At 37.1% G+C, this 72,089-nt stretch overlaps 1 protein-coding gene across 1 annotated transcript; it reads left to right on the plus strand.

Moving 5' to 3' along the window:
• The first annotated feature begins 22,923 nt into the window (after window positions 1-22,923).
• LOC131594605 (uncharacterized) lies at window positions 22,924-46,111 on the plus strand. The gene is made up of 2 exons (XM_058866784.1): window positions 22,924-23,279; window positions 45,925-46,111. Exons 1-2 carry the CDS (start codon window positions 22,924-22,926, stop codon window positions 46,109-46,111), a joined length of 543 nt encoding a protein of 180 aa, XP_058722767.1.
• The last annotated feature ends 25,978 nt before the right edge of the window (window positions 46,112-72,089 follow it).

Raw genomic sequence — 72,089 nt, forward strand, 5'->3', positions numbered from 1 at the left:
ACCTTTACTTGGTCGTTCAAGGCATCATCACCAAATTAAATTGGTTTTTATACAATGCATCTTAATAAGCAGATATTCTAAGTACAAACTATATGATACATTGATAAGTAATCACTTCAAGTGAGTGAATAATCTTTGGAGTCTTCTTGTCTGCATCTTCTTAACGAGATCTTTGCTTCTTGGTGGTAAGTAGAATAAGAGCATCATCTCCATATGTTGAGTGATTCTTCAAGCTGATCTTCGTCTTCAAATCTTCTTAAGCTGATTTAGAGCAACAACTCTATTGTTGATTGCTTCTGATTTGATCTTCATCTTTTGAAAGCAGATTTAGAGCAACAACGCTGTTTTGAATTGCTTCTTCAGTTGATCTTCATTTTCTTCTTCTTCTTCTTCAATACTGATCGTGAAGCTTGTTACAGATGATAACACATTTAATGATCATAAGCAAACATGAAACACTCTCGAGCATCAACTCAGTGTATTAAGTTTCTCTAGTCATTCAATGTGAGCAATATATGAACTGATCAAGTATTAGTGGATTTCTTAAAACTCGATTGGAGGATACTACTTAACAGCAGAAGTTTCTTTTTCACTCTTTCATATTTTCTTCACATAGGCTTATAGTTAGTGTATAACAACACTATGGATTGATTCATCACATACTAAGTATGTGTCGCCTCTTGTGTAACTTCTGAAGCATGGTTTCACATTTTTCTTTTACGCTTTCATGCTCAGCTGCTCTCTACAAATTTTCTCTCAATATCTCTTTTTTTTGCACTTTGTAGTCACGCCATGGATACACACTCTGGATGCACCACTGGGTGCACTATTGACACTTTTGGTGTACAATGGACTTCTAATGTTGTCGTATAAGGCTTTATAGCATAGTATATGCACACTTAATGAAATCATTAGTAATAAAATTGTTACTTACAAAATATATGCTTGTTATCATCAAAACCAGATTCTGAACATAGATTCTCAATCTTGTTCTAACACTAACTAATAAAAATTCTAGCATATTTAATATGAAATTAAAATAAAACACACAAATGATAAAATAGAGCAAGAACAAGGACTTTAAGGAAGTCAGTTGGGCTGAAAAGAATGGGCCCAAAACAAGTGAAGTCCTAAGAGAGGGGGTGTCACGCAGGGATGATGCTGCACATAGAAACAGATTGGGTTTTGATGGTGAAAACAAAAATTGGGCTTAAGGTGGATTCAGGCCTGGGGTTTAGGTTGCAGGTCCAAGAGCAAAATACAATAAACTTCAGAAGGGGGTGTTTAAGCGGAAAATGGGTGCTGCAAGCAAAATAAATGGGCCTCACTCAACATATGAGCCCAACACCATTTTGAAACAAAAAAAAACTAAGCATAGGAAAAGACATTCCGCCCCCAATCGTTCAAACCAAAGCGCCTCTCACCTCATCTCTCACGATTCTAAAACCAAAACCTCTGCTTCCAAATTTAAACTTTTTCTGTCAATCACTCACTTTAATCTCTCTTGCTCATAACTCTCATGATTCTCTATTTCTATGTAATTTCCAAAAATCGATAATAAAGACTCTCACAATAAAGCCTCATGTCACTCAACAATCACATCATCTATGCTAGCATTCTCAAACGAAACTTAAACACACAACAACAATTTACGAACAACAAGTTAAAAAGAAATGGAATACCGATTGGGATTCAAGAGATGTGTTGTAGGTTTCTCTGTTAAAGCGATTCGCACATCAGACCTTTGAAGTCATAAGTGCGGACGTTGAAACGATATTGTTGTGCGTCGTTGCAGATTGAAGGTGAACACGATTGTTGAAGATGTGTTGAATGTTGAAGATAAACAACGAGTATCTGCTGAACGGAGATCGTCGAATGAAGAACCCAAGCCGTGACGCGTTGATGGATGATGACGCGGTTGCGAAGCTGTGTTGAACCGATGTTGATTGTTGATGATGATTGGTGATAAAAAACAGATTCGTGCGTTACTGTATGGGCCGCAGGTTACGATTCATCGGAGGTGAGTTCAGGTTGAATATATGTTTTGGTTTTGCATTTTGAAATGGTTTTGGTTTTGTAGTAGCTGAGATATGATGTGAATGTGTGTAGACAATGGTTATGTTTGATGTAATACCCCATAATTTCATTAAATTATTTAATTGGAATTTTGGTGAATTAGTTGGAGAAATTATGAAATATGGTAATTGGGTCGGTGTGACGAGTAGTAAAAAGGGAGGTGTTAACTACTAAGCTTTTTACTAAAGTTGGATTCTATTTTTCATAAAATAAGGAAATAAGGAAATTGGGAAAATAGAAGCCAAAAGGAGAAGAAGAGAAACCTAGAGAAGGTGAAAGAGCAAGAGGAAGAAGAGAATAGCATTCAAGAGCATTTGGCTAAGGTAAGGGGTGACGATCCTTTTAGCCTATAGTATCAATTTAGATATGATATGACTGAATATATATGTTGTTCATTACAATTGAATGTATGTTAGGTTTTGGAGAGTTTTAGAACATTTTAGTGATTTTGGTGAAATTGAATGATTTTAGAATATGGTTGATTTTGAATGACCTATAAATGTGTTAGAATTTTCTTAGAACATGTAAAGTGGTTCTATTTTGGTATTATAAACGTTTTGGTGTGATTGGGTTGGAATTGGTAGAAGAGGAATGCCAAAATCGCACAACAATTTTCTGTTTCTCGTGCGGAGCGCCGGGCGAGTGGATTGATTCGTCGGGTGAGTGTGTGCCTACACGTCTCCGTTGGGAGAGTGTAGTAGGTTAGGGGGTGGAAAGCTACTGCCACATAGCATCGGGCGAGCTGGTTGGTGCGTCGGGCGAATGTGCCAAGTTTTTCAAAATTGCGATTTTCGTATCTTTTAAACCGTAGGTCCGTTTTAAGCGCCGTTTAGAGTGTTGCAGACCTAATGAATGAGTTTATATGATAAAATCATGAGACAGGTTGTTGCTCGATTTTATTTTAAAAATCGCGATTTGATTTATTATGCTGAGTTATGTATGATTTATTATGCTGATAAATGGGACAATGTGATGATATGGTGATAGTATGATTGCGATATTGATGTGATATTGAGTGTGATTATGTATGATTTGATCATTGAATGATGCTGAGACATGAACATACTAAGTTCGGTGTTGATATTGATGAGTTATGTTGAGATGAATTTATTCATCGTATCAGTGATGATGGTGAGTATGTTATATGTTATGCATGGATTCACAATCATTTTTGGTGGCTAAATCCCGGTGACGTTTGGATCAGTGGAGGCATAATTCCAATTTAATGGAGTTAGTGTTGGCAGGGCCGTATCCTAGTGATGGTTGGATCGGTTAGATGGGTTAATCCCATGATGATTTGTACCACATGCATAGAGTCGTTGCATTGCATATGTGTTGGTATAACATGAGTGGAAGAGTTCCAGTGTTATTTCACGGTGATGTGATTGAATTGTATTTTGTGTGGTTGGTGAGTATTTTCTGGAAATCTAAATATATTGCGGATGGGTGAATAATATGGTTATGATGTTTTGTCGTTATGAACTTATAATATAGTTTAATAGTGACATGTCTCACCCTTACTATTGATTATTTTTCAGATTGAGAAGTAGTGGCGTTCGAGCTTGGTGAGGATAGCTTATAGGCTAGTCCTTTAGTTTTCGCGTCGGTGTCATGCTCTAGTCTTGTAACACTGGGCAACGCTTGTTTTAGAGTTATTGATAAACTCTTATTTTGTTAGTTTTGGATTATGTTTAATTGACTGGTGAATTGATGGTTTGTGTTATTCAGTTTCTAGATTTCTTTTCCGCTGTGTTGAACATGGTTTACTTAATAATGCTATTATGTTCCTTAAAAGGCACGACAATCGATTTGATATTTTTTTCTTGTGAAATTTTAACATCCTCGTACATGCTTACGCTAAATTATATATTTTCTTCCGCAGGGATTTAGAAGGGTGTTACAATAGTGGTATCAGAGTCTAGTTGGTCGTTGTGACCAGAGTCTTATTGTTATTATTCCCTTGTATACGACTAGTGTGAGTTGACATTGTCGATACTTTTATTCTAATGGAGATTGTTTTTGTGAATAAGAAGAATAATGGTTAGAGGAGGTGGAAGAAACGATGATGCAATTACTGAGGCCTTAGGGATGATTGCTGGTGTGCTGGGAGGGAATCCCAATGGAGATGGAATTGGTGCTAATAGGCAGCTGGGATATTTTCACAGGAACAATCCCCCATTGTTCAAGGGCACTCACGATCCTGAAGGTTCTCATAAGTGGCTGAAGGAAGTGAAAGGATTTTCCGAGTGATAGATTGCGCTGAGAATCTTAAGGTGAGGTATGGTACTCACATGTTAGCTGAAGAAGCTGATTACTAGTGCATTGCTACTAAGGCTAAACTAGATGCTGGTGATGGAGAAATCACTTGGGCTGTATTCAGGAGAGAATTTTTGAGGAGGTATTTGAAGGATAGAAAAACACTTAGAAAGGGGGGGGGGGGTTTGAATAAGTGTGACTTTAAAAACTCTTAAGATAAGAACAATGAACACAATATTATTATCCTGGTTCGTTGTTAACGAAACTACTCCAGTCCACCCCCTTAGAGTGATTTACCTCAACTGAGGATTTAATCCACTAATCAATCTTGATTACAATGGTTATCCACTTAGAAACACTCTAAGTCTTCTAGAGTATACTGATCACAACTTGATCACTCTAGGAAATCACCACTTAGAAACTTCTAAGTCTTCTAGAGTCTACTGATCTCACTGATCACTCTAGGAACATTTTACAATCAATGTAAAATAAATGTTTACAAGAGTATGAATTTCCTTCTTAGAAAGCTATAATCACAACAGTGATTGTCATACCCCACAATTTACCCGTCATATTCCAAGATGTTTTTACTCACCTGACTTGCAATTGCTCAAGACAGTGCAAGCTCACTCTTCTCCTAAGCACAAGATCCAAAATTAGGGTTTCTGATTTGATCATGGAATTTGAACTTCTGATACCTCAAGTGGATTCCATGGTCTCTCATATGATTAAAAGTATCCTTATGCAAAGTTTCTAGCCCTGATTCAAAAGATTGCTTACTCAATGGCCCAAACGATCAACAATCGACTAGTTGACCTAAAAGTCAAACTATGGTTAAATTACAGTCAAAACTCCCGATTTCTGGTCAACATCAACATTTTTGAAGTACCATTCATCATTTGATCAAAGGTTGATCACGATTCATCAAGAAAAGATCAAAAATCCACAAAAGGACAAGTTGCTAAATTAGGGTTTCTAGGTAAAAGTCAACCCAACTTTGACTGATCATATCTCTCTCATACTTTCTCAGAAAATCCCCAACCAAAGCTCATTCTCAAGGAAATTCAATTCTCTACAACTCTGATGTTGGGCCCAAGGTCAAGAAATGCTTCCGCCTAAGAGATATAAGTCAAAACATTACAGGTCCTTCTAGAAGATCGCAAAAAGCTGTTTTTTGTCAGGAGCAATATCATCAAGATAAAATCTCCAAATCAAAAATATGTTCCAAATTGGCTTGTAGAGGACATCTTGAGCTTTTCAAAAAGTCCTAGATCATCTCCATATGATAAATATTGAATGAGTTATGGCTTGCACAAGTTGGGCAATTTTGAGAAAATACATAAAAGGCAAAGTGATAAATTTTGAGTTTTTGACTAAATGGGCCTAAGATTTCCATCTCAAACGTGACCATGGCCCATATAATGACCCTTAAACCTATTATTTTATTTTTACGATATTTATTTTTATTTATTTGAATTTTATTCATTTAAACATTAATAAATCATATAAAATATGAAATAAATGGTTTCAAGTCAAAGATTAATATTTCCAATCAAATTCAATCATCATTTAAGTCATATATTTAAGGGAATTTCGTGGTCCATAAGCTTGCAAAGATTGAGATCAAGATTTGGTAAAAATTGGAAAAAACAATATCATATTTTATCAAATTTTTAAGAGACAAAAAAACTCAATGTCCAAGCCCACAAAAACCCTAATCTCCCCTTATATATAAACACCAACATTCTCATTGAAGGGGGGACGAAAAAGAAGGAGAAAAAGAGCTACGGTTTTCAAGAAATAAGGAAAACTCGTGCCAGCACTTCCAGCCAGCTTAAAGAGATTTCAAACGTTCCATTCATCTTGGACAAGCTTATAAGACAGGTTTAAGTAGTTTTTATGCTTTGATCATGTCTGAAATTTGCATGCTACCATTACCATATTCATACACTTTTCAACTTTTTTGTATTCTATGATTTATCTGGTTTCAATGCAATCTAACCATATATTTAAGTTTGTGTTGATGTTTGGAAGCTATTAGAACCATTGGTACGAAGTTTAATGACCTGGAACGCAAAGCACCATTGTTAGGGCACAAGCTTTGTGTTCTTCGTATTTCAATCTACAAGCCGTTTCAGACCAAACGGATGACACCAATGAATCCAGGGCGTGTTTTTACATAGATCTGGGCTCTCTCCATGTTTGTTTAATGCGTTTTTCCTGTAGTTTTAATTTTCCAGATTTGCTACGAACAGTAGCAGCTAATAGGCAACAATTTGGAAGCGAATTCGTAGCGATTCTGGGCAAAAAATAATGGAAGTGATGATCAACAGTGATGCTGAACCGTTGACTGCGTGCGTGGCACCTACACGCGATTGGATTCGCCCATCCATTCAGCGCTGGGGCCCGATTTGACTGCAAAATTGAATTTCTTTTTGGCATGCGTAATCATATTTCTTTGTTTGCGTAGAATTCTCTTTCATGTAATCCTGGAAGCGCAGATGGTAACCAATTGATGCTGGTAACTACTAGGACCTGGGTTCAAACCCAGGCGAGGACAACATATTTTTTGATTTAAATTATCAATGGATCCTATGCGCGCATACATACGAGACCACGCTGCGCGCATACATACGAGAAGGCGCAGGACCACCATGCTCCCTCACAGATCATCCACACAGGATCAGAGCTAAGTTTTCTTCTCTATTTTATTTATTCTTTTTCTTTTTTACTTAGTTTTCTTGTAACTAATATTTTAACAAACCTAGGTTTTCATATAAAAATTATTTTTTATAAAATATCTACAAATGTTTAATAAAATGATTTTCTTGATTTAATTTATTGGGTTAATTAGTAAATAATTTAGTAATTAATGTTAGGTTAATTATTTAAATAATTTAATTTAAGATTAATTTTCAATTAGGTTAAATAATTTAGGCTAATTAGTAGGTTTGTAATGTTTAACCTCGATTTTATTTTTAGGTCTGTTAATTTTAACCATTAATTATATTTTTAGGTTTGTTCATTAACCCTCAAGATTTAGAATTTATCACCATAAAAAACTCTAATTGTCTTGCTAACCCTTATTGTTGATCTTCAAATGCACTAACCTTTTCTCTTCTTCATTCGTAACTTTCAGGGTTGATCAAGGAGCAATGAAGGCTCAAGATGTGTAAATTAATTATTGTTCTCTCTTATTTTCTGCCTTTATTTTTCTGTTACCCTATAAGGGTTTTATTGTAATAGATTAGGTTTATTTTTTCGCCTTTTAATTTCCCCCATCCCCGCATGTGTTTATTGTAATAGCGTAGGATTTTAACTATTTTATTTTCTGCCATGGTTAGTAATTTAGGGAGTGCAAGCCTGTAATTAATCTAGAATCACCTAATTACAAGATAACATCACTGAACTTAACCACGTGATTGTGCACCCACACACCTTTAATGGTAACCCTTCTTATGCTGCCTGTTGCCTGTTGCCTTTCAATTTAAAGAAATAGTCAAGTCCCTCGAATACGAGGATACCTTAGTGTGCTGCCTACGAATAAAATCATCATATGAGATCTAGTCCCTCAGTGTTGCCTCGAATAAAATGATTATCGCCCCTTCGAACGCTAAGGTATTCTCATGGTTGCCTTAATGACTATTATATCCTTCCCTAAAGACTACCTGCCCTCTTTATGGTAGGGACAGTTTTATGGCGAATGATAATTTCTCGATGACCCTTAACATCCAATGAAAGGACTTCCTACCCTCTCATGGTATGGATAGCCTTTTCAAACCGAAAAGCTAAAAGAACAATTTTTCTAACTTAGGGTAGGTGCTCCTGATTGCTTACTCTTTTCAAATTTAAAACTCTTTTGCCCACTCATTTTCAAATACTTTCAAAAACAAGGCTACGCTTATTTACAAGCTAAAGTCCTTAACAAAGTTTTTCAATTCACACACGACACTTTTCAAACGATTCAAACAAACAAGTGAGCTAAGCAATTAAGAGCCCGTGGATAACCATGGATACAAAGGGTGCTTACACCTTCCCTTTGTATAACCTACCCCCCGAACTCAAAATCTTTTTAAAAGGTCTTTTCCTGTTCTTTTAGCCTTTCTATATATTGGATAAAATAAAAGTCGGTGGCGACTCTTGCTCAAGGCAACATTTGTTTGCGATACAAAATAAAAAGTCAGTTCTCCCACCGTATTACAGTGATATTACTCTTAAGTTCTAAGCTTAACACCCACTAAAATATTACAATAGTTTGTGAGGTTGAAGATGAAGTTTGTGAGATTTGAATTCAGCAGCGTTTCAGTATTATTGCAAGTGTTGTTATTTAGCTTCTGATCAGAACTTCATATTTATAGGCGTTTTAAGAAGATGACCGTTGAACTGCATTTAATGCCTTGCGTGACTGGACAACTTTGCATTTAATGTTTTCACTGTTTTGTCAACTACCTCGAGCCATGCTTTTCCTGCTTTTACTGACTTTTCCTTTTGTAGCTTCTAACGTTCCTTTTGTCAGTCAAAGATTAGACTTAATAGCCTGTCATCTAGTACCAACTTATGATTTGTGAATACAACATTTGAATAATCAGAGTCATTTAGCTTGGTGCAGAGCATCTTCTTGTCTTCTAACTTTGAAGTGCTTGAGCGTGATACCAAAAGAACTTCAGTGCTTCTGCTTTTGATCTCATGTTCTTCTGATGCTTCATAGACCATGTTCTAATTCTGCTTGACCATCTTCTGATGTCTTGCGAGAGCATGTTCTGATGTTGCAATCTTGAACCTTCTGAGTTAGTGCTTCTGAGCGCTGAATTATGCATACTCTTTATATATTTCCTAAAATGGAAAATGCAAAGGATTAGAGTACCACATTATCTTATACAAAATTCATATATATTGTTATCATCAAAAGAAGAATATTGATCAGAACAAATCTTGTTCTAACAATCTCCCCCTTTTTGATGATGACAAAAACATATATAATTGATATGAATTTGCAAATAGAATATCATATAACAAAAGACAATTACACAGATATAGCATAAGCATATAATCAGAGTGTGTGAATATGTCTCCCCCTGAGATTAACAATCTCCCCCTAAAATAAATACTAGAAGAATTTATAAATAAAAGACGTTCACTTCGCCTAGAACTTTAGAATATTCAGAGCTTCTTCTTCTTGCTTCCATTGGACAGCTTCAGAGCTTTGAATTTCTTCTTTGTGGTCATAGCATGTTTGACTGAATCAGAACATTCTTGAATGTATCAGAGCATCATCAGAGCATCTTTACATCCTGAAATGTTTCAGAACATACTAGACAAAAATATCAAAATCATGAATGTATCAGAGCATTCTTAGTAAATAGCATGTATCAGAGCATTTAAGAGAAGAAAATGTATCAGAGCATATTCTGCAACGAGAATATCAGAACATTCTTCTTGCTTCTAATCTTGAAGCTTCACAGCATTAAGCTTGCTTCAAATTTCCAAGAACATGCTTCTTTATAGAATTACTTTTCCCCATGCATTTGCTTCTCATGTTGAGCTTTTTCAGAATATCTTCAATCCTGCAAAAAATCTCAAAGACTTAGAACTTGCAAATAATGTTAGGAATGTTGAGACTTATTCCCAGCAACTGATATAATAAATCAAATAATTTATCATGTTTCTCCCCCTTTTTGTCATAACATCAAAAAGCATTAAAAGATTCAAATGAAAAACGACACATAAATTGAAGAAGATAATGATTTCAGTAATCAACAAAATATCAGAACTACAAGAGGGATAGAAGCAGATGCAAGAAACAAATGCATAAAAAACAAGAAAACAACTAAGACCAAGACAGACTACGACTAGCCAAGCTTAGAAGCTAACAGGTCCAGAAGGGTTTTAATCTCAGTAGTGCTTTCTGTCTGCATCTTCATAAAAGATCTGAACTCATTGTGAGTATCCTCATGCTTGTCCAGATGAGAAGCTAGATCAGCTTGATTCTGTTGAAGAGCCTTCATGGTGTCTATCAGAACAGAAGGTCCAGCAGAGGAAGCATCAAAGCTATTGTCCAAGACAGTAGGATTCTCAGCAGCAGCATCGACCATGAGAACATCAGCTTGATTTTCCTTAATAGGAGATTGCATAGCAGGATGATTCTCAGCGTCTTGAGTTTCAGCATCAGCTTCTGCCTCAGAAGCATCTTCAGCATATACAGGAGAAGGGATTTCAGCATCTGAATTTTCAAGGGCCAGAAGAATTGTAGCCAAATTCTGAGGAGGTGTAGGAGCAACGCGTTCTGATGGATATTCAACTTCTGGATATACCATACTTGGTGCTTTAGCAGAGGGATTCTCCCTTAACCATTTGAATAGGAACTGAAAGTCTCCAGTCAGAACATGGAGTTGAGGTTTCCACACAACCATAGCAAGAGGATGCACCTCTTCAAGCTCATCAGAAAATTCCTTCTCTTCTAGAGATTTCCAGCTCCTGATGGGGTGATAGTACTTACCATCATCTAACTCCAAAAAGTAACCAGAAGATCCAAGTGCATCAGCCAAGCATCTCTTCTGAATGTTCATAAGATCAGTCTGAATATCCTTCTTAAAGATTTTAAACCTACTAAAAGCAACATGATCCATCTTGGAGTCATGAGCAGCTTTCAGAGTATCCAACCCTGTTCTGACCTTATACATCAAAAGGTCATAACAAGAATCAACAGAGGGTTCAGGATGATCGAAAGTGAAACAATAGTCGGGGTTAAGAAGACTATAGGGTTTAGATTCTCTTGAGAACAAAGCAGGGGTGGTAGAAGAGGTTAAGGAGGATGAAGAATCTGTGGTGGAGGTGGTTGAGAGAATATTTTCAGAAGGAAGTTGGGGAAAGGTAGCATTTAGTGGTTGAGGGTTTAGAACTGGTGTAGAAAGAAGTGGTTGGTTTCTGTTTGTGGTTATGGAAGAAGATGGAATTACAGAAGGAGGAGGCTTTTTATGAGGGGGGTGGTCAGAAGAATTTGCATGATAAATTTTATGAATGAGCTTCTCAAGCTGTTCATCAGTTCTTTTTACTTTGAGAGACTCTGTAGGTTTCTTCTGCTTCTTTGCTTGCTTAGCATCAGGTCCTTCTTCTATGACCTTTCTCTTCAGTTTCTTTTCTTTCTTCTTCTTTTCCTCCTTTCTTAACTCATCCAGAGATGGAAGAGTTCTTCCTTGATTCCAAGCAGGATCAACCGAAGTTTGAGCTTTAACACATGACTTCAGATAGTGTTTAACAAATTTGTCTAGCTCCTCTTTGAACTTGTGAGAGAAACTCACAACAGGAGTTCTTCTTGTCAGAATATCTGGAAACATTTTTGAAGGAGTGGTCACCTTTTCAATCAGTTGCATCCTTTTTAGAGTCTGAGCATTCAAAATAACCCCTTGGATAACAGTCAAGTTCTTAGATGAGCCAGCTATTCTCAGAACATCTATCAAGCCACTCTTTATCAGAATATCTGAAATCATCCTTCCAAGAGGGATAATATTCTTCTTGAGTTTGGGATTCTTCTGACGTTCTTCATCTCTTGATTCTTCAATATTTGTCTTCAGATGTTAAAAAAGAATGTGTGGTAGATTGACTCTCATGCCTTTTTCAATGCAGAATAATATGTACTTCTGATCCTGATTGACATAGGTAGCAGAGTTTGATGGTTTTCTATGATAGAGAGATCCCAGAATGATCTCACCCCATACTCTGTAGGAAGGCTTCAAGGCAGTAGTGAAGGGAGAGGCAATACCAGAAGAAAAATCTCTCGATCAACTTTATCCCAATCAGTTCTTCCTTGAAGAGCACCAGTGATTCCGTCTATATGATCAAGACCATACAATTTCCTTATCAACTTCTCAATTACAACAACTTCATGCCCTAGCACAAAGGAGATGATGGGAGTTGAAGTAACCGTAGCATGTGTCCAGAAATCCTTAACCAATAAGGGGTAAACTGGTCCAATCAACCTTTCAAAGAAATTTGACCAACCTTGTACTAGCATTGCATTTTTGGTTTTGAAATCATGTGCCATAAGATTTTCAAAATCCACCATTGTTTCGCAGAGAACCTCCAGTTCATCATAAGGAATCGAACAAGACTTCAAAGGAAGATTTGTAGGTTTCCTTTGTTGAACTTGATGTGACGATGATGCCTTGCGTTGAACATTAGAAGATGAAGCCATGAATACACACTGAGATTAGGGTTTAGTAACTAGGGTTTATGCAAAACGAGAGAGATGAATAATTATAGATGATGAACAAAGAGAGAGAATGGAAAGAGATGAAATGTTATGGAGATAAGTTTATATAGGAACTGATTTGAAATGAAATGCAATATGATTCTGAATGAACAAGATTACAGAGATTGAATCAGTTAGCATTTAATGATGAGTGACGTTAGGGTAAAACGTGATATTTGAAATGATTTGCACAGTTACCTAGGGCGGCGTCTCATCAACTACACGCATGCTTGTCCAATTAGAGTGAACACGTGTTCATCTTCTGGAATAGCTGGTGACAGCTGTTTTGCTTTAAAAAAGATTTTGAATCAACTTAGACATATGAAATGTTAGCAATAACAGAATCAGAATGTCTAACTAATCAACAATCAAAACTTCTTATAAGAAAATAAAAAAAAAAACTGATCATTTCAAATCTAATCCATATACAAGAACTTCTCATCCTTTCATTCTGGGCACAAATCCATACTGATATTCTTCAGAATGAACTTAAACTATCTTCAGCAAGGGGTTTTGTAAAGATATCAGCCCATTGATGGTCTGTATCAATAAAGTTTAAAGATAGAACACCCTTCTAAACATAGTCCCTAGTGAAATGATGTTTTATCTCAATATGTTTAGCTTTGGAATGTAAGATTGGATTCTTAGATAAACATATAGCAGAAGTATTATCACAGAAGATAGGAATGTTACTATCATATATTTGATAATCTTCTAGCTGACTCTTCATCCAGAGCATTTGTGTACTACATCCAACAACAGCAACATATTTTGCTTCTGTTGTAGAGAGGGCAATTGTAGCTTGCTTCTTGCTGTACCAGGAGATTAGGTGACTTCCAATAAATTGACAACTTCCAGAAGTACTTTTCCTTTCAACTCTATCTCCAGCGTAATCAGCATCACAAAATCCTACTAAGTTGTATTCTTCAGATCTTCTGTAGACTAAACTAACATTAGTAGTACCTTTCAGATACCTCAGAATTCTCTTAGCAGCTGTTAAGTGAGAGTCTCTAGGATCTGATTGGAATCTTGCACACAGACAAACACTGAATTAAATATCAGGTCTAGAAGCAGTAAGATATAGAAGAGATCCAATCATACCTCTGTAGAGCTTCTGATCTTCCTTCTTACTTACCTCGTCCTTACCTAAAACACACGTTGGATGCATAGGAGTTTTTGCTTCTTTGCTTTCTGAAAGATTAAACTTCTTCAGAAGTTCTTTCACGTACTTGGTTTGATGAACATAGGTTCCATCAGAAGTTTGATTGATCTGGATCCCAAGAAAGTACTTAAGTTCTCCCATCATGCTCATTTCAAACTCAGCCTGCATAGACTTAGCAAACCCCTTTCCAAGTGTAGCATTAGAGGTTCCAAAGATAATATCATCAACATATATTTGGCAAATTAAAATATCCTTTTTAAAGGTTTTACAAAAGAGAGTAGTATCCACTTTTCCTCTAGTGAAACCATTGTCTAGAAGGAAAGAACTTAATCTTTCATACCAAGCTCTAGGAGCTTGCTTCAGGCCATATAATGATTTCTTTAATTTGAAAACATGTTCTGGAGACTTAGAGTCTTCAAAACTAGGAGGTTGGTGGACATATACTTCCTCATCTATATAACCATTTAAGAAGGAACTCTTAACATCCATCTGATATAGAGTGATGTTATGCTGAGTGGCAAAGGAAATTAATAAGCTAATAGATTCTAACCTGGCCACTGGTGCAAAGGTTTCAGTATAGTCAATACCTTCTTGCTGACTATAGCCCTGAGCAACCAGTATGGATTTGTTTCTTACAACTTCTCGTTTTTCGCTTAGCTTGTTTCTGAAGACCCACTTGGTTCCAATGATGTTGAATCCTTTTGGTCTAGGAACAAGATCCCATACATCGTTCCTTGTAAACTGATTGAGTTCTTCTTGCATGGCAATTATCCAGTCAGCATCCTCCAGAGCTTGATCAACAGAAGTTGGCTCAATAAGAGATACAAGACCAAATTGACAATCTGCATTGTTCTTAAGGAATGCTCTTGTTCTGATAGGATCTTCTTTCTTCCCAATGATAACATCTCCTGAGTGAGCAGAGTTGAGTCTAGAAGATCTTCTGATAGTTGGCTCTTCAGAAATTATGAGATTCTCTAAAGAAGCATCAACTTGATCTTCTGATACTTTGCTTCTGGGTTCTTCAGCTTCTGAAATTGAATTATCTATATCTGCAAAATTCTCAGACTGCTTTGGCTTTTCAAGACCAAGCTTATCATCAAATCTGATATTGATTGATTCTTCAACAATCAATGTTTCAGTATTGTATACTCTGTAGCCTTTTGAGCGTTCAAAATATCCAAGAAGGAAACACTTCTGTGCCTTAGAATCAAACTTATGCAGATGATCTTTAGTGTTCAGAATATAACATACACATCCAAATGGATGGAAATAAGAAAAGTTGGGCTTTCTGTTCTTCCATAATTCATAAGGAGTCTTATTAAGAATAGGTCTTATTGAGATTCTATTATGAATATAACATGCAGTATTTATTGCTTCTGCCCAGAAATGCTTAGCCATATTGGTTTCATTGATCATGGTTCTGGCCATTTTTTTAGAGTCCTATTCTTTCGCTCTACAACTCCATTTTATTGTGGAGTTCTAGATCAAGAGAAATCATGGGCAATACCATTTTCTTTGAAATAAATCTCAAAGAATCTGTTTTCAAATTCGCCACCATGATCACTTCTGACCTTTATGATTTTACACTCTTTCTCAGATTGGATCTGAGTGCAGAAGTCAAAGAACACTGTATGAGACTCATCCTTGTGTTTCAAGAACTTTACCCATGTCCATCTGCTAAAATCATCTACGATGACTAATCCATATTTCTTCCCTCTGACAGATGCTGTTTTGACAGGGCCAAACAGATCAATGTGCAGAAGTTCTAGCGGCCTAGAGGAAGAAATAAGATTCTTAGACTTGAAAGCAGGTTTGGAAAACTTCCCTTTCTGACATGCTTTGCAAAGAGCATCTGATTTAATTTTCAGATTAGGGAGTCCTCTGACCAGATTAAGTTTGTTAATATGAGAAATCATTCTCAAACTAGCATGGCTTAATCTTCTGTGCCAGACCCATTGCTCTTCACTAACAGACATAAGACAAGTTATCTTCTAATTCTTAAGATCTTGAAGATCAATCTTGTAAATGTTGTTCTTAAGATCTTGAAGATTATGTCATAACCATTGTCACTTAATTGACTTATGGTAAATAAGTTATGAGCTAATCCGTCTACAAGAAGTACATTAGTTATGGAAGGAGAGTTACCAACACTTATGGTTCCTGAGCCAATGATCTTGCCCTTCTGATCTCCTCCAAACTTGACTTCTCCAGCAGACTTAAGCACCAGGTCTTGGAACAAAGACCTTTTTCCCGTCATGTGCCGCGAGCACCTAGAGTCCAGGTACCATGACATGTTTTGCTTTGTCTTCTTTGCTGCCAAGGATATCTGCAACAAAAATTATATTCTCCTTAGGTACCCACATTTTATTGGGTCCTTTCTTGTTAGTTCTCCTCAAGTTCTGATTGAACTTGGGTTTAGCATTATAATTAACAGGAGGTACAACATGATATTCCTTAGATTGAGCAACATGATATTTTCTAGGTTGTGTCACATGCTTCTTAGTGTGTGTAATGTGAAAGCTTTTAGCATGTGATGTGAGCCTAATATCATGGGAGTGGCCATACTTGAACTGATCATACAATGGCTTGTATGTGATTTTCATATCATCTACAAGTTCAAGTTTGTATGGGGTATCACCCTCATATCCTATGCCAACTCTCCTGTTTCCACTAACTGCATATATCATAGAGGCAAGTTGACTTCTTCCAATACCTCAAGATAAGAATTTCCTGAAACTCAAGTCATATTCCTTGAGAATATTGTTCAAGCTTGGAATAGACTTTTCTGAACTAGAAGATGACTCAGCATCTTTGGATAGTTTTAAAACTTTTTCTTTGAGTTCAGAATTTTCTAATTCAAGCTTCTTAGTTTCAGATGCAAAGAGCTTTCTCAGCTTTTTGTATTTGATACTAAGTTTAGCCTTGATTTCCAGAATTTCAGTTAAGCTGGAAACAAGCTCATCTCTAGATAGTTCAGAAAATACCTCTTTAGAGTCAGAGTCTGATTCTGATGTAGATTTTGATTCAGCATCCACAGTAGCCATCAACGCTATGTTGGCTTGCTCGTCTTCAGAGTCTGATTCTGATTCTGATGAATCCGAATCGTCCCAAGTTGCCATAAGGCCTTTCTTCTTCTGAAACTTCTTCTTGGGCTTTTCCCTCTAAAGCTTTGGACACTCACTCTTGTAATGTCCTGGCTCTTTGCACTCAAAACACGTGACCTTCTTATTGTCAGATCTTCTGAGTCCAGAAGATTCTCCTCTTTCTGGCTTTTTAGAACTCCTGAAGTTCTTGAACTTCCTTTGTTTATTCTTCCAGAGTTGGTTTACCCTTCTGGAGATCATGGACAGTTCATCTTCTTCTTCTTCTTCTTCTTCTGATTCTGACTCTTCAGAATCTTCTTCTTCCGCCTGAAAAGCATTAGTGCATTTTTTATTCAAATATTTTAAAGCAATAGACTTACCTTTCTTTTGGGGTTCATTAGCATCCATCTCTATTTCATGACTCCTCAAGGCGCTGATCAGCTCTTCCAAAGAGACTTCATTCAGATTCTTTGCTATCTTGAATGCAGTCACCATTGGGCCCCATCTTTTGGGCAAGCTTCTGATGATCTTCTTGACGTGATCAGCCTTTGTATATCCCTTGTCAAGCACTCTTAATCCAGCAGTTGGAGTTGGAAATCTTGAGAACATTATTTCAATGTTTTGATCATCCTCCATCTTGAAGGCTTCATACTTCTGGATTAATGCAAGAGCTTTTGGCTCCTTGACTTTGGCATTTCCTTCGTGAGTCATCTTCAATGATTCAAAGATGTCATGGGCAGTTTCTTTGTTTGATATCTTCTCATATTCAGCATGAGAAATAGCATTCAGTAGAATAGTCCTTGACTTGTGATGATTTTTTAATTGTTTCTTTTGATCATCACTCATTTCTTGTATTGACATGTTTGCTCCATTAGTATTTACAGGATGTTTGTAACCATCCACAAGTAAGTCCCATAAATCACCATCTAGACCAAGAAAGTAACTTTCCAATATATCTTTCCAGTATTCAAAGTTTTCACCATCAAATACTGGTGGTCTAGAATATCCATTTCCATTGTTGTGTTGATCATTTGAAACAGGTGTAGCAGTTGATGCAGCTATTGATGGATCAACCATATTGACTTAGTGTTTTTCTCCCTGAATCTTTTTCTAACACGGTTAAGTGCTTGCACCTAGAACCGGTGCTCTGATGCCAATTGAAGGATAGAAAAACACTTAGAAAGGGGGGGGGGGGGGGTTTGAATAAGTGTGACTTTAAAAACTCTTAAGATAAAAACAATGAACACAATATTTTTATCCTAGTTCGTTGTTAACGAAACTACTCCAGTCCACCCCCTTAGAGTGATTTACCTCAACTGGGGATTTAATCCACTAATCAATCTTGATTACAATGGTTATCCACTTAGAAACACTCTAAGTCTTCTAGAGTATACTGATCACAACTTGATCACTCTAGGAAATCACCACTTAGAAACTTCTAAGTCTTCTAGAGTCTACTGATCTCACTGATCACTCTAGGAACCTTTTACAATCAATGTAAAATAAATTTTTACAAGAGTATGAATTTGCTTCTTAGAAAGCTATAATCACAACTGTGATATTTCTCTTAAGTTCTAAGCTTAACACCCACTAAAATATTACAATAGTTTGTGAGGTTGAAGATGAAGTTTGTGAGATTTGAATTCAGCAGCGGTTAAGTATTTTTGCAAGTGTTGTTATTTAGCTTCTGATCAGAACTTCATATTTATAGGCGTTTTAAGAAGATGACCGTTGAACTGCATTTAATGCGTTGCGTGACTGGACAGCTTTGCATTTAATGTTTTCACTGTTTTGTCAACTACCTCGAGCCATGCTTTTCCTGCTTTTACCGACTTTGCCTTTTGTAGCTTCTAACGTTCCTTTTGTCAGTCAGAGATTAGACTTAATAGCCTGTCATCTAGTACCAACTTCTGATCTCAGATTTGTGAATACAACGTTTGAATAATCAGAGTCATTCAGCTTGGTGCAGAGCATCTTCTTGTCTTCTGACTTTGAAGTGCTTGAGCGTGATACCATAAGAACTTCAGTGCTTCTACTTCTGATCTCATGTTCTTCTGATGCTTCATAGACCATGTTATGATTTTGCTTGACCATCTTCTGATGTCTTGCGAGAGCATGTTCTGATGTTGCAATCTTGAACTTTCTGAGTCAGTGCTTCTGAGCGCTGAGTTGTGCATACTCTTTATATATTTCATGAAATGGAAAATGCAAAGGATTAGAGTACCACATTATCTTATACAAATTTCATATATATTGTTATCATCAAAACAAGAATATTGATCAGAACAAATCTTGTTCTAACAGTATTTTCCTGAGGATGTCCGGGGAACAAAGGAGATTGAATTCCTAGAGCTGAAACAGGGTAACATGTCTATCCCTTGGTATGCTTCCAAGTTTGTTGAGTTGACTATGTACTTTAATCACTACAATAAGGATGAGGCTAGTGAATTCTACAAGTGCATTAAATTTGAGAATGGTCTCCGTGATGAAATCAAGCAGGGAATCAGGTACCAGAGGAATCGCGGGTTTGCTGATTTGGTTGATTGTAGTAGAATCTTCGAGGAAGATAATATCAAGATGAATTCATCTCACTCTCGCGAGTTGGTTGACAAGAGAGGGAAGAAACCTATGGATCGAGGTAAGTTGTATGGCAGAGGTAATCCAAAAGTGGGTGATTGGAAAAGGCTTAGTGGGGGAGACTCTAATGCTCCTTATAGGTGCTATAGGTGTGGTGAAGCTGGACATCGCAAGCATGAATGCAAGAGTGAATAGAAGAAGTTTTTCACGGGACATATTGCGGCTGATTGTAGAGGGAGGACAATGACTTTCTACAACTGCGGTGAAGAAGGTCATATCAGTCCACTGTGCACGAAACCCAAGAAGAATCAGTCTGGTGGGAAAGTGTTTGCTTTGTCTGGGTCAGAGACTACTCTTAAGGATAGGTTGATTAAAGGTACGTGTTTTATCCATGGCACACCTTTAATTGCGATTATTAATACCGGAGCAACTCATTCATTTATTTCCTTGAATTATGCTAAAAGATTGAATTAGGAAACATCATATATAAATGGAAGTATGGTTATTGACACTCCTGCATCGGGTTCACAGACTACTTCGTTTACTTGTTTGAATTTTCCGATTGATATTTTTGGTAGGGAGTTCGGAATGGACTTAGTGTGCCTTCCTTTAGAACAACTTGATATCATCCTGGGAATGAACTAGTTGGAATTCAACCGGGTTCATATCAATTGCTTTATGAAGACGATTATTTTTCCTGAAGCTGTTGGTGTTGAGGACTTGGCGATGACTCCTAGACAGATGGACGAGGCGGTTAAGGATGGGGCTATTGTGTTCATGTTGTTTGCATCAATGGAAGTGAAAGGAAAGGCGAGGAGTAGTGAATTACTGGTAGTATTTGAATTTCCGGAAGTTTTTCCAGAAGACGTGAGGGAGTTGCCACCTGAGAGAGAAGTTGAATTTGCTATTGATTTGATTCTTGGAACTAGTCTTGTGTCGATGGCGCCTTATCGTATGTCGGCATCTGAGTTGGCTGAATTGAAGAGTCAATTAGAAGAGTTGCTTAAGAAGGGATTTATTCGTCCAAGTGTTTCACCGTGGGGTGCGCCAGTGTTATTGGTAAAGAAGAAAGAGGGTTCTATGCGATTGTGTATGGACTACACACAATTGAACAAAGTTACTATCAAGAATCGGTATCTGTTGCCGAGGATTGATGATTTGATGTGTCATACCCCAAAATTTACTCTCTCATTCTTAAGACAAAAATCTCCGAATTCGAAAATAATTGAGGAGGACATTCTAAGCTTTCCAACAAGTTCAAAATTATTCCCAAATAATGAAAATTGAGAAAATTATGGCTAGTGAAAGTTGAGAAATTTTGAGCCAGTGCATAAAGTCCAAACTAAACAAATTCATTATTGGGCAACAATTTTAATTCAAGCGGGCATTACATTCATACACTCCTTAAATTATTGTATTTCAATTGTTTTGATTTATTTCATTTAAATAATTCAAAATAAGGAAAATAAAGTAAATTAAACTCTTAGTGAGGTCCAAGCCCATTTGTACTTTTAACCTAATATTTTCTTATACATAGTCACTAACAATTACCAATTTTTCAATTCACTCACACAACTAAACCCTTATTTTTTTTAACCAGATGAAAGATCAAAAGGAACAAGATTTTTTTGAAGCAAAACAGAGCCACGATGTCATCCTCTCCTAATTCTCCTTCCTCAGCACGGTGATAAATTTTCTAGCCAATCAACCGAATTCTAAAACTACTGTTTCGATTTGCTCCGAATTTTTTCTAGAAGTTCAGAAAAAATTGAGGAACAATACTCCTTTAGAATAAAATTCTAAAGGACTTTGACGCTCACAATCACAAATTCCTCGTTTTTCTATTTTATTTGATTTAATTTCTATTTTCATATTTTTTTAAAAATCTCAAAAACTTTGTAGGTTCGTTATCTTATTTTATTTGATATATAATCAGGTTTTTATATTTTTTTGATTTTATTTTAATCACTTTTCTATTTTTCCATTTGTTTTCTTAACTGGAACATTGCAATCACTTTTCTATTTTTTTGAATTTATTTTAATCACTTTTATGTTACTATCATATTGTTTAACATTGTTGTATGAGATTGAGGAGTGGAAAATTAACCAACGCCAACGAACAATACTGAAGAAGATGTACAATAGGAAGATGGTTAGCCCTCCCAGCAACAATGCAGAATAAACTCCTCTTCTTATAGGAGGAAGCACAGTTTTTGTGACCACAATCGATGCTATACTAACTAAATAGGGTACACCGACCTTTCCCACAATGACAGTCTCGACGACAATCCCTTCGGCGACAATTTTGATGGCCATACTGTTGAAAATAGTTTCGAAAGACCTGTATATTATCTTAGCCGAATGCTTACTGGTCCAGAAACTAGGTATAGTGATGTAGAAAAACTATGTCTATGCCGATATTTTTCTTGTATCAAACTAAAGCAATATATCAAGCCAGTTGATGTTTACGTGTCTTCTCATTTTGATATTATTAAACACATGTTATCCAAACCAATTTTTCATAGTCAAATTGGTAAATGGGCTTTAGCATTGACTGAATACTCATTGACTTATGTGCCTTTAAAAGCATTAAAAGGGCAAGTAGTGGCTGATTTCCTTGTGGACCATTCAATGGTCGAAATGGCTCAAAACTATGTAAATATAGTGCCATGGAAGTTATACTTCGAAGGCTCTAGTCAAAAAAATGGTTCTGGAATTGGAGGAGTTGTAAATTCTCCAGCAGAGTTCAAGTATAGGATTGAGGGAGTATGCACAAACAATGAAGCTGAATACGAATCGTTGATCATAGGACTTGAACTTCTGCTGGAATTGGGGGCAAGGAATGTCAAAATTATGGGAGACTCAAAATTGGTGATCAAACAAGTGTCGAGAGAGTACAAGTGTGTTAAAGAAAATTTAATTATATACTTTGTGATTACTATTAGATTGCTAAAGAGTTTCGAACAAGTGAGTATTCGACACATACCACGAAAGGAGAATTAGGAAGCTAATGATTTGGCGCAAGAGGCCTCATGGTACAAGGCTTTGAAGGATAAAAATGAAGAAGAGATTCAGGTGAAAGAGAAGGTATGTGCAACGTTGTTATCTTCTTCATACTTGTCGATCATAAAGTTGGTAGGTGTGGATAATGAAAACTTCGAAATCATGACTATTGATGATATAGGAGGGAATGATTGGCGAAAGCCAATAGTCGACTATCTACGTACTCCTACGGGGGTCGACAGATAGCAAGCTCAAATACAAGGCTCTTAGCTATGTCTTAATGGAAATGAGTTGTTCAAAAAGACAATTGAAGGAGTTTTGCTTAAATGCCTGGGAGAGAGTGAAGCATTTATGTCTGTGTCGAATGTACATAGCAGGGCATGTGGTGCACATCAAGCGGGGCAGAAAATGAGATAGTTTTTAATGCGTTCAGGGGTTTATTGGCCTTCAGTGTTGAAAGATTGCATTGAATTTTCCAAAGGTTGCCATGAAAGCCAATTGCATGAGGGTGTACACATATGCCTTCAAGCGAGTTACATAAGAAGCCAAAAATTTGGCATAAGACGTTAGATCAAGCTTTGTGGGCATGTCGAACGTCACCAAAAGAAGCAACTGGAACAACCCTATTTCGAATGACTTATGGCCATGATGCAGTGCTGCCAGTAGAAATTCAAGTTCATGTAGTCAGAATTCAAAGCCAACATGAAATACCATCAGAAGATTATTGGAACATGATGTCAGATGAATTAGTAGATTTGGATGAAGAAATAATGGGAGCCTTGGATTCATTGCAAAGGAAGAAGGAGAGAGTTGCTTTAGCCTACAACAAAAAGGTAAAGGATAAAACTTTTGATGCTCTCCCCAACTTAAACCTGTTTGTCCTCAAACAAGGCCAAATAAATCAAAGAATCAAAAGTAGTAGACCAAAGAATCGTGAATCAACAAGTTTCAAAAACAAAAAAAAAATGTATGGCTCAATACAAAAACGCATAAACAAAGTAAATACTTACCACTATACTACAACGAAAACATGTAAATGAAACGAATCCTAAGTACAAAAATCATGTAAAACATTCTAAAACAATACATGCTATCTCATGAATCACACCTAGCAAAATTCATCAATGGATGAAGAACACACAAAGGTGAAGGACTTTTAACACTCATCCAAAAATATTACAAACAAAAGATTAAATTATTCATTCATCCAAAAATCACATTAAAGATACAAAAGCAAGAATCACAAGGGCTTTTTCAAGGTTGTAATGTGGCTTAGTTAACAAAAAAGGGATAAGTCCTAAGGCTAATCGAAATAAAAACTTGCCTAAACCTAAGGGAGTAGTTATTTCCACAAAGTTTCACGCATCAAAATCTCGATCAAACTTCTTATGCATCATAAGTTGTCGAACCATAACATCCTACTTATTAGCATAATTATTATGTACTCTTTTTGTTTTTGTTTTTCAAAACTTTTTCTCTTTTTTTTCTTTCTTTTTCTTTTCTTTCTTTTTCACATTTTTTTCTTTCTTTTTATTTTCTTTCCACAACCTCATACCAACCACAATATAAATGGGCAAACATCCTCTCCCCAACTTGAATAAAACAATCATCATAATAAGAATACTCCCTACTTTCTAAGGCAAGGTAAAAATTCAAACTATAAGTCATAGGCGAGGGTTCAAGAAAACAAAGAATCAAACATCCATACACAATTGAGAACCAAACGCTCATAGACAAGCATTAAGCAAAAAAAGTATGGATGTTGACAAAAAGGGTCAAAAGGGGTTACTAATGGTCACACACTCGCAAGGTGAATTGACTATTTGGTTATGGTGGTTGTGCTCAAAATAAAACAAAATGCCTTGATCATTTTCATGCTTTCATAAAATCAACATAAACAAAAGATTAAGCATAATAAAATCTATTTAAAACAAAGATTATGGCCTCCAGCATATGTGAACAATGGAAAGCTTCCTCACATTTATGGTTTGCGAACTAAAGTGATTCAATCAACAAGCAAGTAATGTAAAGGAATGAATGGCATGGTAATTGTACAAATGAAAAGTTTTCGACACATGATATGCTATAGAAAGCGATAAATGAGTACCTTGAATGATACGACTTCAAAAACAATATCCTACCATACATTTGCAAGTTGAAACACTCAAGCTTCGGAAAATCACCTCAAAAATCTTCGAATTACCAAACAAAATTTGAGTACAAACAACCACAAAAGAATTAGAAAAACAAAACTATTGTATACTATTAAAACATGTATCTACACAATTCACTATACAAAAGTATACAAGTATTAAGGAATTCACAAATATACAATATTCACAAAACTCAAAAACAAAGAAACTATCGCAATGTGAATTCAATAGAAACACAAATCCCCGACAATTTTCAATTTGTTTAGCCAACTTCACCTTGCTAAATAACAAAAGTAAAGAGGAACAAAATCAAATACACAAACATGTATAAGTATAAAAATATAAACATGTATCAATATACGAAAATATACAAGTATGAGGATATGCACAAAATATACGATATTCACAAAACTCAAAAACAAAGAAACTATCGCAATTCAAATTCAATAGAAACACCAATCCCCGGCAACAGCGCCATTTTGTTGAAGCGGTAAAGCGGCAAGAAACAAATGTTTTGGAAATATTTATCCGGGAATTTATCGTGTCCATAGAGATTAGTGCTATTGAACTGCCGTTCGACGGAGTCTTAGTTCTTGAGTTTGGGTTAAATGGGTTTTTAGTAAATAAGGAAAATATAATTATGAACATAAAAAGAATTCATTTTTCAGGAAGAAAAGACTTATCAAGCTTGGTATATAATCTACTTCTCACAAACTTAAACTTATCGACCAGTTACACTCAACCTACAGTACTCGTCAATGTCATCCGACATTGCTCACACCCTAAGTCATTTCTAACCCAAAGTAGAGAGAACTACTATATCATCTCGGCGACGATCTCTCAACACACCTCAACAACACAATAAACATCCATATTAATCGTATCGACAATCTCTCAACCAACACAACCAACACGGAAGCATTAAGCTTCGACACCCATAAATATTGTTAACTCTAAATCCATGTCTGAAATCCAGATACTAACAGATAATCATCCTAGATAAGGATTCAAGAAGTTTATCTCTATAACAACCCAAATCCCTAGCACAGAGCAAAAATCTAAGACAACAATCAACAAAGATTTGTAAAGCAAAGATTTGGGCGAAAAATTCAAGGTAAATATATATACAAAACCCAACTAAGGGAAATACATAGAGAGAAAGAGAGATAACAGCACAAATCTTCCGGTTTATTAGTGCCGGTTGATGAGCAATCCACCTTCGAATCACCGAATGCAAGACCCATAGTTGTTATCTAAGCTAATCCTCCAGAAAAATGAAGATTGATGGAGTTGGGAACAAATACCCCAAAACCATACCTAAAAAAAATATTGACCCTTATTTATACACTATTTGATATGCGGTGCTTTCTTAACCATACAATACTTATCTTATCTTAATGATATCTACAAAACTACTCAAAAGAGTCTTCTAAACGTCACCTAAAAATTGGGCTCCAAAACAAAATTAGTGGCCCAAACAGTAAAACAGAATTTGCTGACGCAGCTCAGTTCGTGGCTCGAACTTTGTTCGCTTGCACAAACTGAAAGAAATTCCCCGCATCAGAATTCTCACAAAAAACAAGTTGCTGATAACACTCAGTTCACGGCGCGAACTGAGTGAATCTTCACTCCTTTGCTTTCCAAGCTTTCTTAAATATTTTCTCAAGTTAAATTCTTCAAGTACTTCAAAATCTTACATGATCCATCCTTATTTGCACATGCATCCAAAGCCTCAAGAATGAAGGATAGAAAAACACTTAGAAAGAGGGGGTTTGATTAAGTGTGACTTTAAAAACTCTTAGGATAAAAACAATTGCACAATGATTTTTATCCTGGTTTGTTGTTAACGAAACTACTCCAGTCCACCCACTTAGTGTGATTTACCTCAACTGAGGATTTAATCCACTAATCAATCTTGATTACAATGGTTTTCCACTTAGATACCCTCTAAGTCTTCTAGAGTATTCTGATCACACCTTGATCACTCTAGGAAATTCACCACATAGAAACTTCTAAGTCTTCTAGAGTCTACTGATCCCAACTTGATCACTCTAGGAACCTTTTACAAATCAATGTAAAATAAATGTTTACAAGAGTATACAAGTGCTTCTTAAAAAGCTATAATCATAACTGTGATATATCTCTTAAGTTCTAAGCTTAAATCTCACTAAGATATTACAAGAGTAGTGAGGTTGAAGATGAAGTTTGTAAGACTTTGAATCAGCAGCATTTAAGGTTGTTTGTGCAGAGTTGTTCGCGTAAGTGTTGTAACCTTGCTTCTGATCAGAACTTCACTATTTAAAGGCGTTTGAGAAGATGACCGTTGGGAGCATTTAATGCGTTGCGTGATCCGTACAGCATTGCATTTAATGTTTCACTCTTTTGTCAACTACCTCGAGCCTTGCTTTTCCTACTTTAACTGACTTTGCCTTTAATAGCTTCTAACGATCCTTTTGTCAGTCAGCGTAGCCTGCCATCTTGTACTTGCTTCTGATCTGATATTTGTAGATACAACGTTTGAATATATCAGAGTCATAACAGCTTGGTGCAGAGCATCTTCTTATCTTCTGACCTTGTAGTGCTTCTAGCGTTATACCATGAGAACTTCAGTGCTTCTGCTTCTGATCTCAAGTTCTTCTGATGCTTCAATAGACCATGTTCTGATTCTTCTTGACCATCTTCTGATGTCTTGCCAGAGCATGTTCTGATGTTGCATGCTGAACCTTCTGAGTCAGTGCTTCTTGCGCTGAATTGTGCATACTCTTTATATATTTCCTAAAATGGAAAATACATAGGATTAGAGTACCACATTGTCTTATACAAAATTCATATATAATGTTATCATCAAAACTAAGAATATTGATCAGAACAATTCTTGTTCTAACAATCTCCCCCTTTTTGATGATGACAAAAACATATATAATTGATATGAATTTGCAATCAGAATATCAGATGACTAAAGACAATTACACAGTTATAGCATAAGCATATAAACATAGTGTGTGAATATGTCTCCCCCTGAAATAAATACTAAAAGAATTTATAAATAAAAGACTTCCTTGAGTATTTTCCATTTCAGTCGAGACGTTCACATTTTGCCTAGAACTTCAGAACATTTAGAGCTTCTACTTCTTGCTTCCATAGGACAGCTTCAGAGCTTTGAATTTCTTCTTGAATCATATCATGCTTGATTGTATCAGAACATTCTTGAATATATTAGAGCATCATCAGAGCATCTTTACATCCTGAAATGTTTCAGAACAAACTAGACAACAAAAGTCAGAGCATGAATGAATCAGAACATTCTTTTTAGAAAGAACATGTATCAGAGCAAACTTTGATACGTTCTTAAAAAGAATATGTATCAAAACATATGAGAGATAAGAATGTATTAGAGCATATTCTTCCACGAGAATATCAGAACATTCTTCCTTCTTGCTTCTGATCTTGAAGCTTCACAACACTAAGCTTGCTTTAAATTCCAAGAACATGCTTCTTTATAGAATTGCATTTCCCCATGTATTTGCTTCTCATGTTGAGCTTTTTCAGATTGTCTTCAATCCTGCAAAAAATCTCAAAGACATAGAACTTGCAAATAATGTTAGAAATGTTGAGACTTAATCCCAGCAACTGATACAGTAAACCAAATCAATTATCATGTTTCTCCCCCTTTTTGTGATAACATCAAAAAGCATTTAAAAGATTCAGATGAAAAACAATACGAGTGAAGAAGATAATATTTCATTGATTCAATAAAATATCAGAAGATACAAAAGGATAGAAGCAGATGCAAGAAACAGATGCAAGAAACAGATGCAAGAAACAAGAAAACAACTAAGACCAAGACACAATACGACTAGCCTAGCTTAGAAACTATTTTGGCCAAAAGGTTTTGAATCTCAGAAGTGCTTTCAGTCTGCGTCTTCATGAATGAGCGAAACTCATTGTGAGTATCCTCATGCTTGTCCAAACGAGAAGCTAGATCAACTTGATTCTTTTGAAGAGCCTTCATGGTGTTTACCAGAACAGAAGGTTCCGTAGAAGATGCATCACAACAATCGTTCAAAGGAGTAGCATGCTCAATAGCAGCATCAATCATGAGAACATCATCTTGATTTTCCTGAACAGGATGTTTCTCAGCAGGATGATTCTCAGCAACGTGATTCTCAGCATCAGCTTCTGACATAGAAGCATCTTCAGCATATTCTGGAGCAGGGATATCAAAATCAAAATTTGCAAGAGCCTGAAGGATCTCAGCCAGATTCCTTGGAGGTGTAGGAGCAGCAGGTTCTGAAGGATATTCAACTTCTGGATATACCATATTTGGTGCCTTAGCAGAGGGATTTTCCCTTAACCAGTTGAATAATGACTGAAAGTCTCCAGTCAGAACATGAAACTGAGGCTTCCATACAACCATAGCAAGAGGCTGCACTTCCTCAAGTTCATCGACAGATTCTTTCTCTTCAAGAGATTTCCTATTTCTGATTGGATGATAGTACCTACCATCATCAACTCCTAAGAAACAACTAGGAGAACCAGATGCCTCAGCCAAGCATCTCTTCTGGATGTTCAGAGCATCAAACTGAAAGTCCTTCTTAAAGATTTTCCATAAGCTTCGAATAGCAACATGATCCAACTTGGAGTCATGATCAGCTCTCAAAGTTCCCATCCTTGTTCTGAATTTAAGCTTGAACAGGTCAAAGCAGATATCAATATAGGGTTCTGGAGGGTTAGAGAAAATAGCGAACATATTGCAGAAATGCATACATGGAGAGAGAAAATGAATGCGTAAAAGAGAGAATGATATGATGAGGTGTGTTTATATAGATACGGATTTGAAAAAGAATGCAATGAAATTATGAGAATGAACAGTTACAGAATCAAGAAAATCTAATGCATTTAATGATGAATGACGTTAGGTGGGATAACGTGAAATTTGAAATGATTTTCATAGTTACCTAGGGCGGCATCTCATCAGCTGCACGCACGCTTGTCCAAATAGAGTGAACACGTGTTTAACTTCTGGAATAGCTGGTGACAGTTGTGCTTGCTTTGAATTAGATTCTGAATCAACTTAGATAATGAAACGTTAGAAATAACAGAATTAGAACTTCTAATTGATCAACATCAGAACTTCTTATAAGAAGATAAGACAGAATCATTTAAGAACTAATCCATACGTTAGAACTTCTCATCTTCTCATTCTGGGCATAAATCCATACTGATATTCTTCAGAATGAACTTAAGCCTATCTTCAGCAAGGGGTTTTGTAAAGATATCAGCCCATTGATGGTCTGTATCCATAAAGTTTAAAGAAAGAACACCCTTCTGAACATAGTCCCTAATGAAATGATGTTTAATCTCAATATATTTAGCTTTCGAATGTAAGATAGGATTCTAAGATAAACAGATAGCAGAAGTATTATCACAGAAGATAGGAATGTTACTCTCATATATTTGATAATCTTCTAGCTAACTCTTCATCCAGAGCATCTGTGTACTACACCCAGCAGCAGCAACATATTCTGCTTCTGTTGTAGAAAGGGCAGTGGTAGCTTGCTTCTTGTTGTACCAGAGATCAGGTGACTTCTAAGAAATTGACAACTTCTAGAAGTACTCTTTCTTTTAATTCTATCTCAAGCGTAATCAGCATCACAAAAGCCTACTAAGTTGTATTCTTCAGATCTTTTGTAGACTAAACCAACATTAGTAGTACCTTTCAGATACCTCAGAATTCTCTTAACAGCTATTAAGTGAGATTCTCTAGGATCTGATTGGAATCTTGCACACAGACAAACACTGAATAAAATGTCAAGTCTAGAAGCAGAAATATATAAGAGAGATCCAATCATACCTCTGTAGAGCTTCTGATCTACCTTCTTACTTACCTCATCCTTACCTAGGACACATGTTGGATGCATAGGAGTTTTTGCTTTTTTTCTTTCAGAAAGATTAAACTTCTTCAGAAGTTCTTTCACGTACTTGGTCTGATGAACGTATGTTCCATCAGAAGTTTTATTGATTTGAATCCCAAGAAAATACTTGAGTTCTCCCATCATGCTCATTTCAAATTCAGCCTGCATAGACTTAGCAAACTCCTTTCCAAGTGTAGCATTAGACGTTCCAAAGATAATATCATCAACATACATTTGGAAAATTAAAAGATCCTTTTTAAAGGTTTTACAAAAGAGAGTAGTATCCACTTTTCCTCTAGTGAAACCATTATCCAAAAGGAAAGAACTTAATCTTTCATACCAAGCTCTAGGAGCTTGCTTCAATCCGTATAATGATTTCTTTAATTTAAAAACATGTTCTGGAGACTTGGAGTCTTCAAAACCAGGAGGTTGGTGGACATAGACTTCCTCATCTATATAATCATTTAAGAAGGCACTCTTAACATCCATCTAATATAGAGTGATGTTATGTTGAGTGGCAAAAGAAATTAATAAGCGAATAGATTCTAACCTGGCCACTGGTGCAAAGGTTTCTGTATAGTCAATCCCTTCTTGCTGACTATAGCCCTGAGCAACCAGTTTGGCTTTGTTTCTTACAACTTCTCCTTTTTTCGCTTAGCTTGTTTCTGAAGACCCACTTCGTACCAATGATGTTAAATCCTTTTGGTCTCGGAACCAGATCCCAAACATCATTCCTTGTAAACTGATTTAATTCTTCTTGCATGGCAATTATCCAGTCTGCATCTTCTAGAGCTTGATCAACAGAAGTTGGCTCGATCAGAGAAACAAGACCTAATTGACATTCTGCATTGTTCTTAAGAAATGCTCTTGTTCTTATAGGATCTTCTCTCTTTCCAAGAATAACATCTTCTGAGTGAGCAGAGTTGAGTCTATAAGATCTTCTGATAGTTGGCTCTTCAGAAATTCTTAGATTCTCTAAAGAAGCAGCAACTTGATCTTCTGATACTTTGCTTCTGGGTTCTTCAGCTTCTGAAATTGAGATATCTATATCTGCAAAATTCTCAGACTGCTTTGGCTTTTCAAGACCAAGCTTATCATCAAATCTGATATTGATTGATTCTTCAACAATCAATGTTTCAGTATTGTATACTCTGTAGCCTTTAGAGCGTTCAGAATATCCAAGAAGGAAACACTTTTGTGCCTTAGAATCAAACTTACTCAGATGATCTTTAGTATTCAGAATAAAACAAACACATCCAAAAGGATGAAAATATGAAATGTTGGGCTTTATGTTCTTCCACAATTCATAAGGAGTCTTATTAAGAGTAGGTCTTATGGAGATTCTATTCTGAATATAACATGCAGTATTTATTGCTTCTGCCCAGAAATGCTTAGCCATATTGGTCTCGTTGATCATGGTTCTGGCCATTTCTTGAGAGTCATATTCTTTCGCTCTACAAATCCATTTTGCTGTGGAGTTCTAGGGCAAGAGAAATCATGGGCAATACCATTTTCTTTGAAGTAAACCTCAAAGAATCTGTTCTCAAATTCGCCACCATGATCACTTCTGACCTTTATGATTTTACACTCTTTCTCAGATTGGAACTGAGTGCAGAATTCAAAGAACACTGAATGAGACTCATCCTTGTGTTTCAAGAACTTTACCCATGTCCATCGACTATAATCATCTACGATGACTAATACATATTTCTTCCCTCTGACAGATGTTGTTTTGACTGGGCCAAACAAATCAATGTGCAGAAGTTCTAGCGGCCTAGAGGAAGAGACAACATTCTTAGACTTGAATGCAGGTTTAGAAAACTTCCCTTTCTAACATGCTTCGCAAAGAGCATCTGATTTATATTTCAGATTAGGGAGTCCTCTGACCAGATTTGGTTTGTTAATCTGAGAAATCTTTCTCAAACTAGCATGGCCTAATCTTCTGTGCCAGACCCATTGCTCTTCGCTAACAGACATAAGATAAGTTACCTTCTGATTCTTAAGATCCTGAAGATCAATCTTGTAAATTTTGTTCTTTCTCTTGCCTGTAAATAGGATTGAGCCATCCTTTTGACTTACAGCCTTACAAGACTTTTGATCAAAGATTATGTCATAACCATTGTCACTTAATTGACTTATGGACAATAAGTTATGAGCTAATCCATCTACCAGAAGAACATTAGTTATAGAAGGAGAGTTACCAGTACTTATGGTTCCTGAGCCAATGATTTTTCTCTTCCGATTCCCTCCAAACTTAACTTCTCCAGCAGATTTAAGCACCAGGTCTTGGAACATAGACCTTCTTCCCGTCATGTGCCGCGAGCACCCAGAGTCCAGGTACCATGACATGTTTTGCTTTGTCTTCTTTGCTGCCAAGGATATCTGCAACAGAAATTATCTTCTCCTTAGGTACCCACATTTTCTTGGGTCCTTTCTTGTTAGTTCTCCTTAAGTTCTGATTGAACTTGGGTTTAGCATGGTAAACAACAGGAGGTACAACATGATATTCCTTAGGTTGAGCAACATGATATTTTCTATTTTGTGTCACATGCTTCTTGGTGTGTGTAACGTGAAAGCTTTTAGCATGTGAGGTGAGCCTAATATCATGGGAGTGGCCATACTTGAACTGATCATACAATGGCTTGTATGTGATTTTCATATCATCTACAGGTTCAAGTTTGTATGGGGTATCACCCTCATAGCCTATGCCAACTCTCTTGTTTCCACTTACCACATATATCATAGAGGCAAATTGACTTCTACCAATACCTCTAGATAAGAATTTCCTGAAACTCAAGTTATATTCTTTAAGATTATTGTTCAAGCTTGGAATATATTTTTCTAAACCAGAAGATGACTCAACATCTTTGGATAGTTTTAAAACTTTTTCTTTGAGTTCAGAATTTTCTAATTCAAGCTTCTTAGTTTCAGATACAAAGAGCTTTCTTAGCTTTTTGTATTTGATACTAAGCTTAGCCTTGATTTCAAGAATTTCAGCTAAACTGGAAGCTAGCTCATCTCTAGATAGATCATAAAATACCTCTTCAGCTAAACTGGAAGATTCTCCTCTTTCAGGTTTTTTGGAACTTCTGAAGTTCTTGAACTTCCTTTGCTTACTTTTCCAGAGTTGGTTTACCCTTCTGGAGATCATGGACAATTCACCTTCTTCCGATTCTCATTCTGATTCTTCAGAATCTTCTTCTTCAGCCTGAAAAGCGTTAGTGCATTTTTTATTTAAAGATTTTAATGTAATAGACTTACCTTTCTTCTGAGGTTCATTAGCATCCAGCTCTATTTCATGACTCCTCAAGGCGTTGATCAGCTCTTCCAAAGAGACTTCATTCAGATTCTTTGCTATCTTGAATGCAGTCACCATTGGGCCCCATCTTCTGGGCAAGCTTCTGATGATCTTCTTGAAATGATCAGCCTTTGTATATCCCTTGTCAAGCACTCTTTATCCAGCAGTTAGAGTTTGAAATCTTGAGAACATTGTTTCAATGTTTTCATCATCCTCCATCTTGAAGGCTTCATACTTCTGGATTAATGCAAGAGCTTTAGTCTCCTTGACTTAGGCTTTTCCTTCGTGAGTCATCTTTAATGATCCAAAGATGTCATGGGCAGTTTCCCTGTTTGATATCTTCTCATATTCAGAATGAGAAATAGCATTCAGCAGAATAGTCCTAGACTTATGATGATTTTTAAATTGTTTCTTTTGATCATCACTCATTTCTTGTCTTGACATCTTTGCTCCACTAGCATTTACTGGATGTTTGTAACCATCCACAAGCAAGTCCCGTAAATCACCATCTAGACCAAGAAAGTAACTTTCCAATCTATCTTTCAAGTATTCAAAGTTTTCACCATCAAATACTGGTGGTCTAGAATATCCATTTCCATTGTTGTGTTGATCATTTGTAGTAGATGTAGTGTTAGAACAAGATTTGTTCTGATCAATATTCTTAGTTTTGATGATAACAAGGATATGAATTTTGTGTGAGATAATGTGGTACTCTAATACACTGCAAATTCCCTTTCAGGAAATATATAAAGAGTATGCACAAATCAGCGCTCAGAAGCTTTGACTCAGAAGGTTCAGCATGCAACATCAGAACATGGTTTGGCAAGACATCAGAAGATGGTCAAAGCAGAATCAGAACATGGGTCTATGGAAGCATCAGAAGAACTTGAGATCAGAAGCAGAAGCACTGAAGTTCTCATGGTATCACGCTCAGAAGCACTTCAAGGTCAGAAGACAAGAAGATGCTATGCACCAAGCTATTTGACTCTGATGATATTCAAACGTTGTATACACAAACATCAGATCAGAAGCAAGTACAAGATGGCATGCTACGCTGACTGACAAAAGGAACGTTAGAAGCTATTAAAGGCAACGTCAGTAGACACAGCGTGAACAAGGCTCGAGGTAGTTGACAAAAGAGTGAAACATTAAATGCAATGTTGTACGGAATACGCAAAGCATTAAATGCTCCGAACGGTCATCTTCTCAAGTGCCTATAAATATGAAGTTCTGATGAGAAGCAAGGTAACCAATTCTGAACGAACTTATTCTGAAAAACTTGCTGAAACGCTGTTCAACTCAAAACTCAGAAACTTCATCTTCATCAAAGCTCACTACATTGCTGTTGTAATATATTAGTGAGATTAAGCTTAAACTTTAAGAGAAATATCACTGTTGTGATTATAGCTTTTCAGAAGCATTGTAAAACTCTTATTTGATTACATTAATTTGTAAGTAACTAGAGTGATCAAGTGTTGATCAGGATACTCTAGGAAGTCTTAGCTTGTGTCTAAGAAGTTGTAATTAGAGTGATCACGTGGTGGTCAGGATACTCTAAGAAAGTCTTAGCTTGTGTCTAAGCATTTGTTCCTGGAGTGATCAGGTTGTGATCAGTATACTCTAGAAGACTTAGTCGTAGGCTAAGTGGAAAACCATTGTAATCTGTTGCGATTAGTGGATTAAATCCTCAGGTGAGGTAAATCACTCCATGGGCGTGGACTGGAGTAGTTTAGTTAACAACAAACCAGGATAAAAATAAATGTGCAAATTGTTTTTATCGTTCAAGTTTTTAGACTACACTTATTCAAACCCCCCCTTTCTAAGTGTTTTTCTATCCTTCAATTGGCATCAGAGCGCCGGTTCTAAGGTGCAAGCACTTAACCGTGTTTAGAAAAGATTCAGGAAGAGAAAAACGCTTCAGTAAAAGATGGCTGGTGAAATTCCAACAGATCCACCTGCATCTACATCTGGCTCTGCTGAGCAATACAATGGTAACAATGGTTATACTAGACCACCAGTATTTGATGGTGAAAACTTTGAATACTGGAAAGATAAACTGGAGAGTTACTTTCTTGGTCTAGATGGTGAACTATGGGATCTTCTGATGGATGGTTACAAACATCCAGTGAAAGCTAGTGGCGTAAGGCTTACAAGGCAAGAAATGAATGATGATCAGAAGAAGCTTTTCAAGAATCATCATAAATGTAGAACTGTTTTGCTGAATGCTATCTCTCATGCTGAGTATGAGAAGATATCTAACATGGAAAAGGCCTATGATATATATGAGTCATTGAAAATGACCCATGAGGGAAATGCTCAAGTCAAGGAGACTAAAGCTCTTGCTCTAATCCAGAGATATGAAGCCTTCAAGATGGAGGATGATGAAAACATTGAGAAGATGTTCTCAAGATTTCAAACGCTAACTGCTGGATTAAGAGTTCTGGATAAAGGCTACACCAAAGCTGATAATGTAAAGAAGATTATCAGAAGCTTACCCAGAAGATGGGGTCCAATGGTGACTGCATTCATGATTGCCAGGAATCTGAATGAAGTTTTGTTGGAAGAGCTTATCAGTGCCTTGAGAAGCCATGAAATAGAGCTGGACGCAAACGAGCCTCAAAAGAAAGGTAAGTCTATTGCATTAAAATCAAATGTTAAAAAATGTACTAACGCTTTTCAGGCTAGAGAAGAAGATCCTGAAGAATCAGAATCTATAGAAGAAGATGAACTGTCCATGATCTCCAGAAGGGTAAACCAACTCTGGAAGAGCAAGCAAAGGAAGTTTAGAGGCTTCAGAAGTTCAAAGAGATTTGAACGAGGAGAATCTTCTGGTGACAGAAGATCTGACAAGAAGAAGGCTGTCTGCTATGAGTGCAATGAGCCTGGACATTACAAGAACGAGTGTCCAAAACTTCAGAAGGAGAATCCCAAGAAGAAGTTTCATAAGAAGAAAGGTCTTATGGCAACATGGGATGATTCTGAATCAGAATCAGAATCAGACTCTGAAGGAGAGCAAGCCAACTTCGCGCTGATGGCTACAGAAGATGATGGATCAGAATCTACATCAGAATCAGATTTTGAAGAGGTATTTTCTGAACTATCTAGAGAAGAGTTAGTTTCCAGTTTAACAGAACTTCTGGAACTCAAGGCTCATCTTAGTATCAAATACAAAAAGCTGAAGAAGCAGTTTGAATTTGAAACTAAGAAGCTGGAATTGGAAAATTTGGAACTGAAGGAAAAAGTTTTAAATCTATCCAAAGATAGTGGATCTCCTTCTGAAACAGAAAAATCCATTCCTAGCATGAATCATATTCTGAAAGAATATGACTCGAGCTTCAGAAAGTTCTTATCTAGAAGTATTGGCAGAAGTCATCTTGCTTCTATGATATATGGTGTTTCTGGAAACAGAAGGTTTGGCTTTGGCTATGAGGGTGATACCTCACATAAATTTGAACCTATTGATGATCTGAAGATCACATACAAGCCATTGTATGATCAGTTCAAATATGGCCATGCACATGATATTAGGCTCACTTCACATGCACAGAGTTTTAACACTGTTCACACCAAGAAGCATGTGACACATCCTAAGAAATATCATGCTGACAAACCTAAAGAATATCATGTTGTTCCTCCTGTTAAATATTATGCTAAACCCAAGTTCAATCAGAACTTGAGGAGAACTAACAAGAAAGGACCCAAGAAATTGTGGGTACCTAAGGGGAAGATAATTTCTATTGCAGATATCCTTGGCGGCAAAGAGGACAAAAAGCAAAATGTCATGGTACCTGGACTCTGGGTGCTTGCAACACATGACGGGAAGAAGGTCTACATTCCAAGACCTGGTGCTTAAACCAAGTGGAGAAGTCAAGTTTGGAGGAGATCAGAAGGGCAAAATCATTGGCTCTGGAACCATAAGTCTTGGTAACTCTCCTTCCATAACTAATGTACTTCTTGTAGAAGGATTAACGCATAACTTATTGTCCATAAGTCAATTAAGTGACAATGGTTATGATATAATCTTCAATCAAAAGTCTTGCAAGGCTGTAAGTCAGAAGGATGGCTCAATCCTATTTACAGGCAAGAGAAAGAACAACATTTATAAGATTGATCTTTCAGATCTTGAGAAGCAGAAGGTGACATGTCTTATGTCTGTTTCTGAGGAGCAATGGGTCTGGCACAGAAGATTAGGACATGCTAGTTTGAGAAAGATTTCTCAGATTAACAAACTAAATCTGGTCAGAGGACTCCCAAATCTGAAATACAAATCAGATGCTCTTTGTGAAGCGTGTCAGAAGGGCAAGTTCTCCAAACCTGCATTCATGTCTAAGAATGTTGTGTCTACCTCAAGACCGTTAGAACTCTTGCACATTGATCTGTTTGGCCCAGTCTCATTCAGTGTTCTTTGAATTCTGCACTCGGATCCAATCTCAGAAAGAGTGCAAAATCATAAAGGTTAGAAGTGATCATGGTGGTGAATTTGAGAACAAATTCTTTGAGGAGTTCTTCAAAGAAAATGGCATTGCCCATGATTTCTCTTGTCCTAGAACTCCACAACAAAATGGAGTTGTAGAGCGAAAGAATAGGACTCTACAAGAAATGGCCAGAACCATGATCAATGAAACCAATATGGCTAAGCATTTCTGGGCAGAAGCAATAAACACTGCATGTTACATTCAGAATAGAATCTCTATCAGACCTATTCTAAATAAGACTCCTTATGAATTGTGGAAGAACAGAAAGCCCAACATTTCATATTTCCATCCTTTTGGATGTGTATGTTTTATTCTGAATACTAAAGATCATCTTGGTAAGTTTGATTCTAAAGCACAAAAGTGTTTCCTTCTTGGATATTCTGAACGCTTTAAAGGCTACAGAGTATACAATACTGAAACATTGATTGTAGAAGAATCAATCAATATTAGGTTTGATGATAAGCTTGGTCTTGAAAAACCAAAGCAGTTTGAGAATTTTGCAGATTTTGATATTGATATATCAGAAGCAGTAGAACCAAGAAGCAAAGCTGCAGAAGCTGATAGTCTTAGAAGCAATGGATCAGAAGATCAAGTTGCTGCATCTTTAGAGAATCTCAGGATTTCTGAAGAGCCAACAGTCAGAAGATCACCTAGACTTGCTTCAGCTCATTTAGAAGATGTGATCCTTGGGAAGAAAGATGATCCCATCAGAACAAGGGCTTCCTTAAGAACAATGCAGACTGTCAATTAGGTCTTGTTTCTTTGATCGAGCCAACTTCTGTTGATCAAGCTCTAGAAGATCCAGACTGGATAATTGCCATGCAAGAAGAACTCAATCAGTTTACAAGGAATGATGTATGGGACTTGGTTCCTAGACCAAAAGGATTTAACATCATCGGCACTAAGTGGGTATTCAGAAACAAGCTAAGCGAGAAGGGAGAAGTGGTAAGAAACAAAGCCAGACTGGTTGCTCAAGGTTATAGTCAGCAAGAAGGGATTGACTACACATAAATCTTTGCACCAGTGGCCAGGTTCGAATCTATTCGTCTATTAATTTCTTTTGCCACTCAACATAACATCACTCTTTATCAGATGGATGTCAAGAGTGCCTTCTTAAATGGTTATATAGATGAAGAAGTTTATGTTCATCAACCTCCTGGTTTTGAAGACTCCAAGTCTCCAAATCATGTTTTTAAATTAAAGAAAGCATTATACGGATTGAAGCAAGCTCCTAGAGCTTGGTATGAACGTTTAAGTTCTTTCCTTCTGGAAAATGGTTTTACTAGAGGAAAAGTGGACACTACTCTGTTTTGTAAAACCTTTAAAAAGGATATTTTAATATGTCAAATATATGTTGATGATATCATATTTGGAACATCTAATGCTACACTTTGAAAGGAGTTTGCTGAGTCTATGAAGGCTGAATTTGAAATGAGCATGATGGGAGAACTCAAGTATTTCCTTGGGATTCAAGTCAACCAAACTTCTGATGGAACCTATGTTCATCAAACGAAGTATGTGAAAGAACTTCTGAAGAAGTTTAATCTTTCTGAAAGTAAAGAAGCCAAAACTCCTATGCATCCAACATGTGTCCTAGGTAAGGATGAGGTAAGTAAGAAGGTAGATCAGAAGTTGTATAGAGGTATGATTGGATCTCTTCTATACCTAACTGCTTCTAGACCTGACATTCTCTTCAGTGTTTGTGTGTGTGCTAGATTCCAATCAGATCCGTGAGAATCTCATTTAACTGCGGTTAAGAGAATTCTGAGGTATCTGAAAGGTACTACTAATGTTGGTTTAGTTTACAGAAGATCCAAAGAATACAACTTAGTAGGATTCTGTGATGCTGACTATGCTGGAGATAGAATTGAAAGGAAGAGCACTTCTGGAAGTTGTCAATTTCTTGGAAGTCATCTGATCTCATGGTACAACAAGAAGCAAGCTACTATTGCCCTCTCAACAACAGAAGCAGAATATGTTGCTGCTGCTGGTTGTAGCATACAAATGCTCTGGATGAGAAGTCAGCTAGAAGATTATCAGATTTATGAGAGTAACATTCCTATTTTCTGTGATAATACTCCTGCTATATGTTTATCTAAGAATCCTATCTTACATTCAAAAGCTAAACATATTGAGATTAAACATCATTTCATAAGGGACTATGTTCAGAAGGGTTTTATATCTTTAAACTTTGTGGATACAGACACTCAATGGGCTGATATCTTTACAAAACCCCTTGCTGAAGATAGGTTTAAGTTCATTCTGAAGAATATCAGTATGGATTTATGTCCAGAATGATAAGATGAAAAGATCTTATGTATGAGTATCTTCTGAAATGTGATTGGACTTTTTTATAAGAAGTTCTGATTGTAATCAATTAGAAGTAGTGATTCTGTTATTACTAACGTTTCATTGTCTAAGTTGACTCAGAATCTCTTTAAAAGTAAAACAGCTGTAACTGGCTTTCCAGATGGTAAACACGTGTTCACTATTTCTGGACAAGCATGCGTGCAGTTGAGGGGACGCCTACTTAGATAACTGTGCTAATCACTTCATTTGTCATAAGTCTCTCTCCTCATGTCACGTAACATTAAATGCCATTCATCATTTCAGTTTATTTTTTTCTTTTTATACTCTTCAAACGTTTCATTTCCCTCTCATATTTCTCTCTCTTGCATTCAGTTTCTTTTTCTCTCTCATTATCTGCATTTCGCATAAACCCTAGCGGTTTTCACTATCTGCAAAGTCACCATGAATCCTTCGTCAACCTCATCAAATCAAGAAACTGACCGCAAACAAAAGAGAAAGGCAACTGTTGAACCTGAAAACAAACCAAAAAGGGTAAGGATCACCTACGACCCTCTCAAGGTGAATCCCTTTGAAGCTATGATGTCTGGAAACTACTCTAGACGTGTGTATCAACCTCTTGAAGGTATCCCTCAATCACCTCCCTCCTCACAGACCTCTACGACCTCTTCCTCTTCATTCACCTCTCTGGAACCACCATCTTCACCATCTGATATTCCTTCCCCCTAAACCCATCTCTCAGATATCTCCTCACCGCTCTCACACCCTTTTCCCAAAAGAACACCTAACCCCTACAGTTTTATGCTTCCTGACTCCAGATTCACTGTCAACCCTCCTACACCTACCACTCATGCTTATCTAGAGCTTTTACACTCAGATGTAAATAGCTGGTTGGAGATTCTGGGTGCTGCTCACCTTAATCATCTGGATGAGTATGCTACTTGCAACCTCTGGGAAGCTTTTCGCCAGGATTTTCTGGTTAGGGCTACGGATGTCCAGAGAAGGATCATGACTGAAGCACCTGGTGCTCGTGGTCGTCTCTTGGAAGTTGGTGAAAGCAGCTATCACCATCTCATCAGATACAGAAGAGTTCTTGAAGAAAGGATACTTGCAGATGAGATGGAAGAAGGAAATCCCTGCAGAGACATCGTGGTATGGAGACCAAGGTATCCAGTGCTGACTGGAGATTTTCAATGGCTGTTCAATTGGTTCAGAATGAACCCTTCTGAAAGCGCTCCTCACATGGTCTTTTCAGAAGTGGTTTATCCTGCAGAAGTTGCTGGTCCAACTCCTCCAACAAACCTAGCATCTATTCTTCAGGCGTTGGAAGTTGGAGCTTCTGAGTTGCCCGAACCAGAATATGTTGAGGCTGCTTCTGAGTCAGACTCAGATGTTGAGATGGAAGGTGCAGAAGCTGAAGACCTTCCAGAAGATCGCCCTGCTGAGATTGTTGTCCCTGTTGGCAGAAGTTCTAGCGCTTCTTCATCTGGTGAACCTTCTCGTTTGGACAAGCAAGAAGCCATCAATGATGAGTTTCGCTCCTTCATGGCAAGACAAACTGCAAGCACTAACAGGATTCATGACATACTGGCGCAGATTTTGTCTAGGCTAGGGTCTTAGTCTTTGGTCTTTGTAGTTTTCCTTGTTTGTTGCATCTGCTTCTTCTGCATACATCTTTTGTAATTCTGTTTGTTTAATCAATAAAAAATTATTCTGTTTCTTTCCTTTGTCGTTTTCTACATCTGAATCTTTTATATTCTTTTTGATGTTATAATAAAAAGGGGGAGAAAATGTGATAAATGATCTGATTAATATTATCAGTTACCGGGTAAAAAGGCCCCACATTACTAACAGAACTTGCAAAGTTCTATGCTTTAAGTTGTGTTGTTGCAGGAATTGAAGATTCAAGATCAACATAAGAAGCAACAAGATGAATCAAGTTCTTGGATTCTTGAAGCAAGTTGAGTGCTATGAAGCTTCAGGATAAGAAGCAAGAAGGAAGAATGTTCAGATATTCTGATGATAGAATATGATCTGAAATATTATGTCTATTTGTTCTGATACATTTTATATGGCTCTGATACATATTATGTGTTCTGAAACATATTCTATGTTCTGACTCTTTCATTCTGACTTTTGTCGTTTAGTTTTGTTCTGTAACATTTCAAGATGTAGAGATGCTCTAATGATGCTCTGGTACATTCAACAATGTTCTGATACAATCTAGCATGAAGTGATGTAAGAAGAAATTCAAGCTCTGAAGCTATCCCGATGGAAGCAAGAATCAGAAGCTGTGAATGTTCTGAAGATCAGAGAAATTCAAGTTCTGAAGCTGTCTGATGGAAGCAAGAATCAGAAGCTGTGAATGTTCTGAAGATCAGAGAAATTCAAGTTCTGAAGCTGTCCGATGGAAGCAGGAATCAGAAGCTGTGAATCTTCAGAAGATCAAGCACTGTGAACGTCTCTACTGAAATACTCAGGGAAGTCTTTTATTATTAAAATTCTTCTAGTATTTATTTCTGGGGGAGATTATCTATCTCAGGGGGAGATTATAAATCTCAGGGGGAGACATATTCACATGCCTATACTTTAGCTGTGTAATTGTCTTTAGCCGTATGCTCTTTCTGATCGCAAATTCATATCATTTATATATGTTTTTGTCATCATCAAAAAGGGGGAGATTGTTAGAACAAGATTTTTTCTGATCAATATTCTTAGTTTTGATGATAACAAGGATATGAATTTTGTGTGAGATAATGTGGTACTCTAATACACTGCAAATTCCCTTTCAGGAAATATATAAAGAGTATGCACAAATCAGCACTCAGAAGCTTTGACTCAGAAGGTTCAGCATGCAACATCAGAACATGGTCTGACAAGACATCAGAAGATGGTCAAAGCAGAATCAGAACATGGGTCTATGGAAGCATCAGAAGAACTTGAGATCAGAAGCAGAAGCACCGAAGTTCTCATGGTATCACGCTCAGAAGCACTTCAAGGTCAGAAGACAAGAAGATGCTATGCACTAAGCTGTTTGACTCTGATGATATTCAAACGTTGTATACACAAACATCAGATCAGAAGCAAGTACAAGATGGCAGGCTACGCTGACTGACAAAAGGAACGTTAGAAGCTATTAAAGGCAACGTCAGTAGACACAGCGTGAACAAGGCTCGAGGTAGTTGACAAAAGAGTGAAACATTAAATGCAATGCTGTACGGAATACGCAAAGCATTAAATGCTCCCAACGGTCATCTTCTCAAGTGCCTATAAATATGAAGTTCTGATGAGAAGCAAGGTAACCAATTCTGAACGAACTTATTCTGAAAAACTTGCTGAAACGCTGTTCAACTCAAAACTCAGAAATTTCATCTTCATCAAAGCTCACTACATTGCTGTTGTAATATATTAGTGAGATTAAGCTTAAACTTTAAGAGAAATATCACTGTTGTGATTATAGCTTTTCAGAAGCATTGTAAAACTCTTATTTGATTATATTAATTTGTAAGTAACTAGAGTGATCAAGTGTTGATCAGGATACTCTAGGAAGTCTTAGCTTGTGTCTAAGCAGTTGTAATTAGAGTGATCACGTGGTGGTCAGGATACTCTAAGAAAGTCTTAGCTTGTGTCTTAGCATTTGTTCCTGGAGTGATCAGGTTGTGATCAGTATACTCTAGAAGACTTAGTCGTGGGCTAAGTGGAAAACCATTGTAATCTGTTGCGATTAGTGGATTAAATCCTCAGGTGAGGTAAATCACTCCGTGGGGGTGGACTGGAGTAGTTTAGTTAACAACGAACCAGGATAAAAATAACTGTGCAAATTGTTTTTATCGTTCAAGTTTTTAGACTACACTTATTCAAACCCCCCCTTTCTAAGTGTTTTTCTATCCTTCATGTAGTAGGAGGAGGAATATCATCAACCATATTGACTTAGTGTTTTTCTCACCCTGAATCTTTTTTTAACACGGTTAAGTGCTTGCACCTAAAACCGGTGCTCTGATGCCAATTGAAGGATAGAAAAACACTTAGAAAGGGCGGGGTTTGAATAAGTGTGACTTTAAAAACTCTTAAGATAAAAACAATTGCACAATGATTTTTATCCTGGTTTGTTGTTAACGAAACTACTCCAGTCCACCCCCTTAGAGTGATTTACCTCAACTAAGGATTTAATCCACTAATCAATCTTGATTACAATGGTTTTCCACTTAGATACCCTCTAAGTCTTCTAGAGTATTCTGATCACACCTTGATCACTCCAGGAAATTCACCACTTAGAAACTTCTAAGTCTTCTAGAGTCTACTGATCACAACTTGATCACTCTAGAAACCTTTTACAAATCAATGTAAAATAAATGTTTACAAGAGTATACAAGTGCTTCTTAAAAAGCTATAATCACAACTGTGATATTTCTCTTAAGTTCTAAGCTTAAATCTCACTAAGATATTACAAGAGTAGTGAGGATGAAGATGAAGTTTGTAAGACTTTGATTCAGCAGCGTTTAAGGTTGTTTGTGCAGAGTTGTTCGCGTAAGTGTTGTAACCTTGCTTCTGATCAGAACTTCACTATTTATAGGCGTTATGAGAAGATGATCGTTGGGAGCATTTAATGCGTTGTGTGATCCGTATAGCTTTGCATTTAATGTTTCACTCTTTTGTCAACTACCTCGAGCCTTGCTTTTCCTGCTTTAACTGACTTTGCCTTTATTAGCTTCTAACGTTCCTTTTGTCAGTTAGCGTAGCCTGTCATCTTGTACTTGCTTCTGATGTGATATTTGTAGATACAACGTTTGAATATCAGAGTCATTCAGCTTGGTGCAGAGCATCTTCTTGTATTCAGACTTTGAAGTGCTTTTAGCGTGATACCATAAGATCTTCAGTGCTTCTGCTTCTGAACTCAAGTTCTTCTGATGCTTCATAGACCATGTTCTGATTCTGCTTTACCATCTTCTGATGTCTTGCGAGAGCATGTTCTGATGTTGCATACTTGAACCTTCTGAGTCAGTGCTTCTTGCGCTGAATTGTGCATACTCTTTATATATTTCCTGAAATGGAAAATGCATAGGATTAGAGTACCACATTGTCTTGTACAAAATTCATATATAATGTTATCATCAAAACTAAGAATATTGATCAGAACAATTCTTGTTATAACAAAGAATACCTACAAAAAAGACACAAAAACTACCAAAAGGTATAAAAGTATATGAAAATACAATTATTCACAAAGTATACGTATTTATACACAAAACAGAGAATTGTTCAACAATATCAACAAAAGTCTTGATAAGTGCCACAAAACATATATACAAAATAAATACATTTTGGCACTTAACAATGACTTAGTTTGTATAGTTATTTTGCCAATGGACAGGAATGATAGAGTTTTGGGAATGTGGTCCCCAAATTGGGAGGGACCTTTTAAGATAGTGCGTGTATTTTCCAATAACGCCTATGAAGTCGAAGAATTAGCACCAGATAGACGAATCTTTAAGATAAATGGAAAATACTTAAAGAAGTATAGACCTGTTCTTCAAGAAATTAAAATTTCACCGGAATAAATGTCAAACTTTTTAAGATGGAGAAGAAAAATTTGTTTGAGACCAGCTAAGTTACAAAAATTAATATGATCCACACACAAGTTAATGAAAGGAAGAGATTATATTAAAAATGGTAAAAGAGAGCCATTATCCAGAATTACAATTAAAGAAAGTTATAAGATTGCGGAATATTTAAAAATGGTGAAACAAATTTTGGAAAGAGTGCAATTCGCCATTGCGCTCGACAGCTTTGAATTCGAGGTCTTCGGTTTCAGTTTTGAACGTTGTAATCTCTTGTTCGACAAAGCAAATTTGGTCACTAACGGTCACAGCATCTTGAGCAGTCTTGTTGATTTTTTCCTGAGTAGGATTGATAAGTTGGTCTACCAACTTTTCTTCATCCTTAACAACTGATTCCAACTCCTTCTCCAAGGTTGCAATTTGGTGGCGTATTTCATTGGCTCTCTGTTGTTTTTGAGATAGTTGTGATTTTGCTTCATCAATATCCATTTTCCAGCTGGCGATCTCCTTGTCGGCTTTCTTCACTAAATCCTAACTCTCCTTCACAAAGGTCTCCAAGGCCTCAATTAGTTGATCATTGTGTCTCACCTTGTTGAAATTTTCAAGTAGAGGAACAAGAACTTGTCCATACCTGGTCATCATCTAGGTGATATGTTAAGCTCTTTGAGTTGAGTGATTTCTTCCAAAAGTTCTGGACCAAGAGAAGGCTCAGAGTAGAGTTTGTGATGTAGCTCAGGGTTTAACGCATGAGTGCGAATCTTATCCGTTAGAAGCTTGATTATGGTGGCTTCAGGGCCCTGCTTGTCATTATGAATCTGAGTTTGGTCAGAATCAGAAGAGACTTTGCGAGATTGGACTAAGCTGCGGAGCCTTGAAATCTCCTCAAGAGCATGAGGTTTGATAGATAGCACCTTGGAGGAAAGGGGTGAAGTGGTTGGTCGAAGCGTGCCTTGAGAAAGAGGGGTTTCAGCAGAAGCAGCTTTCCCCTTGTCCACTAGACCCTGCAAGTTTAAGGAATTTGAAAGATGGGAGTCAGAGCTAGTCGAAAAAGAATCCTCATGCGTGTCATACCCCAAAATTTGCCCACTATATTTCAAGATAGTTGGGCTCAGATAGTCTCCACAGGCTCATGCAATCTCTGACTGAAAGCATGATCACTCTCCTCCTAAGCAATAAAGACCAAAACTAGGGTTTGGAGTCTCTCAAGGTTAAATCAAATTCTAAGATCTCAAATGGGCTCCATGGCCTCTCATATGCCTAAAGCCTTGATTCACAGACTTGCCCAGTTAATTGCTCAGATGATCCACAGTCGACCAGTTTGACTTGAAAGTCAACTATGGTCAACATACAGTCAAATCTCCAGATTTTTGGTCAACATCAATATTTTGAGGTGATATTCATAATTTTATCAAGGGTTGATCATGATTCATCAGAAAAAGTTCAGAAATCATCCAAACTTAAAGTTACTAAATTAGGGTTTTTAAGAGAAAGTCAACTGAACTTTGACTGATCATATCTCCCACATGGTTCATCAGAAATTTCCCAACCAAAGTTCATTCTCAAGGAAATTCAATTCTCTACAAATTTTATGTTGGGCCCAAGGTCAAGAAATGCTTCAGCATAAGAGATATTAGCCAAGACATTACAGGTCCTCCTAGAAGCTCGCAAAAAGCAGTTTTTCGTCAAGAGCCATATCTTCAAGATAAAATCCTCAAATGCAAAAAAGGTTCCAAAGTGGCTTGTAGACGACATATTAATCTTTACAAAAAGTCCTAGAACACATTCATATGATAAAAACTGAGGGAGATATGAGGCTCAGTAGTTAGTCGAAATTCAGGAAAGGCATGAAACCCTAATTGATAAAATTGAAACTTTTGAGTATTGGGCCTTAAATATTGAATTATCCACGTGAGTTTAAGCCCAAAAAGAGTTCATTGGTCAAATATTATTTATTTTATGAATTTATTTCATTTATATTTGATTTTATTCAAATAAATTCAATATAAATCAAATAAAATCATAACTTAATATTCAAAGATCATGTGATTGATTTTTTTTAGGTCCAAATGGATTCAAAATTAATCTTAAGCTAATAAAACACGTGAGAGAAAAAGCTTGGAAATAGAAGTGAACCAAAATAGAAGGTTTTTATACAAAGAATCAAATAAATTTTTTTTCTTCAATCAAGCATTGGTTCTTTCCATAAGTGTTGACCTAAAATCTCTTGCAATATATATACAAGTTAGTGAGGCCAAGAGGAGGACGAAAAAAAAGGAGAGGAGGCTAGGGTTTCTCAAGAGTGAAAAATTCAAAGAATAGAGCAAAAATCGTACCACTCCTTCTAACGAGATTTCAGGCCCTATATCCATTCCAACCAACTCCTGAGTGATCATACAATAAGCCCAGGTAAGTGGTAACACTCAATCATGCGTATAATTCATGTACCATATTCATCACTTTTGATTCATATTTCAAAATTTCGTATTCCTTATATTATCGTGTCTTAACGTGATTTATTGGTATATATGAATTCTGGGTGACAATTGGAAGAGTTTTGAACCTTTAAGGTAAAGCTTCAGTGGCTGAATCATGTGTTACCATGGCTAGGGCTTCAAAAAATCCATCTTCGTATCTCACCATGCAGGCCTCTTTAACGAAAACCAACACCACCATCAGATTCGTGAGGTTCCGTTTAGGGGATCTCGGCCATTTTATATTGTGTTTGATTCGTTTTTGCAGGGTTCCCATTCTCGCCATTGATGATGATGAACTCATAGGAAAAGTCGCAGGTAAAACCGCAACAATTTCCATAAGGAAATCCACATGTAATATGGAGGAGATGATGAATAATACATGTGACTTTTTGACCATGCGTGTGACGTCTTGGTTGGCTGGTCAACCGAGTCTCTCTCTCTCTCTCCGTCGCTGCTTGGAGGCAGCGTACACCTAGTGGCCCCAGTTTGACTCAGCATTGAAAGTTCCATTTACTATGCGTTATTAATATTTGTTGTTTTTTTTTGGTTACTAATCAAAAGTGAAATGCAGCGTGAGTGGCAAGAGGCGTGTGGTGGAAATCAAGAGAACCTGGGTTCGATCCCCAGGCTAGACATGTATTTTTACCACTTGCAGAGTTTGCAGATCTAGTGCGTTAATCAAAACGAGTTCACAGTGCACTCGCTCGGCATTACCACTGGATTTCTAGAGATCCAGATCTGAAGGCCTGAAGGTGCCTCCCCATGATGGACACTCAGAAGATTACCATACAGGATCCACGCCTGTGTACCCCCTCTTTCTTTTATTTATTTTTTTGTTTGTTTGTTTGTTTAATTATTAAAACTAACCTAATTTTTTTACTTAACCTTAAAACCAACACTAACCATTAATTATTAATTAGTCATTAGAATTAGGTTTTGATTAAATATTTTTTATCACCTAGAATTTAATTTAATTAGGTATTAATTAGTTAATTATTTAATCATTAAAATAATTAGTTTTTAAGGTCTTATTTAATTAAATCTTAACAAAATTTTCAAGTAGTTTTATTAGGGATTAATTCTCGATTTTTGATTTACCCTTAGACATTAGGTTAATTAATTTAATTGTATCTAATTCAATTAACTTAGAATTAGGAATATTTTAATAATTAAAATAATTTAGGTTTCAAATTAAAACCGGGTTTTCTGACTCGATTCTTCTTCTCATCTCACACTCCAATGAATGTCGCATGAGTGTTTACTCAATTATTTAATTTTTGTTATTTAAAATTCTAGAAATCGATGCATAGGTCGCATGGTATTTTTTGTAATAGCGTAGATTTACATTCCCGCACTTTATTCTGCAAACTTGATACTACTTAGATGTATGCTAATTAGGATTGTATGGCAAGACTAATAATCAAACGCTAGATCACTAACATCAAGATTGAATAACTGAACACAACACACGTGATTGCTGCACACACTCACCTTTAGGGTTTCCCCTCTTACGTTGCCTTTCGGAGAATAATAGTCAAGTCCCTTCGAGCGTAGGGATTCCTTAGCATATGCTGCCTTCGATTCAAAATCACCACGTCCCTCCAATTTAAAGATCATAGTCCCTTCGATGTCACCCTCGGTATAAATGATCTTGTCCCTCGATTAAATGGTGATAGTCCCTCCGATGGCTAAGGTATCCTTGCATGTTGCCTTTATTACTATTCAGATCTCATAGGACTTCCTACCCTCTTTATGGTATGGATAGTCCTTATGATGATTCGATGACCCGCACATCCAATGTATAGGACTACCTACCCTCAAATGGTACGGATAGTACTATTGCCCAAGGAAAACTTTAAAGTATGGGAAAGACCTTACGAACTTAAGGTAGGAACTCTTAAGTGCTTGCTCACAACAAATGCTTTTCGCACCCCATTTTCTAACGTTGTCTTTTTAGACATTTTCAAAACAAAAGTGTTTTTCTAAACACACACTTCTCTTTCAAACCAATCAAACATTTCAAACATAAGTGAGCCAAGCAACTAAGAGCCCGTAGATAACTACGGATGAAAAGGGTGCTTACACCTTCCCTTTTCATAACCTACCCCCCGAACTCAATCTCTTTTCAAAGAAGGTCTTTCCTGTTCTTTTATACCTTTCCTAATTGGATAAAATAAAAGTCGGTGGCGACTCTTGCTCACCAACAACATTGTTGCTCATAAAAATAAAAGTCAGTTCACCGTATTACAATGCGTGATAGGGCTAGTGATGGATGCAGAAGAAGAATCAGTGGTCTGAGCAGACGAATCAATATACTCACCAGCGTGGACGACAAGATTGGTACGGTGGGAAGAAGAAGAATCCACTGTGGCAGGAGAGCATTCAGGTATATCTTTGATATCTTGGTGTTGAGGACCAGTGACATCATCCTGTTGAAAGAAAATGCTATGAAAAGTTGTTCTAGTGAATAAGACAAAAAATTCATGAGACAGTTACCTGAGTCGACAAAATGGGGTTGACGTCTGGGTTTTCAGCTTCAAAAGCAGCGCCAGTAGTGTCAGTCGGCTTTGCGAGCTCGACTGGTGGATTAGAAACTAGAGCAGCGTTAGTGTTAACCACTGTGGCTTCAGCAGTAGGGGAAGGATCGACAGTGTCGGGCTGAACCACAGTTTCTTCAACTATAGCTGCCTTGTTTTTCTTTTTCTTTTTTATCTCCCCACCTTTGCTAGGAGCGTCATGTTTCCTTTTTGTGGCTTTTTTGGCTTTTGGATTTGCCGGAGTGGTGTGGAGAAGGCTGGAAACAGTAAGAATTGTAAGCAGTGAGTTTGTTTAAAAAAGCAGACAAGCCAATTAGAAATACCTCTGGCTCCTTAATAGGAGAGGGTTTTGCCTTCTTAGATTTTTCGGAGGGCTGAGAAGAAGCTGGTAAATATGTCAAACTTGGCTGATTATGGTTGTAAGTGACAGATTAGTCATCATAGAAATTAGAAGTGATACATAGGTGACGTATAGGAATACATACCAGAGGACCAAACTTTTTCTTCAGACTTGCTGATATGGTCTCGTCGTCAGAGGGAGATGGCTCTGGGATAATCTATAAGTTGTCAAAAAATTTGGGTAAGAAAGATAATGTCGAACAATAAGAAAGACCCAAACAGGAGAGATTAAACCTGAGGTGCCTTAGTTGAAGTCCCCTTGTCTTTGACATCAGTATATATAGGCTCAATGGAGACCGATGTAAGGAAAAGACGAAAGAGTTGACTGAGTAACAAAAATCACAGAAGCAAGGAGTAGGTTTCCAAAAAGAATTACCAATTTGCATGGTAGAACACACTCTAACATATTAGGGAGCAATATGAAGCGGCCCTGAATAGTTGGGTAGATAATGTTTCGTCAGCACCACTCTGTCGGCCTTTTCTTCTAAGTGTTTTGTATATCTGAAAAAGGGCAATACCACCAATCTGGGATTGGCAGGACGAACACCAAAGCCAGAGGACTAGATGAAAAATGAGGATATTTGATTTTTCCAAAATGAAGGGCGTAAAGATACTTATCTTTCGCATAACCAGGAATGTTAAGTTCCAGAATCCTGTCGGTTATCTTCTCCTTTAGCAGCAGCGGCCTCAAAGATGGTCCGACGAAGGTCATTAGGTCGATACACAACTTGGAAGTATTTCTGGAAAGCTTGAATTTGCTTTATATGAGTAGCCTTACACTTTGTTGATTTCGCCTGCAAAAGAAGAAGAGCCTGAGTTTGTTCAGCCAATTTGGTGTCGGGGGCACCAATGTAGGCATCAAGATATGAATGCCACCAAGCCCTAAATTCTGAAGTACAATAGTAGGTAGGCTGGAAAGGGACAGGAGCAAGTTTTGGTCTTTTTGCCCAGAAACGTTCTAAGGTCTCTTTGATTTATTCAAATGGATGGTCACCAACAACTTTCTGAAGAAGACCTTGGGAGAGAGACAGAGATTTGGGGATAAATTGGCAAAGACCAAACTGTTGAGCCATTAAACTGGGATGATAAGCAACCATGCCTGGGGTGTCACCAACAATGACAGACGACAAAATTTGGGGAACTAGGATGCGTCTCCAGATAGCAAGAGTTTCACCCTTGACTGCAGCATCCGTAGGAGGAAAGGGCCTAGTAAACTAGTCAGGACTATCTGTGCGATTGCTGAATAGAGCCATAGAAGGGTCAAAGTCGACACGATTCAGCATGATGTCGAACATGAGGCGAAACACTTTAATGTTAGGAAAGTTTTTGTCTAGAGGAGTGAAGGGAATTAAGCGTTTCTAGACAAGGTAACACTCTTATGGGGAACACGCTACCCTCTTCATCCCATAAGGTTTGAGGTCCTTAGAGAAAGTGGCGTTGAGCCACAGTTGCAGAAACCAAAATGGGCCATGAACTAAGACATTTTTCCTTTTCAATTGCTCATGGTCAAGGGTTCTGATCTGGTCTGCCACATCAGTCAACGGGTCATAGAGAGAGGCCAAGAGTAGTTGACCAAGGGCAACGTCACGGCCTTGATGCAGTTGAGTAGCAAGGAACGAAAATTGTTTGGCTACCTGCATCAAATTGGAGCAGTAGATAAAGCAGGATATCTTAAGAGTCAGAAATGCCACATGTTCTTCGTCAGTTACTGGACTTGAATTTTTGGCATGATGATTGATGAAGTTGTTGTATGTCGGTTTACGGGTTTCACCGAAGTCGAACTTCAGGGGGATGGATTATATATCTTTGTAATGAAAGACAATGCTAGTCGGTTTCAAACCCGTGATTACTGTTATGTCCATAAGCATGGGTGTGATCATTCCACATCTAGTCTGAAAAGTGTTTGTTGATCCTTCCCAAAATTGAATAGCAGCAAGCAACGTGCCATAAGATTGGGGTGGACCACAGTGGGAGATTTTCAAGAGGGTATAAATGCCTAGCCGTTTCCAAAGATCCAGCTTGTATGGTTCTAGTCAGTCCATCTAAGCGCGAAACTTATGGCAGTTTCTGGGAGGAGCAGTTCTAAAGTTCCTATCAACATAACTCAAGGAAAGAGGTTTCTGGAGTGAAAATAAGGGTTCTGTAAGATAGCTAGTAGGGAAAAAGGCACGGTTTTTGGCAAGAATTTGGAGTTGACGAATTTCGGGAAGCGGACCGAGGAAAGCTAAGGGTTTATCATTAAGGAAAAGGGGAATTAATACCTGAGATTGCCAGATTTTGGTTTTTTCTTCAACAAATGGAGGTTCAGGAACGTACTCAGCGCCATCAACAAGTATAGGATGTTGAATTATTGCAGCAGAGAAGATGGCTGTAGGAGTTGCCATTGTTGAAGAAAGCTGAAGACGAAGGTTTGCAGGTTGATGGTTTGAAGATGGTAAAATTATGCTAGGGTTTTTGAAACAAGAGAGAAAGAAAGATGTTAAAAGGGGCGAAGGAAAGTTTATAAAGAAGAAGAAAAACCCTAAGTATGAGAAAATGAAGAAAAATGTTTGAGTGGGGTGAAGGCGCGTGCACCCACGTCCCCATGTTAGTAGACGCGTGGAACAAAGTGGCAGTTGAGGGAGAGGCCACGCAGTCCACTCAAAATTAATAGCAGTAATGATTTGATTGATGCGCGTCTCGAGGAGAAAGTGGAGACGTTACCATGATGATGTGACATCAGTAATAAGGAGTGAACAGTCACATCACTAAGAGGAAGTGGAAACGGATAAGTAAAGGACGGTGTCGGTATTTCAGAGACGCCATGATCTCATTTAAAGTCGACATTCAAAAATGGCATCTCTGGGGGGCAATTTTTTAAAGGAAAAATCTAGTGAGGTACGTTGATAGGGCAATCAAAAGAAAAGGCTCACGTAAATGGGGTCCCATAAATGGGGTCTTCAAGAAATCTTAGAAAAATGACAAAGAAATCATGGGTTTAGGTTGTTAACAAGAGAATGTCGACATAATTAGGACAGAGCGTCGACTTTAGTTTTGTCGACTATGAAGAGGGATTAAAACTTATAATATTTTATGATAAAGGGTGTGTTAAGGGTTAACATCGAAAGAAATATTTAAGCAGGCAAATTTGAAATTCAAACTCCAGCAGTTGGCAAAGATTTGGCTCTTAAAATAAGCGCCAGAGACATGGGGTAGTTGCGTAGGATCGTGCATCCAGATGTTTGGTTTGTAGGAGGTTTATGAGCAGTTATCTAATTGGTAGATAGTTAGTTTATTGTATTATAAATAAGAGATCCCACCATGGGCTCCAGGTGTTCACTTGTACTAAAATAACTTTCAAAAACTTCATAATCCCAATGTGAGGAAATAAGAGTTTCAAGAGTGCTAATGTACGTGAATCACCATTTTTAATTCAACGCAATTTCCATATTAATCTGTCGTTCCTCTTGAACACTTTGTTTTATTTTCATTCACGTTCGAACTATCTTTTTTTGTTATTATATATGCTGTCGGTTGTGGTTCTATTATGATGATGGAAGTCACCATAGATGCATTCGTAGTACATCTTTTTTTAATGTTATCACTTAGTTTTCTATTGGTCACGAGTTACCTTTAGTTCACCTTTTATGGAAAACTTGGCTTACTTAAACTCTTGGGAGAGAACGGTTTCTCTTGGAGTCAAGCTTTTTCCGAGTTAAGCAAGCCACACCTTAGTTACATTAGCATGTGTCTTAGAATCAACTAGTCGATTCTGCAAGTAACCCTTAGTTTAAAGGCTTTAGGGAGACTAGCGGTTGTTTACAATTTCCACTGTAAACAGGTTTAATGTCCTCTGAAACTGCACTCATCATAGGGTATGAACAATGGTGGATCAGTCAAAGGAGCCAACGATACTTGAGTTCTAGGTCTCAAGTGCACTCATAAAGGCACTTTTGCATGGCTGATAGGTTGCTACTTCAAGAAACATGAAGAAATATTGAAACCATACAGGTTGGTCTTAACAAGAATCTTCATATCTCTCGACTCCTTTCAGGAAGTAACTCTGACTCTGGCTATTTGAAGGATATCTAGAACATATGTATTAGGGTTATTCAAAGGATGATATCCACAACTTCATGATCATATGTATGGAAGGATCTGATGTTCCATGACATGTTGGAACATTAATTCATTAAGTATGCAGCTACTGGTTGAAGAACAAATGTTTTGGTTTCTAAACAAAATATTGTGATTATTTTTGTTTAGAATCTACTCTTGACCTGGAAGAGGAAACATCTGAAGTGTACAAAGCACTGATCAGAACACAATCAAAAAATTTCCTACCACTGTGTTAGTTTATTTCTGGCCAAGGTATGAAGGTGTACATTAGTTGACCTTTTGAAGAACTTATAAAGGCATCACCTCCGAAGCCCTTATGAAGGATAATCTCTTAACTGAAGGACTCTTTGGATCAAATAAATCGGTGGAATATTCATCTATGAAATCAAAGGATGTGTATTTTCCAGCGTCTTCGTGAAGAAGGTTCTTAGGAATGGATTCATTTATTTGGTGCTCTCGCATAATGAATTGACTGTAGTGCAAGGTACTTCATGGACTTTTGTGCTTCAAAGAGGTAGACGTAGTCTGAATAGTCTATTTTGTAAGAATAAAGACCAAGTTAATGTCAAATCTGCTTCAGATACCTGTTAGAGAGAATCTCTTCTACACGTGCAGGATAATGGCATTCAAACATCTCATAGTCAGACAGGAGGTCTGTACGTTGTCCATATGAGATGTGGTCTCTTCAAGGATGATCAACCATCAACGGTAGATCATCTTGTAACCCCTACTAGAATAGTAGGTTGCTATGGAAGTCCTCTCCAGAACCATAGCAAAGATTCTGAAAGTTAGAATAATGTCAGAACTGATGTTGGAACATCACTTCTATATCCTGCTTCTCAAGCTAACGAAGTTTATTTAACTCAGGATGGGATCAAAGGTCATGTAACTGACCAGACAAAGAAAGGCTGTTGAGGCTATATGAAGAATCCACTCTTCACTAGTGGTGCATAATAGTATCAATCGCCATCCTCTTTGCGATTTAGAGACACTTCTATAAGCTGACAATACCTCTAAAGGAAGGGAATCATATCATCTACTGGGAGTATGAAGATGAGCACGTATTTGATGAACGATCATGACCTAGTTAGGGAACAAATCTTAAGTGGGTACAAGTCTGCTTTCTGACCTAATAATGTTATGAAATGATCAAGAATTTATTCCTCACATGCGGTGCAGTAATGAGATTTCTATTGGAGCTTCCTGAAGAACTTCACTGCATAAAGAATCCTTGGAATAATGGTTTAAAAACCAGAGTTAGGTTTTTGAAGAAAATGTCCCAAATGATGTTGTGACATCATTGCTGATAATAGTCTGTGAAAAGACTTGGGACCAAAAATCTTAATGTTCATACACCATGTCCGAAAGTAAGGGTTCTATATATGATTTTGATTAAGAAGGTTCTTTTGTCAGTAATATGCTCAGGCAAGGCATATCTACCATAGTGAACACTGAAGGATAGAAAAACACTTAGAAAGGGAGGTTTGAATAAGTGTGACTTTAAAAACTCTTAAGATAAAAACAATGAACACAATATTTTTATCCTGGTTCGTTGTTAACGAAACTACTCCAGTCCACCCCCTTAAAGTGATTTACCTCAACTGAGGATTTAATCCACTAATCAATCTTGATTACAATGGTTGTCCACTTAGAAACACTCTAAGTCTTCTAGAGTATACTGATCACACCTTGATCACTCTAGGAAATCAACACTTAGAAACTTCTAAGTCTTCTAGAGTCTACTGATCTCATTGATCACTCTAGGAACCTTTTACAAATCAATGTAAAATAAATGTTTACAAGAGTATTCAAATGCTTCTTAGAAAGCTATAATCACAATTGTGATATTTCTCTTAAGTTCTAAGCTTATCACTCACTATATATTACAAAGAATGTGAGCTTAAAGATGAAGTTCGTATGTTTTGATTTCAGCAGCGTTTTGGTATTCTTGAAAGAGTTGTTTTTTTATTGCTTCTGATCAGAACTTCATATTTATAGGCATTTTGAGAAGATGATCGTTGAACTGCATTTAATGCGTTGCGTGACTGGACAGCTTTGCATTTAATGTTTTCACTGTTTTGTCAACTACCTCGAGCCATGCTTTTCTCTGCATTTTACTGACTTTGCCTTTTGTAGCTTCTAACGTTCCTTTTGTCAGTCAGAGATTAGACTTCGTAGCCTGTCATCTAGTACTAACTTCTGATCTCAGATTTTGTGAATACAATGTTTGAATAATCAGAATCAGAGTTACAGCTTGGTGCAGAGCATCTTCTTGTCTTCTGACTTTGAAGTGCTTTAGCGTGATACCATAAGAAATTCAGTGCTTCTGCTTCTGATCTTAAGTTCTTTTGATGTTTCATAGACCATGTTCTGATTCTGCTTGACCATCTTCTGATGTCTTGTGAGAGCATGTTCTGATGTTGCAATCCTGAACCTTCTGAGTCAGTGCTTCTTAGCATTGAATTGTGCATACTCCTTATATATTTCCTGACATGGAAAATGCATAGGATTAGAGTACCACATTGTCTTATACAAAATTCATATATATTGTTATCATCAAAACAAGAATATTGATCAGAACAAATCTTGTTCTAACAATCTCCCCCTTTTTGATGATGACAAAAACATATATAATTGATATGAATTTGCAATCAGAAAATCAGATGACAAAAGACAATTACACAGATATAGCATAAGCATATAATCAGAGTGTGTGAATATGTCTCCCCCTGAGATTAACAATCTCCCCATGAAATAAATACTAGAAGAATTTATAAATAAAAGACTTCCCTGATTATTTTCCATTTCAGTAGAGACGTTCACTTTTCCTAGAACTTCAGAACATTCAAAGCTTCTACTTCTTGCTTCCGTAGGACAGCTTCAGAGCTTTGAATTTCTTCTTAGTTGTCATAGCATGCTTGATTGAAATAGAACATTCTTGAATGTATCAGAGTATCATCAGAGCATCTTTACATCCTGAAATGTTTCAGAACATACTAGACAAAAATATCAAAACATGAATGTATCAGAGCATAATGTGAATGTGTCAGAGCATTCTTGATAACTATCATGTATCAGAGCATTCTTAATGAATAGCATTTATCAGAGCACATAAGATGAAGAAAATGTTATCAGAGCGTATTCTCAACCGAGAACATCAGAGAATTCTACGAATGACTATCAGAACATTCTTCTTCTTGCTTCTGATCTTGAAGCTTCACAGCACTAAGCTTGCTTCAATTTTTCAAGAGCATGCTTCTTTATAGAATAGCCTTTCTTCATGTATTTGCTTCTTATGTTGAGCTTTTTTAGAATATCTTCAATCCTGCAAAAAAATCTCAAAGACATAGAACTTGCAAATAATGTTAGGAATGTTGAGACTTAATCCCAGCAACTGATATAATAAATCAAATCAATTATCATGTTTCTCCCCCTTTTTGTCATAACATCAAAAAGCATTAAAAAGATTCAGATGATAAAACAACATAAAGTGAAGAAGATAATATTTCATTGATCAACAAAATATATTAGAAGAATACAAAATGGATTGAAGCAGATGCAAGAAACAAATGCAAGAAACAAGAAGACATCTAAGACCAAGACATACTACGACTATCCTAGTTTAGAAACTATCTTGGCCAGAAGGTTTTGAATCTCAGTAGTGCTTTCAGTCTGCGTCTTCATAAAGGATCTGAACTCTTGGTGAGTATCCTCATGCTTGTCCAGACGAGAAGCAAGATCAGCTTGATTCTGTTGAAGAACCTTCATGGTGTTCATCAGAACAGAAGGTACAGCAGAAGAAGCGTCAAAGCTATTGTCCAAAACAGTAGTATTCTCAACAGTAGCATCGACCATAAGAACATCAGCTTGATTTTCCTGAACAGGAGGTTGCATAGCAAGATGATTCTCTATGGCTTGTTTCTCAGCATCAGCTTCTGCTTCAGAAGCATCTTCAGCATAAACAGGAGTGGGGATTTCAGAATCTGGATTCTCTAGAGCCAGAAGAATTTCAGCCAAGTTCTTTGGAGGTGTAGGAGCAGCAGGTTCTGATGGGTATTCAACTTCTGGATATACCATATCTGGTGCCTTAGTAGAGGGATACTCCCTTAACCAGTTGAATAAGAACATAAAATCTCCAGTCAGAACATGGAGTTGAGGCTTCCACACAACCATAGCCAAAGGATGAACTTCTTCAAGCTCATCAATAAACTTCTTCTCTTCAAGCGATTTCCTGTTACTGATGGGGCAGAAATAGGAGTATTCATAATCTCTTAGAAACTCAAAAGGGCCAGGAGCTTCTGCTTCACATTTATTCTGAAGCTTCAGAAGGTCAAAATTGAACTCCCTTCTGAAAGCTCTCCAGAGACCTTTTGTAGCAGCATAATCCATCTTGGCATTATGTGCAATCTTCAAAGCTTCTAGTCCTGTCTGTACCTTTTGTTTCAAAAATTCAAAACTTATACCAACAGATAGTTCAGGGTTAGGGGTTTTGAATTTGGTGGAGGAGGAATCTGGATACAGAATGCAGTAGGGTTCAGGTTCTCTATCAAGAGAAAGCAGAGACTCAGCTTCATCCTCAAATTCAAGGTTGACAAAGGCAGGGTCAGGACGAGGTTTGGGATTAAAGTTACAGGCACGGAATAAAGCATGTAAAGAATCAGAATTTGGAGATTCTGATGCATTTGCATTGTTGGGAACAGGTGAGGTAACAGGTTCATATTTTGAATGAGGAGGAGGTTGAGAGGTGGAGATATTTGTGTGAGGGGGAAAGAGGGTTTGAAGGGGTTGAACATCAAGAATGAGTTCAAAATTTTGGTGGTCAGAAGCAAAAATGATTTTAGGTGAAGGAGGAGGGGTGAGAACATTGGTGGTTGAAGGTGATATGGTGGAGGATTTTTCTGGTTGTATTTCTGGTTGAGATGGTTTTGGAACTTCCATTGGTACATATGTTGAAATAACAAAAGGAACAGAACCAGGTTCAGAAATAGACACACCTTTAGGTTTCTTGTGAGATCTTTCAGAATCAGCTTCAAGTCTCTTTCGCTTCTTCTTCTCATAACCAGCCTTCAGCTTGCCTAGAGCAATTTCTCTCTTCTTCTTAGCTTCCTTCTTCTCTTCTTCTGCCTGATTTACTTCTTCATTCTTCTTTTGTTCTCCTTCAACAGTCTCCTTTTCAACTTTCTTCTTCTTCTTCTTCTTCTTCTTCTTCTTCTTATCTTTCTTTTTCTTCTTCTTCTCTACGTCCTTCTCATCATTATTCTCATCATCTGTCTTATCATTCTTTTTCCTCTTCTTCTTCTTTTCAACTACCTTCTCATCATTCTTATTTTCTTTTCCACCAACAGCTTTTGTTGTCTCTTCAGCCACTTTCTCTTCAATACTCTTCTCCTTACTAATAGAAGGAACATCTTGCTTCCGCTTTGTCCTTCTTTCTTTTTGAGAGGAAACTTCTGGTAAATCTTCTACAATACCATCCTTGGTAGATGGAAGCTTCTGCCAGCTTTTCCTCATCTTATTATCCACAGAACCATCCTGTTTGAGAATATTAAGGTAATGTACCTTAATATCTAGCTGTTCATTGAGAAAGAACAACTCAAACTCATCAAGAACTGGACCTCTTCTATTTATGACATTTGGATCTGGTTTAGGAGCAGTACCAATAGCTTGAATAAGACCCATTTTCTTCAAAAAAGTAGCATTCAAGACACTCCCATTAATTGTATAAAGATCCTTGACTATTCCAACATTTTCCAATTCTTCAACCATCTTGGTTTGAACTAGAAGATTGGTAATAATCCTTCCAAAAGGAATAACACTTCCTTTCTTCTTTGATTTGCTCTCATCTCGAGAGTCCTTTACAGCATTCCATAAGTGATTGAAAATGATGTAGGTAACATCAACCTTCTTATTCGTACCAAGACAATACATGATGTATTGTTGATTGCTGTTGACAAAATCAGAAGAACTGGTTGATTTCCTGTGGTAAAAGCAACCTAGCAGAATCTTTGTCCATACTTTGTATATGTCCTTCAGATCTTTCACTCTAGTTGATTTCTTTCCATCAGTAAAGATCTCAGCATAGAATGCATCCCAGTTTGTTCTTAAGGTTGCTTCATTCTCACCTTCAGTATTCATTAGGTCAAACAACATTCTCAATAAGTTTTCAGTGATTGAGAAGAACCTTCCATGAACAAACGACACTATGGCTTTAGGGATGACAAATTCATGAACCCAGAACTCCTTCACAAGGTATGGATATACTGGTCCACAAAATTCAAGAAACAGAGACGACCAATTCTGAAAAACCAAAATGTCTTTGATATGGATTTGATGTTCTTCCAGAATATCAACATCCACCATCAATTCACAAATAACTTCTAACTGATCTCTAGGAATGGAGCAAGTGATCATTGGAATGAGTTCTTGTTCCTATCCTTGTTGTTGAGATGAAGAACCAGCAATTTTAGATGAAGAAGCAGCCATTGACACTTTTCTGAGATTTTTGGTTTTTCTTTTAGGGTAAGAGAATAGGGCAAAAAGATTGCAGAAATGCACACACAATGGAGAGAATGAGAGCGTAAAAGAGAGAATGATATGAGTGGGAGGTTTAAATAGACACGGATTTGAAAACTAAATGCAATTAAATTCTGAGAATAAACAGTTACGAAATGCAGAAAATCAATGCATTTAATGTTGAGTGACGTTAGGGCAAAACGTGATATTTGAAATGATTTGCACAGTTACCTAGGGCGGCGTCTCATCAAATGCATGCATGCTTGTCCCTTTAGAGTGAACACGTGTTCATCTTCTAGAATAGCTAGTGACAGCTGTTTTGCTTTAAAAGAGATTCTGAATCGACTTAGACATATGAAATGTTAGTAAACAGAATCAGAATATCTAACTGACTAACAATCAGAACTTCTTATAAAAAGAAAACTAATCATTTAAAATATAATCCATATATCAGAACTTCTCATCCTTTCATTCTGGGCATAAATCCATACTGAGATTCTTCAGAATGAACTTAAACCTATCTTCAGCAAGGGATTTTGTAAAGATATCAGCCCATTGATGGTCTATATCAACAAAGTTTAAAGATAGAACACCCTTCTGAACATAGTCCCTAATGAAATGATGTTTAATCTCAATATGTTTAGCTTTGGAATGTAAGATTGGATTTTTAGATAAACATATAGTAGAAGTATTATCATAGAAGATAGGAATGTTAATCTCATATATCTGATAATCTTCTAGCTGACTCTTCATCCAGAGCATCTGTGTACTACATCCAACAGCAGCAACATATTATGCTTCTATTGTAGAGAGGGCAATGGTAGCTTGCTTCTTGCTGTACTAGGAGATCAGGTGACTTCTAAAAAATTGACAACTTCCAGAAGTACTTTTCCTTTCAATTCTATCTCCAGCGTAATCAGCACCACTGAATCCTACTAAGTTGTATTCTTCAGATCTTCTGTAGACTAAACCAACATTAGTAGTACCTTTCAGATACCTCATAATTCTCTTAACAGCTGTTAAGTGAGATTCTCTAGGATCTGATTGGAATCTTGCACACAGACAAACACTGAATAAAATATCAGGTCTAGAAGCAGTAAGATATAGAAGAGATCCAATCATACCTCTGTAGAGCTTCTGATCTACCTTCTTACTTACCTCATCCTTATCTAGAACACACGTTGGATGCATAGGAGTTTTTGCTTCTTTGCTTTTTGAAAGATTAAACTTCTTCAGAAGTTCTTTCACATACTTGGTTTGATGAACATATATTCCATCAGAAGTTTGATTGATCTGGATCCCAAGAAAGTACTTGAGTTCTCCCATCATGCTCATTTCAAACTCAGCCTGCATAGACTTAGCAAACTCCTTTCCAAGTGTAGAATTAGAGGTTCCAAAGATAATATCATCAAAATAAATTTGGCAAATTAAAATATCCTTTTTAAACGTTTTACAAAAGAGAGTAGTATCCACTTGTCCTCTAGTGAAACCATTGTCTAGAAGGAAAGAACTTAATATTTCATACCAAGCTCTAGGAGCTTGCTTCAGGCCATATAATGATTTCTTTAATTTGAAAACATGTCCTGGAGACTTAGAGTCTTCAAAACCAGGAGGTTGGTGGACATATACTTCCTCATCTATATAACCATTTAAGAAGGCACTCTTAACATCTATCTGATATAGAGTGATGTTATGTTGAGTGGCAAAAGAAATCAATAACCGAATAGATTCTAACCTGGCCATTGGTGCAAAGGTTTCTGTATAGTCTATGCCTTCTTGCTGACTATAGCTCTGAGCAACCAGTCTGGCTTTGTTTCTTAAAACTTCTCCTTTTTCGCTTAGCTTGTTTCTGAAGACCCACTTGGTTCCAATGATGTTGAATCCTTTTGGTCTAGGAACAAGATCCCACACGTCATTCCTTGTAAACTGATTGAGTTCTTCTTGCATCGCAATTATCCATTCAGCATCCTCCAAAGCTTGATCAACAGAAGTTGACTCGATAAGAGATACTAGACCAAATTGACATTCTACATTGTTCTTAAGGAATGATCTGGTTCTGATAGGATCTTCTTTCTTCCAAAGGATAACATATTCTGAGTGAGTAGAGGTGAGTCTATAAGATCTTCTTATAGTTGGCTCTTCAGAAATTCTGAGATTTTCTAATGAAGCAGCAACTTGATCTTCTGATACTTTGCTTCTGGGATCTTCAGCTTCTGAGTTAGAGACTTCAATATCTTCAAAATTCTCAAACTGCTTTGGCTTTTCAAGACCAAGCTTATCATCAAATCTGATATTGATTGATTCTTCAACAATCAATGTTTCAGTAGTGTATACTCTGTAGCCTTTTGAGCGTTCAGAATATCCAAGAAGGAAACACTTCTGTGCCTTAGAATCAAACTTACTCAGATGATCTTTAGTATTCAAAATATAACATATACATCCAAAAGGATGAAAATAAGAAATGTTGGGCTTTATGTTCTTCCCCAATTCATAAGGAGTCTTATTAAGAATAGGTCTTATGGAGATTCTATTCTGAATATAACATGCAATATTTATTGCTTCTGCCCAGAAATGCTTAGCCATATTGGTCTCGTTGATCATGGTTCTGGCCATTTCTAGTAGAGTCCTATTCTTTCGCTCTACAACTCCATTTTGCTGTGGAGTTCTAGGGCAAGAGAAATCATGGGCAATACCATTTTCTTTGAAATAAATCTCAAAGAATCTGTTCTCAAATTCGCCACAATGATCACTTCTGACCTTTATGATTTTACACTCTTTCTCATATTGGATCTGAGTGCAGAAGTCGAAGAATATTGTATGAGACTCATCCTTATGTTTCAAGAACTTTACCCATGTCCATCTGCTATAATCATCTACGATGACTAATCCATATTTCTTCCCTCTGACAGATGCTGTTTTGACTGGTCCAAACAGATCAATGTGCAGAAGTTCTAGCGGCCTAGAGGAAGAAACAACATTCTTAGACTTGAATACAGGTTTGGAAAACTTCCCTTTCTGACATGCTTCGCAAAGAGCATCTGATTTATATTTCAGATTAGGGAGTCCTCTAACCAGATTTAGTTTGTTAATCTGAGAAATCTTTCTCAAACTAGCATGGCCTAATCTTCTTTGCCAGACCCATTGCTCTTCACTAACAGACATAAGACAAGTTACCTTCTGATTCTTAAGATCTTAAAGATCAGTCTTGTAATTGTTGTTCTTTCTCTTGCATATAAATAGGATTGAGCCATCCTTCTGACTTACAGCTTTGCAAGACTTTTGATTGAAGATTATGTCATAACCATTGTCACTTAATTGACTTATGGACAATAAGTTATGAGCTAATCCATCTACAAGAAGTACATTAGTTATGGAAGGAGAGTTACCAATACTTATGGTTCCTGAGCCAATAATCTTGCCCTTCTGATCTCCTCTAAACTTGACTTCACCAGCGGACTTAAGCACTAGGTCTTGGAACATAGACCTTTTTCCCGTCATGTGCCGCGAGCACCCAGAGTCCAGGTACCATGACATGTTTTGCTTTGTCTTCTTTGCTGCCAAGGATATCTGCAACAAAAATGATCTTCTCCTTAGGTACCCACATTTTCTTGGGTCATTTCTTGTTAGTTTTCCTCAAGTTCTGATTGAACTTGGGTTTAGCATGATAAACAATAGGAGGTACAGCATGATATTCCTTAGGTTGAGCAACATGATATTTTCTATTTTGTGTCACATGCTTTTTTGTGTGTGTAATGTGAAAGCTTTTAGCATGTGAGGTGAGCCTAATATCATGGGAGTGACCGTACTTGAACTGATCATACAATGGCTTATATGTGATTTTCATATCATCTACAGGTTCAAGTTTGTATGGGGTTTCACCCTCATAACCTATGCCAACTCTCTTGTTTCCACTAACAGCATATATCATAAAGGCAAGTTGACTTCTACCAATACCTCTAGATAAGAACTTCCTGAAACTCAAGTGATATTCTTTAAGAATATTGTTCAAGCTTGGAATAGATTTTTCTGAACCAGAAGATGACTCAACATCTTTGGATAGTTTTAAAACATTTTCTTTGAGTTCGGAATTTTCTAATTCAAGCTTCTTAGTTTCAGATAAAAAGAGCTTTTTCAGCTTTTTGTATTTGATACTAAGCTTAGCCTTGATTTCAAGAATTTCAGCTAAATTGGAAGCTAGCTCATCTCTAGATAGTTCAGAAAATACCTCTTCAGAGTCAGAGTCTGATTCTGATGTAGATTCTGATTCAGCATCCACAGTAGCCATCAACGCTATGTTGGCTTGCTCGTCTTCAGAGTCTGATTCTGATTCTGATGAATCTGAATCATCCCAAGTTTCCATAAGACCTTTCTTCTTCTGAAACTTCTTCTTGGGGTTTCTCCCTCTGAAGCTTTGGACACTCACTCTTGTAATGTCCTGGCTCCTTGCACTCAAAGCACGTGACCTTCTTTTTGTCAGATCTTCTGATTCCAGCAGATTCTCCTCTTTCTGGCTTTTTAGAACTTCTGAAGTTCTTGAACTTCCTTTTCTTACTCTTCCAGAGTTGGTTTACCCTTTTGGAGATCATGGACAGTTCATCTTCTTCTTCTTCTTCTGATTCTGATTCTTCAGAATCTTCTTCTTCCGCCTAAAAAGCGTTAGTGCAGTTTGTTAGAACAAGATTTATTCTGATCAATATTCTTAGTTTTGATGATAACAAGCATATGAATTTTGTATGAGATAATGTGGTACTCTAATACTATGCAATTTCCATTTCAGGAATTATATAAAGAGTATGCACAAAATCAGCGCAAGAAGCGCTGACTCAGAAGGTTCAGCATGCAACATCAGAACATGGTCTGGCAAGACATCAGAAAATGGTCAAGCAGAATCAGAACACGGGACAATGGAAGCATCAGAAGAACTTGAGATCAGAAGCAGAAGCACTGAAGTTCTCATGGTATCACGCTTAGAAGCACTTCAAGGTCAGAAGACAAGAATATGCTCTGCACCAAGTTGTTTGACTCTGATGATATTCAAACGTTGTTTACACAAACATCAGATCAGAAGCAAGTACAAGACTAACAGGCTACTCTGACTGACAAAAGGAACGTTAGAAGCTATTAAAGGCAACGTCAGTAGACTCAGCGAAAACAAGGCTTGAGGTAGTTGACAAAAGAGTGAAACATTAAATGCAATGCTGTACGGATTACGCAAAGCATTAAATGCTCCGAACGGTCATCTTCTCAAGTGCCTATAAATATGAAGTTCTGATGAGAAGCTAAGTGACGAAACTCTGAATACAACACTTGCGCATTATACAGAAACTCTGTCAAATTCCAAAGCTCTCAAACTTCATCATCAAACTCACTACATTGCTGTTGTAATATCTTAGTGAGATTTAAGCTTAAACTTAAGAGAAATCACAGTTATGATAATAGCTTTATTAGAAGCATTGTAACTCTTAAAAGAACTTGTTTACATTAAGTTGTAAGAACTAGAGTGATCAGGTTGTTGGTCAGAATACTCTAGAAAGTATTAGAGGGTATCTAAGCAGATTGTTCCTAGAGTGATCAGGTTGTGATCAGTATACTCTAGAAGACCTAGCAGTTGGCTAAGTGGAAAACCATTGTAATCTCGTGTGATTAGTGGATTAAATCCTCAGGTGAGGTAAATCACTCCAAGGGGGTGGACTGGAGTAGTTTAGTTAACAACGAACCAGGATAAAAATCATTGTGCAAATAGTTTTTATCTTACAAGTTTTAAAGCTACACTTATTCAAACCCCCCCCCCCCCCCTTTCTAAGTGTTTTTCTATCCTTCAATTGGTATCAGAGCCTGGTTCTAAGGTGCAAGCACTTAACCGTGTTTAGAAAAGATTCAGGAAGATAAAAACACTAAGTCAAGATGGTTGAGCAATACAATGGAAATGGTAACAATGGTTATACTAGACCGCCAATATTTGATGGTGAAAACTTTGAATACTGGAAAGATAAACTTGAAAGTTACTTCCTTGGTCTAGATGGTGACTTATGGGATCTTCTGGTGGATGGTTACAAACATCCAGTGAACGCTACTGGCGTAAGGCTTACAAGACAAGAAATGAATGATGATCAAAAGAAGCTTTTCAAAAATCATCATAAATGTAGGAGTGTTTTGCTGAATGCTATCTCTCATGCTGAGTATGAGAAGATATCTAACAGGGAAACTGCCTATGATATATATGAGTCATTGAAAATGACCCATGAAGGAAATTCTCAAGTCAAGGAGACCAAAGCTCTTGCTCTAATCCAGAAATATGAAGCCTTCAAGATGGAGGACGATGAAGATATTGAGAAGATGCTCTCAATATTTCAAACGCTAACTGCTGGATTAAGAGTTCTGGACAAAGGCTACACCAAGGCTGATCATGTAAAGAAGATCATCAGAAGCTTACCCAGAAGATGGGGTCCAATGGTGACTGCATTCAAGATTGCAAAGAATCTGAATGAGGTTTCTTTGGAAGAGCTAATCAGTGCCTTGAGAAGCCATGAGATAGAGCTGGATGCAAATGAGCCTCGGAAGAAAGGTAAGTCTATTGCATTAAAATCTAATATTAAAAAATGCACTAACTCTTTTCAGGCTGAAGAAGTAGATTCTGAAGAATCAGAATCAGAAGAAGAAGATGAACTGTCCATGATCTCCAGAAGGGTAAACCAACTCTAGAAGAGCAAGCAAAGGAAGTTCAAAAGCTTCGGAAGTTCAAAGAAGTTTGAACGAGGAGAATCTTCAGGTGGCAGAAGATCTGACAAGAAGAAGGTCGTCTGCTATGAGTGCAATGAGCCTGGACACTTCAAGAATGAATGTCCAAAACTTCAGAAGGAGAATCCCAAGAAGAAGTTTCATAAGAAGAAAGGTCTTATGGCAACATGGGATGATTCTGAATCAGAATCAGAATCAGACTCTGAAGGAGAGCAAGCAAACCTTGCACTGATGGCCACAGTAGATGATGGATCAGAATCTACATCAGAATCAGATTCTGAAGAGGTATTTTCTGAACTATCTAGAGAAGAGTTAGTTTCCAGTTTAACAGAACTTCTGGAACTCAAAGCTCATCTTAGTATCAAATACAAAAAGCTGAAAAAGCAATTTGAATTTGAAACTAAGAAGCTGGAAGTGGAAAATTCTGAACTGAAGGAAAAAGTTTTAAAATTATCCAAAGATATTGGATCTCCTTCTGAATCAGAAAAATCCATTCCTAGCCTCAATCATATTCTGAAAGAATATGACTCGAGCTTCAGAAAGTTCCTATCTAGAAGTATTGGCAGAAGTCATCTTGCTTCTATGATATATGGTGTTTCTGGAAACAAAAGGTTTGGTTTTGGCTATGAGGGTGATACCTCACATAAATTTGAACCTGTTGATGATTTGAAAATCACATACAAGCCATTGTTTGATCAGTTCAAATATGGCCACTCACATGATATCAAGCTCACATCACATGCACAGAGTTTTAACACTACACACACCAAGAAGCATGTGACACAACCTAAAAGATATCATGCTGCCAAACCCAAAGAATATCATGTTGTTCCTCCTGTTACTTATCATGCTAAACCCAAGTTCAATCAGAACTTGAGGAAAACTAACAAGAAAGGATCCAAGAAATTGTGGGTACCTAAGGAGAAGATAATTTATGTTGCAGATATCCTTAGCAGCAAAGAAGGCAAATCACAAAATGTCATGGTACCTGGACTCTGGGTGCTCGCGACACGTGACGGGGAGAAGGTCTATGTTCCAAGACCTGGTGCTTAAGTCTGGTGGAGAACTCAAGTTTGGAGGAGATCAGAAGGGCAAGATTATTGGCTCTGGAACCATAAGTATTGGTAACTCTCCTTCCATAACTAATATACTTCTGGTAGAAGGATTAACGCATAACTTATTGTCCATAAGTCAATTAAGTGACAATGGTTATGACATAATCTTCAATCAAAAGTCTTGCAAGGCTGTAAGTCAGAAGGATGGCTCAATCCTATTTACAGGCAAGAGAAAGAACAACATTTATAAGATTGATCTTTCTGATCTTGAGAAGCAGAAGGTGACTTGTCTTATGTCTGTTTCTGAAGAGCAATGGGTCTGGCACAGAAAATTACGACATGCTAGTTTGAGAAAGATTTCTCAGATTAACAAACTAAATCTGGTCAGAGGTCTCCCAAATCTGAAATATAAATCAGATGCTCTTTGTGAAGCATGTCAGAAGGGCAAGTTCTCCAGACCTGCATTCAAATCTAAGAATGTCATCTCTTCCTCAAGGCCGTTAGAACTTTTGCACATTGATCTGTTTGGACCAGTCAAAACAGCATCTGTCAGAGGGAAGAAATATGGATTAGTCATCGTAGATGATTATAGCTGCTGGACATGGGTAAAGTTCTTAAAACACAAGGATGAGTCTCATTCAGTGTTCTTTGAATTCTGCACTCAGATCCAATCTGAGAAGGAGTACAAAATCATAAAGGTCAGAAGTGATCATGGTGGCGAATTTGAGAACAGATTCTTTGAGGAGTTCTTCAAAGAAAATGGTATTGCCCATGATTTCTCTTGCCCTAGAACTCCACAGCAAAATGGAGTTGTAGAGCGAAAGAATAGGACTCTACGAGAAATGGCCAGAACCATGATCAATGAGACCAATATGGCTAAGCACTTCTGGGCAGAAGCAATAAACACTGCATGTTATATTCAGAATAGAATCTCTATAAGACCTATTCTAAATAAGACTCCTTATGAACTGTGGAAGAACAGAAAGCCCAACATTTCATATTTTCATCCTTTTGGATGTGTGTGTTTTATTCTGAATACTAAAGATCATCTTGGTAAGTTTGATTCTAAGGCACAAAAATGTTTCCTTCTTGGATATTCTGAACGCTCTAAAGGCTACAGAGTATACAATACTGAAACATTGGTTGTAGAAGAATCAATCAATATCAGATTTGATGATAAGCTTGGTCTTGAAAAGCCAAAGCAGTTTGAGAATTTTGCAGATTTTGACATATCAGTAGTTGTAGAACCAAGAAGCAAAGCTCCAAAAGCTGAAAGTCTCAGAAGCAAAGAATCAGAAGATCAAGTTGCTGCATCTTTAGAGAATCACATAATTTCTGAAGAGCCAACAGTCAGAAGATCTTCTAGACTCACCTCAGCTCACTCAGAAGATGTGATCCTTGGAAAGAAAGATGATCCTATCAGAACTAGATTATTTCTAAAGAATAACAATCAGAAGCAGTGATCAGAATGAGAAGGTGAAAAGTTCTATTCAGTGTAACACAGCTGTCATCAAGAGTATTCTGATGATGAACACGTGTATGTACGGTTGGTAAAAGCGTGAGTTAATCTGATGGAACGCCGCCCTAGGTAACTGTGTTAAATCATTTCATTTACCACGATCTCTCATCTAACGTCACTCATCATTTAATGCAATTGATTTCATTTGATTTTGTAACTGTTCATTCTCATAACTTTATTGCATTCATTTTCAAATACGTCTTTATAAATACAATTCAAATCATAACGTTTATCTTTTTCGCTCCCATTCTCTCTTTCCTCTTGCATGCATTTTTGCAACCTTTTCAGTCTTTTCTCAAACCCTAAGCGCAAACCCAGAAATTGTTTTTCAAATTTCAGTTCTATTTCAATGGCCGCTTCATCATCTCACAATGTTGGCTCATTTGTCACTCTCCATCTGCAAGAAGAAGATCAGTAAATTACTCCGGTTATTTCCTGTTCTATTTCCAAAAAGGAGTTGGAAGTTATCTGTGAAATCATGGTAGACTTTGATAGTCTCGAAGAACATAACTTTTGTCTTAAAGATGATATTCTTTTTCAAGGATGGACCTCACTATTTGCTATGTTCTGTGGACCAGTCTATCCAGATCTTGTTAAGGAATTTTGGGTGCATGCAGTTGTTTCCCCTAAATCCATTATGTCTTT

The sequence above is a fragment of the Vicia villosa genome, linkage group LG1, assembly GCF_029867415.1.
Source record: "Vicia villosa cultivar HV-30 ecotype Madison, WI linkage group LG1, Vvil1.0, whole genome shotgun sequence".
NCBI classification, from domain to species: Eukaryota; Viridiplantae; Streptophyta; class Magnoliopsida; order Fabales; family Fabaceae; genus Vicia; species Vicia villosa.

Coding starts and splice junctions, on each gene's coding strand:
- LOC131594605 (XM_058866784.1), top strand. CDS start 22,924: ATGCCTTCAAGCGAGTTACATAAGAAGCCAAAAATTTGGCATAAGACG. Junction 23,280..45,924: donor GCTCTCCCCAACTTAAACCT/GTTTGTCCTCAA, acceptor GCCAATGGACAG/GAATGATAGAGTTTTGGGAA.